Raw genomic sequence first — 72,089 nt, forward strand, 5'->3', positions numbered from 1 at the left:
AGGTCTTCCATTCCACCTAACGACCCTACATTTCAGCTCCCAACCGGATTCATCCCTCCCGTCGCCCAACCAGGTTGCACCCACCACTTGTGTCCACATGTCCATAACTCACCATCCCCCTGATCTCCCCACCCCAACCACTCCCTTCCCTCTTTAACTGCGGCTCCCCAACACCCCCAACCCAGTTCTGAAGACCGGTTATATCTGAAATGTTGACTTTCCCAGCTCATGGTGCTGCCTGGCTTGCTGTGTTCTTTCAGTTTTCCGTTTGTCTCCTATATCTCAGGAAGATCGAGCCTAGTCAGCACAACGTGCTGGTAGGTAGGAAGCACGGGTTTCCCACTGAAATCCTGGACCACCTTCTCTCTGGCCAGGAAGAAGTCATTCAGTCCCTCGAGACACTGACACATGAACAGAAGGGGTCATTCAGCCCCTCCAAACTGTTACACTGAAATAAGAGGATGTCATTGTTGCTGCAACATGACAAACCAATGAGGCATAGACTGCACAGACAGACTGCTCCATGCTGTTCCTCCTGGCTCCATTGCTAATCGTACACACGTGCTATGTTAACGTAGTTTGCTGACCATGAGGAGGGAAAGTGATTAGTTTGTACCAAGTCCCAAGGAGGCATCTTCCATCTCCGAGATGTTATGGACTAGGCTAGACCACTCAAAACACTTTTAAGCAGGCAGCCCAGGGCGTACCTTTGCAATTTGTTTCGGTAAGTGTACAACGAAAATTACCCAGAGTAACTTAGATGGTTGACTACTAGATTTTAAAACAGACAAAAACTTTATTCATAAAATTACACAATGAAGCACAAAGAATAAAATAAAGGATCACGACAGAATTAAACCGATTCAGCTAGACTTAATTATGCTGTTCCGAATATACACAACTGTCCCAATAAGCAAACTCCCAATATAAACCAGTACAAACGGAACACATACTTCCAGGTTGAAGTTGAAGGTCAGAAAAGAGAGAGAGATTCCACACAGCTCTCAGTTGAACTTCCCAGTTCAATAATTAACTGCAAACTGCTCAGCTCAGCTCAGCTAGTTCAGCTAAAATAGCTCACCACTCTCCGTCATTATACTGGTCACTTATAAAGCATGATCACTTTGGCCTGAAGTCTAATCTGTTTCCATGTAAACAAAAGATCTCTAAAAATCTTTTTCATCTCTGTACCAAACCAGACTGATCGGAGCTTGGCCCCGTTTTATTGTCCCTCCGAAAAATAACCAAGGACAGTCTCCTTGAGCCAAGGAACAGCTTTTTGACAAAAAAAGGGACTTATTTTGTGACATGTCTCCCCCCCCCCCCCACTAAAAACAAACCATCAATGTGAAAAGATGGCTGCATTTTTAACCCTTCAAACCCAGTTAGTAATCTCAAAACAGACAGATATACTATACAAACTGCAAACATTCAAACATGCAAATACCCATGCAAATTTAGGCCGCGGTTCATCCACCACCGAAAACCTCAGTATCTCATTCAAGTCTCAGTAACTCATCAGCTTTCACACTTTCGCGACCTTCCACATGCACAATTGTCAGATTGAATGGCTGCAACAAGTCCATCTAAACAGTCTGGCATTTTTGTCCTTCGTTTTGTCCACAAATGTCAACGTGTTGTGATCAGTGTATACGATTGTCTCAGATGCATTGCTGGTAATATAACCACAGTTATGGTGTATTGCCAACACCAAGGTTAAAGTCTTTTTCTCCACCGTTGAACATTTCTGTTGATGAACATTCACCTTCCCATAAAAATACCCGATAGATCTTTCTGTTCCCTCATCATCCACCTGCAGGAACACCGGACCAATACCCACACCATTGGCATCAATAGCCACCTTGAAAGGCTTCATATAATCTAGTGTAGCTAAACTGGGGGCAGTGGTTAACATAGTTTTTAGGCTGTAAATGTCTTTTGACAGTCCTCTGTCCACTGAGAGTTCTTGCCCTTGACAATTTGGTGAGTGGAGCAGCCGCACTGTTTAAAGTTTGGCACAATCTTTCGGTAAAATTCAGTCAATCCCAGGAACCGTAGTACTACATATTTCTTTTTTGTCGACGGTGTGAAACATTCCCCAACTAATTTCGTTTTCGTATCTCATGGGGCCATTTGTCCCTGTCCAATAACGTGACCCTGGAACGTGACTTGGGCTTTCTCAAATTCACTTTTAGCTAGGTTTACCACCAAACCTGCCTTCTGAAGTTGATCGCACAGGTCCGATAAAGGCTGTAAATGTTTCTTCCATGAGTGTCTAAAAACCACCATGTCATCAACATAGTTGGGTAATCCGGCAATGACCTTATTATCAGTCTCTGAAATGTGGCTGGATGGTTTTTACCAAATGCCACAACTTTGAACTGATGTAGTCCATTTGGCGTTATGAAAGCCAAAATTGCCTTTGCTCTCTCTGACAGAGGTCTGTTCCTGTAGCCTCTGAGCAAATCCAACTTAGAAATGTAAATAGCTTCTCCCACGTTTTCGACACAATTCTCCAAGCATGGAATTGGATATGCATCAGTCTTTGTAACGGCATTGACTTTGTGATAGTTCGCACGTGACCGTTGGGTACCATCTGGCTTTGGCACCATGACTATATGTGAGCTCCAGTCACTGTAACTCACTTCGATTATGACATCTTGGAGTGTGCGCTCTATGTATTCCTGAACCTGTGCCAATTTTGGAGAATCGTGTCTATAAGGATGTTTCTTAATCAGAAGATCATCTCTTGTATCTACATCATGCACAATTATGTTCGTACATCCCAGTTTATTTACGCCTATCTCTCCACAAGATAGTAATAACTCTTTCAGGACACTTTGCTTTTCTTGTGTAAGGTAACTCAATAATTTATCCCAATTTTTGACAACTTTCTCATTTTTCAATTCGATTTGAGGAATGTCCAATTCAGTATCCTCTGAACTTGGTTCTTCCTTCTGTGCTGTAATCACGAACACCTTCTCCTCTTGCTTGCCTTCCCTATCAAAATACCTTTTGAGCATATTCACATGACACACTCTGTGAGATCTCAGCCTGTCTGGAGTCTGTATCAAATAGTTCACCTCATTCAATTTCTTCCCAATTTGATAAGGTACACTAAAACTTGCTTTTTAAGGCTCAACTGTTACTGAAAGTAACACCAATACTTTACTCCCAATTGCAAAATTGCAAATTTGTGATTTCTGAACCACTTCCTGTTTCATTGTATGCTGCGATACTTTTAAATGCTGTCTACCCAACTCTTCTGCTCTATTTAATCGTTCCCTAAAATTTGACACATCGTCCAAATGGGTGGTCTCTGAATTCTGACTTATTAATTTCTCCTTACCCAATGTTAATGATCCTTTTACTTCATGCCTACAAATTCATTCAAATAGACTGAATTTGGTCGATTCATTCTTTGCGTCTGTGATCACAAAAAGTTCAAAAGGAATTTCCTTATCGCAATCATCTGGATAGTCCTGACCATAAAACCTCAACATGGTCTTCAACATGCCATCCCTCTCATGCTCCCTCTGATTCCGAATAGTACGCAGTAGATTTGAATTGCTTTATTCCCAAGTTATCCAACATCTACTTGAATAGTTCGGATGTGAGATTTGATCTGTCTGGATCTCTATTGGTCGCCCGTAAAGTAAAACAAAGAAGCATTTTTTCTACAACTCTTCCAGATGTGATGCTGCATAATGGATCTACCCCTGGAAATGTCGTCGACACATTCATTATTGTTAATAAATACTTATTTCCACTTTTTCTTTGAGGTAGGGGACCTACGCAATCCATCAAGACTCTTGTGAAAGGTTCCTCAAGCGCTGGAATAGGTGTTAAAGTTGCAGGTTTTATTACTGCCTATGTGACATGTTTGAGACGTCTGGCAAAATTCAACGGCATCTTTGTGTAGTCCAGGCCAGTGAAAATATCTTTGCATTCCAGTCTGTATTATCCTCTCCCCGAATTGATCTCCAAGTGGTAGCTCATTTGCCACTCGCAGCACCTCCTTTCTATACCCAACATTCAAAACAATTTGATGAATATCTGTGCACGTCTGATCTGCTTCAATGTGTGCTGATCTACATATCCGCATGAAGACATCATTTATCAATAACATACAGAAATGCATTCATTCTTTTTCTTGCGAAATATCTATTGATATAACTTTTGTCACCCGTCATCTTTCTGCTGTATTTCAATCACCTTACCAGAGCTAAAAATACTTTCCTGTTTTCATACTTGCTCCTTCTCGGTTGCACTTCTCTGATCAAAAAGAAACTTTCGGATAACTCTACGTCAGCTTCCTTATCTGTGCCTTTATCCTGCTGAAACCTGTTCATTTGTGATCTTCTGAGCACGCAAACAGGGAAAATTCCTGGATAACCATTCTCCAGGTTTTCCGTTGCCTGCATCTCCAATGGCTTTTCAACTAGAGTAGGCAGCACGCCTACCAGTGAATCAGCTATATTATTTCCAAGGACAAATATTATTCCTAGATCTGAGAGTTACGGGTCCAATACTCCGACCACACATTCTCCACTCTTCTCTGGACTCTCTAGCCTCACTTTACATAACTGAGCACTTTTTGCCTCACTATGAATTCCTGTTACCAGCGCCTCTTCAGGCAATAATCTCTCAAGAGTGCATAAAAAGCCTCACCCCTCAGCATTACGCACTCAAAAGATCGTGTGTCAATTAATATTGGAACCTCCTTACCAATTACTCCTGGCCCATGCGAGACGTTCTTTCTCCAGGCATCGGCTGGTAATGCAATGGCGGTGGCTTGTGCCCAATCCATCGATTCTCTTCTCCTCAGATACTGTCTGACGTGCTGTGCTTTTCCAGCTCTACACTCTCGACTCTGAGCTCCAGCACCTGCAGCCCTCACTTTCACTTATCTTCGCAGGGGGAATGGTCGAGCTCAGGCACTACGTTGGTAAATTTCCTCTGACTACCCTCCAGTGCAAACACACGTTTCCTGAAGGCTGGCGATCACAACAGAATAAAATTATCAAAAGAAAAGCAGAAATAACGGAAGAAAACCAGCAGGTCTAGTGCATCTGGGGATAGATTTTCGCGCCAAACGATCCGCCTTTGGAATGAATGGTATGTGTGTGGGGGGGGGGGGCAGGAACGTGAAAGAAGGTGGACAGGGTCTAAAATGATTGACCTCGATACTGGGCATCGAAGATTGCACGGTGTCTCAGCAGGAAATGACGTGCCACTCTTCCAAATTGCGCTGTGCTATGCGGGAGCTCTGCAGCAGACCAAAATGAAATGGAGGCATGGCAACACATTGGAAGTTACAGTGACAGAAACCTGGAGGCTCAAGATCTTTTTTGCTTACAGACAGAACGAAGGTGTACACACATTTGTCACCCGCTCTGTTTTTCCCTCCCCTGTCCAGACGATATCACCTTGTGAGCTGGAAATGCAGTTTGCTAAATTGAGTGATGGACAGATAAATCACTGGAACCTTACACAGTGACGAGAGACATCGTAAATGAGAAACATCACACCTTCTGGGATTTCGAGGAATGGTGCCATATGGGGAAGTGCTGGGGGTCAAAGAGGATTGGACGATGGTGTACAGAGAGAAATTGTCCTGCATAGTGCCGGTATTCAGTGGTATGGGTTAGTATGAAAAGGGCAGTAGAATGTTTCTCTTCCTGATCTACCGTCTATAAATACACACTCACTACGGAGAAAAAGTATGTAATGATTTTCATTCCAACACCGACACTAGGTACAGTTTGCAGAAGTCACGTATTTGCACTGTCACGATCACTCTGTCTCCCCGGGAGTAGTAGTACTCCCCCACGCTGATTCAGACAGCCCAGTTATTACTGTGACATGTCCCTTCGAGAATGGAAGTGCAGGTATTAATAACCCGTACTTTGAGCGGAGTATCTGTATTGCTCAATAATAATCACTTAACTATCATAGTATTCCTGTTGACCATCTGCTACTCTTCCTAACATATCCTCTGTCACTGTAATTATTGCTGTTTTTAAACGTCTGTCTTTTTAAATCACTTGACCCATAGCCTTATATGTCTTGCCATCACAAATTTACATCTAAATACTTCGGAAAGTTATGTGGATTTCTGCCTCTCCGAGTCTTGCATACACTGTGTTCCAGATTTCAATCACCCACTGTTTGAAAACGTTTTACCATGCATTCACTCTAATCTTTCCGCCTCTGACCTTAAATCGATGGCCTCCCGTGATCGAAATCTCCATCAAAGTGAAGCATATATTTCTGTCAATACTATCCATATCCCTCAGTACATTTTCCATCTTAATCATGCCCGCCTCAATCTCCTCTGTTCTAAGAAAAACAACTCCAGTTTGTCCAATCTCTCTTCTTCAGCCCAGACAATATCCTGGCAAATCTCCCCTGCATTGTTTCCAGTGCTGTCACATCCTTGCTATAATGTGAATTGCATAACTGCACACAATAGTCTCGCCAGAGCCGAATGAACAAGTGAAATAAATGAAGCAGAAGTCGACAAATCTGGCGTTTTGTGATTAAAGTTTATTTTCCTCAATGCTGCCCTGTGCCTGTTATCTCAGCCTGATGTTTCAATAATCGTTGGTCCATGTCAATAAAAGCTGCTCCATGAGAATTGATCTCACAACCGCGGTATCAAAATTAATCAACTGTTTGAAGGTCCTGATGGTGAGATTTGGGCATGGTCACAGACTGAACGAGGTCAATGTGATAGTGATTGTAAGGGAAATAGAAGGGGGATCTTAAAGGAGGTAAGTGATTGCGGGAGGGAGGGAATTCTCCGAGAATGGATGAGTCTGAATCCTGATAAATGACTCGCAGAGCTGTGAGAGACATAGGGGTTTAATTGTAAAAATATCATAATCTTTGAATTGATTTCATGTAAAATATGCTAATTTATTTCTGTGTTTCTTCAGCAAGAGTCACAAGGAATAAAATGTAGTGACTCGAATTCAAATGAGCTTCCTGCAGCCACAATGAAGAATATTTTAACATTAAAATCATCACTGAGTCATTCAGACACATACGCTTAAAAACAGCAATAATTAGAGTGACAGAGGATATGTTAGGAAGATTAGCAGATGGACAACAGGAATATTAGGCAAAATGTAGCAGGAATGTGGGAATTCAGAATTAGCTGAATCTTTGAATTCGATATCCCCAGTCCCTGTGTTGGTTCCATCGAGGACTGCATGCTGAAGACTGCGTTTGATAGATTTCTAGAAACAAAAAGGTTAAGGAGACTGTGAGGGATATTGGTGTAATGTATGTTTCAATAACAATCAGTTTAATACAGTTGCTTCCCCAACTTCCCTACACAAGGAAGTACCCATTGCTGCAGTCAGTCACATAACCCCAGTTCCGAGAACCGGAATCAGACAAACTTCGTGGCACAGCCACAAATATCAAACCGGAAGTGGGGGTGGAAATGAGCACGTGGAGCTAATCTGTGGCACCAGTGACATGATTGGCAAAGGTGCGGTCATAGAGTCATAGAGTCATCGAGATGTACAGAATGCAAACAGTCTTCGGTCCAACCCGTCCATGCCGACAAGATATCCCAACCCAATCTCGTCTCACCTGCCAGCACCCTGCCGATATCCCTCCAAACCTTTCCTATTCATTCACCCATCCAAATGCCTTTGAAACGTTACAATTGTACGAGCCTCCACCACTTTTTCTGGCCGCTTATTCCATGCACGCACCACCATCTGTCTGAAAAAGTTACCCCTTAGGTCTCTTTTATATCTTTCCCTTCTCAACCTGTCTATGCCCTCTAGTTCTGAACACCCCGCCACCAGGAAGATACATTGTCTATTTATCCAAGCTCGTGAAATATTGAGGCTGGGAGTACTTCTGGTCAAAGGAAGGGCATATTGGTCTCAATTAATTATATTGTTAAGATTCAGAAGCAGCAGTAACCCGCACTGAGGATTGGCTCAGACGAAGCGGGATGGAGCCTTAAGTGAGAGTTCGATGTGTTGAAAGCATTCTAAGAGATTTTCCTGATCAAAGCGGTAATTTTTTTCTTTGACAGTAAGAAATGCTTTTCCTCACATCGTCTCCACATCAGTCTCTTGCTCCAGTAAACACTCCAATCCAGCATACATTGCTTCCACTCCAACATAGAAACGCGTCTTACTCTCTTTCCATCTGGGATAATCTGAATTAACAATGTCATTTTTTGAGTGGAGAAACATAGCAGGGAGTTGTTAGTGCAGCGGCGATCTATTGGGCGAGTAATCTTTCAAGACTGGAGTGTGGCAGCTGCTCTTATTTAAATTCGATAAAATAAACCTGGAAAATAAACCCAATCTCAGGAACAGAGACAATGACTTTAATATGCTGAAAACTCATTCATTCAAGTCCCTTCGAAAGGGAAATCTGCCGACCATAACGAGTCCTGTCAACATGTGACTCCAGACCCACAACAATGTGTTTCATCCACGAATGCCCTCTGACTCAGTTCAAGGGAAATTAAGAATGAACAACAAATGGTCTTCAGACCAATGATAGCCACATTCCGTGGGAGAATAAGGAAGAAAAAGAAACACATGGGCAACGGGGAAAATGGGAATCGTGTCTGTGTGGACTCGAATTCAATTGATTATCAAACAAAATAGACACAAGAATACCCGCAGCACCAAGACGTCAGTGCCATTGGGTGTCTGCAGGAAAAGATTCAATTACCCGCTGAGGTGTAAACTCACTTACTCAGTCACAGTGCGCACAGGTCATTCACCACTCCCATATGTGAGAAGTGATCACTCTGGAGACCAACTGACGGAGTCACTCGCAAGTTTACAAATGACAGTCGGTATTTCGATTCTGCTGTTATTGCAGCTGTTAATCCCAATCATGTTTGGATGCGTGTTTCCAGTGGACTTCCACTCTTTTCTGATGTAAACCAATGATTTAGACTTAGTTGTAGGAGACATGATTTAGACGTTTGCTGATGATACAACATTTTTTTCGTGTAGTTGACGATGACTAAGAATGTCAGAGAGTGCAGGGATGCATCAATCAAGTAGAAGGGAAAAAAAGGTGAATGGAATTGAATCCAGACCAATGAGTGTTCACGAAATTGAGGAGAAGAAACAATAACAGTGAGTATTCTGTGTGGTGTAGACAGATAAAGACATCTTGGAGTGGACATTCATGATCACTGAAAATCAATGGACAGGGGAATCAGTTGGACGGAGGTGTGTTTTGTCGATGCTGGAGATCATAGTCAAGATTGGGGAGTGCTGAAGAAGCACAGCAGGTCAGGCAGCATCCGAGTTGCAGAATAAAATGACATTTTGGGCAAAAGGCCTTCATCAGGAATAAGGCTCATAGGCGCGAGTTTGGAGAGATAAATGGGAAGGGTTGGGGATTGGGAGAATTTAGCTGAGAGTGCAATAGGTGGATGGAGGTGGTGATAAGAGTGTTAGGTCGGAGAAGATGGTGGAGCGGATAGGTGGGAAGGAAGATGCACATGTGGGACAGGTCAATAGGACGGTGCCAAGCTGGAAGGTTGGAACTAAGGTAAGATGGGGGATGGGAAACGAGGGAACTGGAGACATCCACATTGATGAAACGGGGTTGAAGTGTCATGAGGCAGAAGATGAGGCATTCTTCCACCAGGCGTCGGTTGGTAAGGGAGTGGCGGTGGAGGAGGCCCAGGACCTGCATGTCCTCGGGAGAGTGGTGGGGGAGTTGAAGTGTTTGGCCAGGACCGTTGGGGTTGATTGTTGCCGGTGTCCTGGAAATGTTTTCTGAAGCGCTCTGCGAAAAGGTGTCCGGTGGTCCCACTGTAGAGGAAACTGCATCGGGAGCAACGAATGCAATAAATGACATGTGTGGAAGTGCAGGTGAAATTTTGATGGATCTGGAAGGCTTCTTTTGGACATTGGGTGGATGTGGCGGGTGTGTTGCTAAGATTTTGCAATTCCTGTGTGGCAGAGGAAGGTGCTGGGAGGGGAGGGTGGATCATTGGAGGGGGTGGACATGACTATGTAGTCGTGGAGGGAACGGTCTTGGCGGAAAGTTGATGGGGTGAGGAGGGAAAAATATCTTTGGAGGTCCATGTTACTGATTTTTTTTACAAACCCACTGACTCGCACAAATATCTGGATTACACCTCCTCCCATCGCACCTCCTGCACAAATGTTATCCAGTGTTCACAACTCCTCTGCCTCCACCGCATCTGCTCCCAGAGGACCAGTTCCACGACAGAAAACACCAGATGGCCTCTTTCTTTAAAGACCGGAACTTCCCCTTCCATATGGTTGAAGATGCTCTCTTACGCATCTCAGCCATGTCCCGCACCTCCCTCCATGAACCCCACACCTACAAACACCGCAAGAACAGAACAAGAAAGTCCTCACCTTCCATTCCACCCACCTCCGCATAAATCACATCATCCACCGACATTTACACCACCTCTAAATTGACCCAACCACCAGGAATATATTTCCCTTCCCCAAACCTACCCGCTTTCCCTAAAGACCTTTCCCTCTGTGAGTACCTGTTCATGTCCACACCCTCCAATGGACGAGCATTTCCTCCCGGCACCTTCCCCTGTCACTGCAAGAATTGCAAAACCTGCACCCACATGTTCCCCCTCACTTCTGTCCAAGGCTCGAAAGGAGCCTTCCACATCCATAAAAGGTTCACCTGCACTTCCACACATGTCAATTGTTGTATCTGCTGCTCCAGGTGTGGTCTCCTCTAAATTGGGGATACCGGATGTCTTCTGACAGACCACTTCAGAGAATATCTGCAGGACATCTGCAAGAATCAACTCCACGGCCCCATGGTCAAAGATTTGAACTCCCCCTCACACACTCCCGAGGACATGCAGGTCCTGGAACACCTCCATCGCCATTCCCTCACCACCCGACGCCTGGAGGAAGAACGCCTCATCTTCTTCCTCGGGACCCTTCAGCCCCATGGCATCAATGTGGACTTCATCAGTTTGCTCATTCCCTCTCCCCATCTTATCCCAGTTCGAAGCTTTCAGCTCAGCACCGTCCTCCCGACCAGTCCCACCTGTGTATCTTCATTCCCACCTGTCCACTCCACCTCCTCTCTGACATATCACCTTCACTCCCTCCTCCTTCCACCTACTGCACTCTCAGCTACCTTCTCCCCAGACACACCCCCTTCCATTTATCTCTCCACCCCATAGCCTCAATGTCTCATTCCTGATGAAGGGTTTTCTGCCTGAAACATTGAGTTTTCCTCAGATGCTGCCGGACCTGCTGTGCAACTCCAGCACCACTTCCATCTTGAGGGGAATCATTTGATTGAGATGTTTTTTGGATATTTTTCATTGTTGACCATGGTAGTAAAATTTTAGCAAACACCAGTTTAGTGAACAGCTGAAGGACTGAGCACAAGTCTGGTCTCTGCATTAATCAATATTTATTAGATTTTAAGATAAAAGATGGAAGGCCCAAGTATGCAACTTTGCCCATCAAGACTGCTTCACTATTCAATGAGTTTATCACTGATTCCGTTCCAAGTCAGGGTTCTATGGGTCTTGGAGGGGAACTTGCAAATGGTGGCGTTTCGTTGCATCTTCCAACCAGTTCCTTAAAGTCAGTACTGCCTTTGAGCTTTGAATGTTCTGTCAAAAAATCCTGGATGACTTACTCTAGTGCATCGTGTAGTTGGTGAACTCTCTCCAATTGTGCCTTAGCGGTGAAAGGAATAAATATTCAGGCATTGAATAGGGTACAATCAAGTGTCTTCATTGTCGTGAATGGTGCCTCGTTCCTTAAGTGCTATTGAAGTTACACCCATCTAGGCAAATGGAAAGAGCTCAGTTCGACATCACATTGGTGCCTTGCAAACGGTGTAGGATTCACGGAGCAATGAGTTGAGTTTATAATCAAAAACTGTACCAACGGACATGTTTTTGCTATCAAAGTGTTTATGTGGAGTCATAGAATCATAGAGATGCACAGCATGGAAACAGACCCTTCAGTCCAACCCGTCCATGCCAAACAGATATACCTGAACAACCTAATCCCACCTGCCAGCACCCGGCCCATATCCCTCCAAACCCTTCCTATTCATATACCCATCCACATTCCTCTTAAAAGTTACAATTGTACCAGCCTCCACCACATCCTCTGGCAGCTCATCCCAAACACGTCCCACCCTCTGCGTGAAAAGTTGCCCCTTTGGTCTCTTTTATGTCATTCCCCTCTCACCCTAAACCTGTGCCCTCTAGTTCTGGATTCCCCAACCCAATGGGAAAAGACATTGTCTATTTATCCTATCCATGCCCTACATAATTTTGTAGAACTTTATAAGGTCACCCCCTCAGCCTCCGACGCTCCAGGGAAAACTGCCCCAGCCTGTTCAGCTTCTCCCAGTAGCTCAAATCCTCCAAATCTGGCAATATCCTTGTAAATCTTTTCTGAACCCTTTCAAGTTTCACAACATCTTTCCGATATGGAGGAGACCAGAATTGAACACAATATTCCATCAGTGGCCTAACCAATGTCCTGTATATCCACAACATGATCTCACAACTCCTGTACTCGGTACTCTGACCAATAAAGGAGAGCACAACACACACCTTCTTCACTATCCTATCTACCTGCGACTCCACTTTCAAGGAGCTATGATCCTGCACTCCAAGGTGTCTTTGTTCAGCAACACTCCCTTGGACCTTAACATTAAGTGTATCAGTCCTACTAAGATTTGATTTCCCAAAATGCAGCACCTCGCATTTTTCCGAATTAAAGTCCATCTGCCACTTCTCAGCCCATTGGCCCATCTAGTCCAGGTCCTGTTGTAATCTGAGGTAACCCTCTTTGCTGTCCACGACACTTCCAATTTTGTGTCATCTTCAAACTTACTTACTGTACCTCGTATGCTCACATCGAAATCATTTATGTAAATGAAAAAAAGTAGGAGACCCATCACTGATCCTTGTGGCACTCCGCTGTTCACAGGACTCCTGTCTGAAAAACAACCCTCCACCACCACCCGCTGTCTTCTATCTTTGAGCCAGTTCTGTATCCAAATGGCTAGTTCTCCCTGTATTCCATGAGATCTAACCTTGATAATCAGTCTCCATGTGGACTCAAGTAGAACGCCTTACGGAAGTCCATATAGATCATATCTACTCCTCAGCCCTCATTAATCTTCTTTGATAATTCTTCGAAACACTCAATCAAGTTTGTGAGACATGATTTCCCACGCACAAAGCCATGTTGACGATTCCAAATCGGTCCTTGCCTTTCCAAATACATGCATATCCTGGCCCTCAGGATTCCCTCCAACAACTTGCCAACCACCGATGTTAGGCTCATAGCCAGTCTCAATCTCTTTTTTCCTAAGTACTAACTACGTAGACGATTACACAGTGGAATTAGGTTACAGTAAAACCATTTAATGTCAATGGGATCTGATTAGGTTCTCATTTGTCAGAGTTCTCATTACTGTGTTTTGTCCTTGTGTGCACCGATTTGATTCCAATCGCTAACTGATTTCAATTTCCAGTTCTCTTCTGTGCTTGAAAATTTCAACCGTTGCATCAAATAAATGATCTCCATCTGCCTTAAGAATACGTAAGACGCTGCAGGGGACAGCAGAGCTTTACGACGATGTTGCCAACACTGGAGAAAATTGAGCTTTGTGGAATGAGTTTTTAGGCTGGGATTATTCTCCTTGAAACAAAGGAGGCGGAAGGGAGTTCTATAATCAGATAATTACATTTGTAAACGTTCAATATTCGTGGAACCTTGACAGGGTAGATACGGGCAGGTGGTTTACCCTCTGGTACGAAGAGCACCAGAGGACATGAACTCAGAATTGGTTATTGCCTATTTAGTTCAGAAATGAGGAGTAATTTCTTTGCTCAGTGGCCAGTGAATCGGTGGAGCTCTTTACCGAAACTGTTGTTGAGGCTGAGTTGTTGTGTATTGTCAAACTGTGCCAGACAGATATTTAATCAGAAAGATGACGAATCTCTGTCGAGGGAAGGCAGGAGACTGGAGTTGAGTATTATCAGATCAGACATGGGTACGTTGAAAAGTGGAGCAGACTACATGGGCTCATTGGCCGACTTCCAGTCCTACATCATTTGGCCTAATGCATTATTTTATTGATAAGATTAGAATTCTGAGGTGATGGGATGAGGTGATCGAAAAGGTTTCTCCACCTGATCAGAAAAATCAGGAACAAGGCTCATAAGCTCATGAACAAGAAATGTGCTGTGGCCTGGAGTCAACAAATTGCACTGGGCACACCATAGGTGGGTATGTGCAGAAGGTGTGATTGCTAATAAAATTGGCGGATCTAATGTTGTTGGCAAATTGATGATCGTGCTGGATGATCGACCGCGGTATGATTCACAGAGCAATAGTTTGTGAAAGAATGAAAAGTTTGTTTCACTGGAGAAGTTTTCTGCAGTTCCAATTCCAATTGACTGTTTGAAATACTGATCAGGCTTTTGTGTGGAGTGTTACGTTTAAATACTCATTCACCATCCCACTGGATAAACTATTGCTCTCGATCTCTCCTTATTTGTTTCTCTTTCATTCGATGTAAATTCAGAGAAAGTCAAGATGGAATGAAAGGATGAAAGAAATGTTGCACTCCATTTTATTATCCCAGTTTAACTTGCGACAGAATAAAATTGCTTTATTTCAACCTTGATGTAGTATCAATTTATCACAAATCACCAGTGCAATGAAGGGCACGAGCAAGATTCTCCATTCAATGTATACTAAAGATGCGAGGCACAAAGGAAAACTACAGCTGCGTTTGATATAAGGAGCAGCTAAAGTAGGATTCAAATCCACTCATGCGCAATGAAAGAGCAACCCGTCGCCTTAACCTCTGGGCCACTTCAGCCAATTGCAAAGGCGCTCACATGTGATCACATCAAATTTGCATATGGTGCACCGAGGGGATAAGAAATTCCCTGAGCGGAATCGAATCCACGTCATTTTGTTTCTGATTTCAGCCGAATAATAATACCAGCAAAGTCCAAGCAATTGACCTTGATTTATTACGAGTCGGAACTGTCTCAGAATGAACCAGCAAATATGAAATTCCCGTCACATTCAATCTTGACTCATAATTTCATCAGATAGATTCTCTCACATGATGCAGCATAGATGGAGAGAGAAGTCAAGGTGATTACATTACAGTGTAGAAACAGGCCCGTCGGCCCAACAAGTCCACACCGAAGTGCAACCCACCCATACCCTTACATTTGACCCTTACCTACTAAGGAAACCCACGCAGACACGGGGAGAACGTGCAAACTCCACACAGTCAGTCGCCTGAGGTGGGAATTGAACCCGGGTCTCTGGCGCTCTGTGGCAGCAGTGCTAACCAGTGTGCCACCGTGCCGCCCGTGACGTTTCAGCTCGATGATCTTTCTCATATAGCTGAACCTGAACTGGGTAAAATTCCCGGAAATGCAGTTTTGTTCGTTTCATTTTATTAATTTTGCTACAATCTCACTCTGTTCATTGCAATGATCGGAAGTGAATTGGATTTCTATCATTGGAACGTTTAATGTTGTATTCAATTTTGTTCCAAATTTATTACAGCTTAAAGGAAATACGGATGATAGAAACAGAAGGTTGAACTACAAAACAAGATATCAGTTTTGATGCTCAGTTACTTTGGCAGAGTTCAGTGGGTATCAAATGAACCCAGCATCATGGCGATCGTTCTCACATCTTTAACGCATGTGATTAAAGCAGGTAATCTTTCTTCAAGAGACGGGTCACTTCCTGTTCATTATGGAAGATCTTTCCTTGACAATATACCAAATCTGCTCTGTTCTATTTATAATGCTTCATGTGGAATATTAATTGAAATCTTTCAAAACTGTGAGGTTTCTTTTTGCTGAATCTTACTGAACTGCATACGTTTCCGATATTTCTTTACATCTAAAGTCATCCAAATTAGACATTGTTTCCTCGCACCTTCCATCACCCACACGACACTTTTACACTTTTACCTGGCCACAGGCTGTCTCTCTCCTGGTGAAACTCACTCCTTGTGTGTCTGTAAATGGGCCTTTCCAAATATTCTGGAAATGGATTCTCTGAATGACAGAAATTCTGTTCCCATCATTTTTGTCCTACATAGATAGTGTTGAAAGCGTGACGTTCAGAAATTTTGCGAACTTGAAAGAGTGAATTTAGCACCTATTTCCTCTCTCCAAACCTCACAAATACTCTGGAAAACTTCCATTCGGGTTTCCTTGGTTCAGTGTCAAATTTTCCAAAACACAAATAAATAAAATCCCATCCCCACTAAACGCCGTCAGCATCGTCTCTAATGTCTTAGAGGCCCAGTAAACACTGGCAGTGTCCTCTCTGATAGAATCACAGATTCCCTACAAGGCAGAAAGTACAATTAAGCCAACGGAGTCCGTAGGGACACTCTGAACAGCATCTCAACCAGACCTAGTTCCCGTCTCTATCCCCACACGCCTCTGGCTTGTTATTTCAAGTAAACCTACTGGAATAAAACCTGGAATCGTGTGACTGCTAAACTTATCACGGCGTTACCCATGGCTAATTCACTTAACGTACTGAATTCATTCACTGGACACATCAGCGCAATTTAACATGGCCAATCCACCTCAACTACAGACTTAAAAGCAGTGTAAACCATTGAGCAAATGCACCTTCACATTGACCACCATCTGTATCACGTTTAATGGCTTTATACACTGGTAGCTCAGCCTAGTGAAAACAATCTGCGCCCACTAACCAGAATTCAATGCATCCAAACGCTGTTCTACTCAGTACAACCTCATTAGTACTGCAGGAAATGTTTCTGCACTCAGATCTGAATGGGTTTACTCTGTTTTCTTCCTCAGATTCCTGCTTTAAATAAAACATATAAGTCAGGAACAACTCTCTATGATGGTTTTCATTGCAACACAAACACAATGTGCAGTTTGCAGAAGTTACGTGTTTGCACTTTCGCTGACACTTTGTCTCACCGGGACCTGCAGACTTCCCCAGCTGATTCAGACAGCACTGTCCTTCCTGTGACATGTCCCATTGAGAATGGAAGGCCAGGCATTCATAACCTTCACTGGGGAACAGAGCGACAGGTTTAAAACATTTACGATGCCGCCAGCGGAGAATTGAGCCCTGTGACAGGAGGGGACACGAACCACGATACTGTGGAGGACAACAACATCAAAGGAGGCCCTTCAGGCTGTTGTGGCCGCACTTGTCCAACACAACTGCTTAACGACCTGAATCAAGTTTTCCATGATTTAGCCCATAGTATTATATGTCTTGGCATCACAAATTCACATCTGATTTTTTTCAGGGAGAAGGGTTTCCGCCTCTCTCACCCTTTCCACACATCTCCTCAAACCTTTCTACCTTTTCGCGAAATCTCTTGGTCCGGGTGTTCGATCCCTCCATCAATAAGAAATGCTTCTTTCAGTCTAGCCTATCCATATCCCTCATTATTTTGTACATCTCAGTCATGTCTTCTCCAAGCTTCTATGGTCTGCAATAAACAACCTCAGTCTGTCCAACCTTTCCTCGTCACTGAAACTCTTCAGCCCAGACAATATCCCAGTGAATCTCTCCTGCAACGTTCCAAGTGCGATCACATCATTGCTATACTGTGAATTGCGGAACTGCACACAGTATTCTAGCTAGAGCCGAATGAAATTTTTTTCCCTATTCTGTTGCAGTCTGAGGGCGTCACTGGCTCGCCAGTATTTATTGCTATCCCAATTGAAGAGCAGGCAGTTGAGATTCAACCATATTGCAGTGAGTCTGGAGTCACATGGAGGCCAGACCAGGTAAGAATGGCAGGTTCCTTCCTCAAAGGACGACAGTGAACCCAATGGTTTTGTTCTTTCAACAATTGACGATGGATTTATTGGTGTTATTAGATTCGTAATTCCAGATATTTATTGAATCCCAATTCTAACACCTGGTATGATTGGATTAAAATCCGGGTCCCTGGTTCATTTGCTTGGTGTCTGAGTTAACAGTCCAGCGGTAACAGAGCTCGGCCATTGCAGAAAACCCGTGATAGGAATCTTTCCCAATGAAGTCAATTTTCCTCGATATTGTCCTGTGTCATTTTCCTGAGCTTGACCCCAAATAATCGCGAGTCCATATCAGTAAAAGCTGCTACGTGAGGATTGGCCTCACACCAGCGGTAACCAAATGGATCAACTGGTCTGCAGGTCCTGATGGTGGGGTTGGGCACGTTCACCCAGCAAGAGTGACCGCAGCAGCACAGACTGAATGGTATCAATGTGAGAGTCAGTGTTAGATTCTGCAGTGCCTTAATTAAATAGGAAATGACTCCACAACCACATGATGAAAGAGCAGCGCTCCGAAAGCTAGTGCTCAGTTAAACCTGATAGACTCTAGCCTGGTGTGATGTGATTTTTAAGTTTGCACAGCATCGTCCAACACCGGCATCTCTAAGTTAATGAAATGCGAGTCTGGGACGTAAAGTTCAGTTAGGGATCGTAGGAGGGAGAGAAATCTCTGAGAACGGGAGGATTTGAATTCTGACATATGAAACTCAGAGATGTGAGCGAGCAGAATTTGAAGGGAAATGATCATCTTGGAGAAAATTACCGTGTTAAAACAACTGATTCCTTTGTGTTTCACAAAAACTGGGCTAGGTAGCGCAATTACTGCCGTGACTCAGATTCAAACCGAAGCTGCTGCAGCCACAACGGGGATTACTAACCACTATACGATCACAGCATCCCAGAGAGGAGCCCGCGAACAGTGCATAATAAGTACAGTAGCAGAGGAAATGCTAGGCAGAGCACCAAATGCACAATATCAGTCCTTAGCGAACAGTTGCAGATATGTGGGAACTCAGAATGGGCTGACTGTTTAATAGTGGTTCCCCCGGAAGCTATGGTGATTCCATCATTAATATGCTGAAGGCTGAGATAATTAAGTTTCTCCAAAACATCAAATACTCCGGGGGCAGTGCAGTTTTGGTTGAAATGTATGCTTTTCAATAGTAATGCATTTTAACATTGGCTACTTCACCAGCTCCCCACAGAAGGCAGTAACCATTGCTGCCACAGAGTCCCCAATTCCCATTCCCATATGAGATAATAGTGGACCTCACAGCAGGCATGCTTCGTAGGTTTGCAGGCGACACCAAACTGCAGACAGTGCAGAAGATTAACTAAGATTCAAAAGGATCTTTATCTAATGAGTTAATGGACTGAAAAATGTAACGTGGAGTTCAGTCTGGATAAATGGAAGGTATTGCACTTTGGTACAACAACAAGAGTAGCGCTTATACAGTTAGTGATAAGGCTTTGCGTGGTGTTGGAGAACACTGAAGCTAGGGTTGCAGGTTCATGATTCCTTGTAGTTTGCATCACACACAGACAGGATGGTGAAAAGCCATTTGATGCACTTCACTTCATTGCTCAGTCCTTTGTGTACAGGAGTTGGGACGTTTTGTTGAAGTTTTTCAGGTCATTGTTGAGGCCTCTTCTGGAATATTATGTCCAGTTCTGGTCGCCCAGTTGTGGGAATGATATTATTCAGCTGGAGCAGGTTCAGAAAAGGTATACACGCATATTGCCGTGTGTGGAGTTATAATGAAAGGCTAAATAGGCTGAGACTACTTTTACATTCGAGATTGGGTTGCTGGAAAAGCACAACAGGAAAGGCAATATGCGAGGAGCAGGGGAATCAACCTTTCGTGCAAATGTCGTTCATCAAGCTCTTCTCCGAAACGTCGACACCCCGGTCCTCAGATGCTGCCTGACCTGCTGTGTTTTCCCAGCACAACACCCTATACTGTGATTTCTCATCTGCAGTCCTCACTTTCTGCTAGTTGAGACTGTGTTCACTCGAGGTTAGGGGTTTGAGCGGCGACCTGACAGAAGTTTATGAATTATTGAGAGGTAAGTTAGAGTTAACAATAGCTGCTTTTTCCCAGGAGGGGGATTTCAAGGCTCGAGGACATATGTTTAAGATGAAAAGAGAGAGAGTTAAATAAAAAGACATGTGAGGCATTTTTTTAGAGAAGGTGTTTTATGTGTGCAATTAACTTACTGAGGAAGTGATGGATGAGGATACATTTGCAACATTTAATGGACAATTGAATCCAAACATGAATGGGAAAGTGGGATTTCTAAAATAAATGTATTCATGCCTAGTACATCAGTTATTTCCCAGAGGACAGTAAAGAGTCAACCATGATATTATCCATCTGGAGTCTCCTGTGGGACAGAGCAGATGAATATGACAGTTTGCTTCCCGAACTGTCATGAGTGAATCAGATGGAATTTTCCACACAACTGATTCAGGTCATCACAAGACTGTTCAATTCCAGGTACTTTTTGAATTCAAACTCCACAATCTGTCATGCCAGGACCTGAACACTTTGTCCCGAAAATATTACCTGGGTTTTTGGATTAGCAACGAAGTAATAAAACTACAAGGGCATTATAACCACTCAGCGAGTTCAGGAGGAGGTAGATGGGACGAGGTTAGTTTGGCAGTATGTTCAGCATGGATTGGTTTGACTGACGGGCCTGTTTTCATGCTGTATGAATCTATAATTGACGCTATGGAACAAATAGCTGTTTGGGATTAACAGCAGCATTGACAGCATAATCGAACTCCTGATGGGAAATGTAATCCTGCAAGAGTCTCCTGAGGTTGTTTTGCTCAGTGATCCCTTCCCACACACGGGACTGGTGAACGGTCTCTCCCCAGTGTTAATGACGAAATGAGATACCATTTCTGTGGTTAATGAATCCCTTCCAGCAGTTCCCACATTGCCCTGCTTTCTCTGTGGTATCAGTGTCCTTTTTTCTACACAGGGTGAACAATCCTTTCAAATTGTGTCTACACAGAAACAAATTTCGTTTTCCATTTTGTGAATGTGTTTTCATTGTTTCTCATTCACCCACAGGTTGTGAGTATCAGTGGTCAGGACAACATTTATTCTTCGCCCCTAGTTCATTGCTGTCTGGCTACACCACTCACCCGGGTGCGATCCAGACTCGGGTGTCTATCTGTGGGCAGTCTGCACATTCTCTGTGTGTTTCCGTTTTTATTTCTCCCTCTGACCAAAGATGTGCCAGTTACAGGGATCAACAATGGGAAATGTAGGCTTATGGGACAGGGAATACCGTGGTGTCTGGTGGGATGCGCTTCGAATGGACTGTGTGGGATGGACGGGCTGACAGGCCTGCTTCCCCACACGATGGGGATTCCTGAATTAAGGGTCAGCTCATGTTTTTCTGGTCCTGGAGTCCCTCTTAGGCAGGACTGGGTGAAGATGGTAGAATCCCCTGCATAAGGGACATGAATGAATGGGATTGCAGGAAATTAAAGTTATTATCTCTGTTTCTGAGGTCAGGCTTGTATTTCAGTTTTTATTCGTCGATCTTAAACATCACCCTTTCCGTGTTCTAGTCGACAAGGATGACAAGTTTAAAATATCACCCCAACACCACCTTTTCCAGGTTGAACTCTTGACTGTGTGGAAGAAACTGATAGTGAGTTGATGCAAGCAAATGTATCTGCCACCGCCAGTGTCGGAAAAATAGATCCAAACAGCAAAATCATATTTTAAAACCAACACTACAAAGTTAAGGGCTCAACACACTCCAGTTGTGCCACTCAGCTGTCTTAGCAAGATGCACTGTAGATTGCTATGAGAGTATAAACGGGGACAACCTTGATCAGGAACACACACAACCTAGGAATTTCTTGCGTATCTATACCATCATAAAAGGACTGCACGCTCAACTGTTGCATCACTGGAGCCAGAGAGTAACTCCGCGACTCATTCCCATCCCCATTTCCGTTTGGATCTGAGCGGCTGTGCTGCAGTTTCTCTGATTCCGAGGCTGTGAACAGGGATTATGTATGATTATCTGCAACTCTGGTTATTGCCTAGAGGAAGCTGGTGAAGTCGCTGATGTTAAGCTAAAATGCTGTTGAAGCATACATTTCAACAATATCCTGTACAGCCCCCCGAGTCTTTGATGTTTTGTCAAAAGCTATCAATCTCAGTTTTCAACATTCTCATTCAAGGGATCTCCACAGCCTCTGAAGACATCAAAATGAAAGATTCAGCTCATTCTCAGTTCCCACATGTCTGTCACTGTTCGCTGAGTACTGATATTGTACATTTGCTGTTCTTCCGAACATTTCCTCTGCTAGTATACTTATTGCTGCTTGCAAGCATCCTGTTCTGTGGTTACTGTGATCGTGGTTGTCGGTATTAGGCATTGTGACCACAGCAAACTCGATTTGAAACCAAATCACGGTACCAAGTTTTCTCTCCGTTGTCTTTTTTGTGACACATGCTAAGAAATTAATTGTTTTACCTTCAAATTCCGCTCTCTCACATCTCTGCATTTCATATATCAGGATTGAAACGCAGCCATTGTCGGAGATTTCCCTTCTACCCACGATCATTAAACCTCCTTTCCGTCCCTCCCCCCATTTCTCTGAGGCAATGTACAACCTATCACTCTCTTTCACATTCATACTGTTCTGTCTGTGCTGCTGCTGCGGTCACTGCTGTTGGGTGAACGTGCCCAAATCCCACCATCGGGACCTTCAAACAAGTTGATCTATTTAGATACCACAGTTGTGAAATCAATCCCCATGTAGCAGCTTTTACTGACTTAGGACAGAGACAATTGGAGCGTCAGGCTCATGGAAAATACCCGGGGCAGTTTTGGTGAAAAGACATTTTATCGGAAAAGATCAGCTTTGTGGCTTTCTGCGTTGGTCTGGTGGTAATTTCAAAGGACTGATAATCCAGAGACCGAGGTAATAGTGTGGGTACTCAAGCTTGAATCCCACCATGCCATGATCGTCAAATTTGGATTCAAACAATATCTGCAATGAAGAATCTAATGACTACTATACATCCATTGACAATTGTTGAAAAAAAAATCTGTTTCACTGATGTCATTTCGGGATTCAATTTGCTATCCTTAGGTTGGTCTGGGCTGCATGTGACTTCGGACTCATAGCAATATTTTAGTGTCTCAACTGCCTTCTGGGCTATTAGGAATGGGCAATAAATTCTGCTTAGCCAGAATCACCATCATACTAATTCAGGAATTTTAAAACAACTGCTCATTCGGCTCACGCACGAGTGTTGCGTGCAGTTTTGCAAGTCACATTATTGCAGGGATGTGATCACACTGAGAAAATTGCAGAGATATTTACCGGAATATTGTTTGGGCTGAGGAGTTTCAGTTGTGAAGAAAGACAGGACAGAGTGGAGTGTTTGTCGCAGTGTAAAGGAGATGGAGACAAGAGATGATTGAGTTAGGGTATGGACAGGGTTGACTGAACGAGTTTCCCATTGATGGAGGGATCGATCAGCAGGGGCCAGAGATTTAAGGAGAAAGGCTAAATAGTTTGAGAAGATGTGCGAAAAAGCTTTATCATCCAGCGGGGGGGAGGGGGGTTTGTAATTTCGAACACGTAGTATAATGGTTTTTTAATGGTTAATGTCCCTGCCTGTCACAGGGCTCAGTTCTCCGCTGGGGACAGTGGAAATATTTTAAAACTGTTGCTCCATTCTCAAGTGCGGGTGTTGGTACCTGTCTTTCCATTCTCGATGGGGCATGTCACAGGAAGGACACTGCTGCCTGATTCAAGGTGGGAAAGGGCTACAGCTCACAGGGTGACAGAGTGTCAGTGAGGGTGAAAACACGTGACTTCTGCAAGCTGCATCTTGTGACTGTGTTGGACTGATAAACATTTGACAGACTTGTTCCGGATAGAAGTGTTTACCGGAAGCACGAAGGTGAGGAATAAACAGGGTAAAAGCATTCAAATATGAGTGCAGAAACATTTCCCGCAGCACGATGAAATTGTAAAATGGAGGGTAGTGTTTCGATACTTTGAATTTGGGTTGATTTGCATTGATGAGGGTTACCGGGGTATAAAGCTAATAAAAATGATACAGAATTTGCTCACTATGATGGAACAGAGACTCAATAATTCGCACTGCTGTTTGGTCAGAAGGTTAGGTTGATTGGCAAAGTTAAATTGCCCGCTCGTGTCCAGGGACTGAATGAAGCATGTTTAGAGTGAATTCACCATGCGTTTCGCGGGGACAAGGTCAAAAGTCACAGAACGCCAGGTTATAGACCAACAGGTTTATTTGAAATCGTAAGGGAGACGGCTGCCCCTTCTTCAGGTGAAATATACAGGAATAGGGAGGAGAACTAGGTCTGGGTGAGATGACCTTCAGAGAGTCGACACCGGCTCGATTGACTTAAATGCCCTTTCTGCACTGTAGGATTCTGTGATTCCATCGGAGAGGGTAATGGTGGTTATTACTGGGGTGTAAAGCCATTAGAGACGATGCTGATGGGGTGCACTGAGGATGAGATTTTATTCACTTGTTGCCTTGGAAAATTTACAACAGTTATCCCTGTATTAAGGAAGACTTAATGGGGCTTTTTCAGGTTATGAAATGTTTGGACAGAGTAGATTGGTGGAAAATTCCCTCTTTCAAGTAAGTAAATATCTCGACGTCAGACATTCAAAGCATTTGATAAAACCTTTGAAGGACAAAGAAATGATGAGAGCAGAATCGCTGTCACTCCGATAATCTGTTTTTCAAAATATTTGGAAAGGCACATTTCGTGACATACAAGGAATAAATTTCACAAGGAGAGAGACAGCGTGTGGCTAGATAAAGGTGTTGGGCTGGGATGTAGACGGTCGGAAGTTGCAGGGAAACAATGCCTAAGTTGGTTGTCTTTAAATGTAAAGACATTTCATGAACGCGTGCAGCCGAATAAGATTCGGTTCGAAAAACTCTGGATTTTGAAAGATTTGGCATAATATTCCACCTAAACCGTTGTAAATGGAACTGAGTGGATTTTTCTTCTTGTGAAGGGAAGATATTACATAATGAATAGGAAATGATCAGTTGCTTGGAGATCTACTTCCTGCTTTAATTGTATGCGTTAAGGATGTGAGGACAAACACCATGATGTTTGGTCCATTTAATACTCGGTGAAATCTGCCAAAGCAACGAGCAACAAAGCTGGTGGGTTTTCTTCTGCAATTGAACCCTCTGTATTTCTAAGCAGTATTTTCCTTAAGCTGAAATAAAATAAAGCAAATTTGAAGACAACATTTATCATTCCAATGAGATAAATCTAATTCACTTCCGATTATTACAATGAATATTGTGAGGTTGCAGCAAAATTAAAATTAAACGAACAAAACAGTGTTTCTTGCGATCTAATTTAATTCAGGGTCAGCCATATCAGAAAGGCCATTGACCCACAACATCATCTTTATTGCCCCCCTCCATGGCTGCTTCTTCACGTGAGAGAGAAAGTGACTGAAGAAATTATGAGTCAAATGTAGGTGTGAATATGACGGAAAATTCTTGTTCTACGTTTCACTCTGACACAGTTCTGACTCAGAATGTATCAATAACAGCTATTCCTTCTGTGAACATGGCTATTTTTTGGTATTTGTTGTTCTTATTATTCTGCTGAGAGCAGAAATACAATGACGGTGATGGAGTAGGTGTGAGGGGGTCAGGGTGAAGATGATGGAGTGAGTGTGAGTTGATCAGGGTGAGAGTGATGGAGTGAATGTGAGGGTCAGTGTGACGGTGATGAAGGAAGTGTGAAGGAGTCAGTGTGATGGTGATTGAGTGAGTGAGAGGGGATCAGGGTGAAGATGATGGAGTGAGTGTGAGTTGATCAGGGTGAGAGTGATGGAGTGAATGTGACGGGGGTCAGGATGACGGTGATGGAGTGAGTGTGAGGGGTCAGGGAGACAGTGATGTTGTGTGTGTGAGGGGGTCAGGGTGACGTTGATGGTGTGAGTGTGAGGGGGTCAGGGTGACGGTGACGGAGTGATTGTGAGGGGGTCAGGGTTACGTTAATGGAGTGAGTGTGAGGGGGTCAGGGTGACGGTGGAGGAGTGAGTGTGAGGGGGTCAGGGTTACGGTGATGGAGTGAGTTTGAGCGGGTGAGTGCGACAGTGATGGAGTGAGTGTGAGGGGGTCAGGGCGACAGTCATGGAGTGGTGTGAAAGGTTTAGGGAGATGTGTGATGGTGTGAGCATGAGGGGGTCAGGATTACAGTGATGGTGTGAGTGTGAGGGTGTCAGTGTGAGGGTGTTGGAGTGAGTGTGAGGGAGTCAGATTGACGGTGATGGAGTGAGTGTGAGGAGTTGATGGTGACGGTGATAGGGTGTGTGTGACGGTGTCAGGGTGACTGGGATGGAGTGTGTATGAGGGGGCCAGGTTGACTGTGATGGAGTGAGTGTGAGGGGGTCAGTGTGACGGTGATGGAGTGAGTGTGAGGATGTCAGTGTGACGGTGATGGAGTGATTGTGAGGGGGTGAGGGTGACGGTGATGAAGTGATTGTGAGGGGTCAGTGTGACGGTGATGGAGTGAGTGTGAGGGTGTCAGGGTGATGGTGATGGAGTGATTATGAGGGATGAGGGTGACTTTGATGGAGTGATTGTGAGTGTGTCAGGGTGACGGTGATGGTGGGAGTGTGAAGGGTCAGGGTTACAGCCATGGTGTGAGTGTGAGGGAGTCAGGTTGACGGTGACGGAGTGATTGTGAGGAGTGTCAGTGTGACGTTGATGGAGTGAGTGTGAGGGGGTGAGGGTGACAGTGATAGAGTGATTGTGAGGGGATCAGTGTGACGGTGATGGAGTGATTTTGGAGGGGTCAGAGTGACTGTGATAGTGTGAGTGTGAAGGGGTGAGGGTGACTGTGATGGAGTGAGTTGAGGTGGTCAGGGTGACGGTGATGAAGTGAGTGTGAGGGGTTCACTGTGACAGCGATGAAGTGAGTGTGATGTGTCACGGTAATGGTGACGGTGTAAGTGTGAGGGGGTGAGGGTGACGATAATGGAATGAGTGTAAGGGTTTCAGTGTGACAGTGATGGAGTGAGTTTGAGAGTGTCAGGTTGACGGTGATGGAGTGAGTTTGAGGGTGTCAGGATGACGGTGATTGTGTGAGTATGAGGGAGACAGGATGACAGTGAAAGAATGTATGTGAGGGGTTCAAGGTTACAGTGATGGATGAAGTGTGAGTGGGTCAGGTTGACATTGATGGAGTTTGTGTGAGGCTGTCAGGGTGACGATGATGGAGTGAATGTGAGGGGTCTCAGTGACAGTGATGGAGTGAGTGTGAGGGGGTCAGGGTGACAGTGATTGAGTGAGTGCGAGAGGGTCAGAGAGACAGTGATGAAGTGTGTTTGAGGTGGTCAGGATGACGTTGATGGTGTGAGTGTGAGGGGGTCAGGCTGACGGTGAAGGAGTGAGTGTGAGTGGGTCAGAATGACGGTGAAGGAGTGATTCTGTGGGGGGTCACTGTGATGGTGACGGTGTGAGTGTGAGGGAGTGAGGGTGACGGTGATAGAGTGATTGTGAGGGGTTTAGTGTGATGGTGAGGGAGTGTGTGTGCGGGAGTCAGGGTGACAGTGATGGCGTGAGTGTGAGAGAGAAAGGATGACAGTGAAAGAGTGTATGTGAGGGGTTCAAGGTGACGGTAATTGACGAAGTGTGTGGGGGTCAAGGTTACAGTGATGGATGAAGTGTGAGTGGGTCAGGTTGACAGTGATGAAGTTTGGGGGGGGTCAGGATGACGATGATGAAGTGAGTACGAGCGGGTCAGGAAGACAGTGAAGTAGTTTGTGTGAGGGGGTTAAGGGTGACGATGATGGAGTGAATGTGAGGGGTCTGGGTGACAGTGATGGAGTGAGTGTGAGGGGGTCAGGGTGACGGTGATGGAGTGTGTGTGAGGGGGTCAGGTTGACGGTGATGGAGTGAGTGAGAGGGGGTCAGTGTGATGGTGATGGAGTGAGAGTGAGGGTGTCAGGGTGACGGCGATGGAGTGATTGTGAGGGGGTGAGGGTGACGGTGATGGAGTGATGTTGAGAGTTCAGTGTGACGGTGATGGAGTGATTGTTAGGGGGTCAGTGTGACGGTGATGGAGTGTGTGTGGGGGGTCAGGGTGACGTTGATGGAGTGTGTGTGAGGGGGTCAGGGTGACAGTGATGGTGTGAGTGTGAGGGGGTCAGGATGAAAGAGAAGGAGTGTGTGTGAGGGTGTCAGGTTGTCGGTGATGGAGTGATTGTGAAGAGTTGAGGGTGATGGAGATGGAGTGAGGGTGAGGGGATCAGGGTGACTGGGATGAAGTGATTGTGAGGGGGTCAGTGTGACGGTGATGGAGAGATTGTAAGGGGTTCAGTGTGACGGAGATTCTGTGTGAGGGGATCAGTGTGACATTGATGGTGTGATTGTGAGGGGGCCAGTGTGACGGAGATAGAGTGACTGTGAAGGCGACAGGGTGAGTGTGATGGAGTGTGTGTGAGTGTAACAGTGAGGGTGATGGCTTGAGTGTGAGAGGGCAGGTTGTCAGTGATGGAATGAGTGTGAGGTGTCACGCTGATGGTAACAGAGTGAATGTGATGGGGTCAGGATGAGGGTGATGGAGTGTGTGTGAGGGGGTGAGGGTGACGGTGATGAAGAGATTGTGAGGGGGTCAGTTTGACGGTGATGGAGAGATTGTGAGGGGTTCAGTGTGACGGAGATTCTGTGTGAGGGGATCAGTGTGACATTGATAGTGTGATTGTGAGGGGGTCAGTGTGACGGAGATAGAGTGACTGTGAAGGCGACAGGGTGAGTGTGATGGAGTGTGTGTGAGTGTAACAGTGAGGGTGATGGCTTGAGTGTGAGAGGGCAGGTTGTCAGTGATGGAATGAGTGTGAGGTGTCACGGTGATGGTGAAGGAGCGAATGTGATGGGATCAGGATGAGGGTGATGGAGTGAGTGTGATGAGTTCAGGGACACGGTGATGGAGTGACAGTGAGGGGGTCAGGGTGACGTTGATTGAGTGTGTGAGGGGGTCAGGGTCACAGTGATGGAGTGCGTGTGAGGGGGTCAGGATGACAATGAAGGAGTGTGTGTGAACGGGTCAGGGTGACGGTGATGGAGTGAGTGGGAGTGGTCAGTGTGACAGTGATGGAGTGATTGTGAGTGGTCAGTGTGACCGTGATGGAGTGAGTGTGAGGGGGTCAGTGTGACCGTAATGAAGTGAGTTTGTGGCGGTCAGTGTGATGGTGATGGAGTGAGTGTGAGTGGGTGAGGGAGACAGTGATGTAGTGAGTGTGAGGGTGTCAGGGTGACAATCATGGAGTGTGTGTGAGGGGGTCAGTGTGACGGTAATGGAGTGAGTGTGAGGGGGTCAGGGTGAACGTGATCGAGTGAGTGTGACGGGGTCAGTGTGACAGTGATGAAGTGAGTGTGATGTGTCATGGTGATGGAGACGGTGTGAGTGTGGGCGGGTGAGGGTGACCATAATTGGAATGAGTGTGAGGGGTCCAGTGTGATGCTGCTGGAGTGTGTGTGAGGGGGTCAAGGTGGGTGTGATGGAGTGTGTGTGAGGGGGTCAGGTTGTCGGTGATGGAGTGATTGTGAAGAGTTGAGGGTGATGGTGATGGAGTGAGGGTGAGGGGATCAGGGTGACTGGGATGGAGTGAGTGTCAGTGGGTCAGGGTGATGATGATGGAATGTATGTGAAGGTGTCAGTGTGATGGTGATGGAGTGATTGGGGGGGTTCAGTATAATGCTGATGGAGTGCTTGTAAGGGTGTCAGCGTGACGGAGATTGTGTGTGTATGCGGGGGTCAGTGTGACATTGATGGAGTGACTGTAAAAGCGTCAGGTGAGTGTGATGGAGTGTGTGAGTGTCACGGTGTGGGCGATGGCTTGAGTGTGAGATGGCCAGCTTTAGAGTGATGGAATGAGTGTGAAGTTTCACGGTGATGGTAACGGAGTGAATGTGATGGGGTCAGGATGAGGGTGATGGAGTGTGTGTGAGGGGGTGAGGGTGACGGTGATGAAGAGATTGTGAGGGGGTCCGTTTGACGGTGATGGAGAGATTGTGAGGGGTTCAGTGTGACGGAGATTCTGTGTGAGGGGATCAGTGTGACATTGATGGTGTGATTGTGAGGGGGTCAGTGTGACGGAGATAGAGTGACTGTGAAGGCGACAGGGTGAGTGTGATGGAGTGTGTGTGAGTGTAACAGTGAAGGTGATGGCTTGAGTGTGAGAGGGCAGGTTGTCAGTGATGGAATGAGTGTGAGGTGTCACGGTGATGGTGAAGGAGCGAATGTGATGGGATCAGGATGAGGGTGATGGAGTGAGTGTGATGAGTTCAGGGACACGGTGATGGAGTGACAGTGAGGGGGTCAGGGTGACGTTGATTGAGTGTGTGAGGGGGTCAGGGTCACAGTGATGGAGTGCGTGTGAGGGGGTCAGGATGACAATGAAGGAGTGTGTGTGAACGGGTAAGGGTGACGGTGATGGAGTGAGAGTGAGTGATCAGTGTGACAGTGATGGAGTGATTGTGAGTGGTCAGTGTGACCATGATGGAGTGAATGTGGGGGGGTCAGTGTGACCGTAATGGAGTGAGTTTGTGGGGGTCAGTGTGATGGTGATGGAGTGAGTGTGAGTGGGTGAGGGAGACAGTGATGTAGTGAGTGTGAGGGTGTCAGGGTGACAATCATGGAGTGTGTGTGAGGCGGTCAGTGTGACGGTAATGGAGTGAGTGTGAGGGGGTCAGGGTAAACGTGATCGAGTGAGTGTGAGGGGGTCAGTGTGACAGTGATGAAGTGAGTGTGATTTGTCATGGTGATGGAGACGGTGTGAGTGTGGGCCGGTGAGGGTGACGGTAATTGGAATGAGTGTGAGAGGTCCAGTGTGATGCTGCTGGAGTGTGTGTGAGGGGATCAGGGTGGGTGTGATGGAGTGTGTGTGAGTGTCACGGTGAGGGTGAGGGTTTGAGTGTGAGAGGGCAGGTTGACAGTGATGGAATCAGTGTGAGGTGTCACGGTGATGGTAACAAAGTGAATGTGATGCTGTTAGGATGAGGGTGATGGAGTGAGTGTGAAGGTGTTAGGGTGATGGTGGTGGAGTGAGTGTGAGGGGTTCAGTGTGATGGTGGTGGAGTAAGTGTGAGGGTGTCAGGATAACGGTGATGAAGTGAGTGTGAGGGGTTCAGGGTGACAGTCATGGAGTGGTGTGAAAGGCTCAGGGTGATGGTGTGAGAGTGAGGGGGTCAGTGTTACTGTGATGGTGTGAGTGTGAGGGTGTCAGTGTGACGGTAATGGAATGAGTGTGAGGGGGTCAGAGTGATGGTGATGGAGTGAGCGTGAGGAGTTGAGGGTGACAGTGATGGGGTGATTGTGAGGGGGTCAGGGTGACTGGGATGGAGTGCATTTGAGGGGGTCAGGATGACAGTGATGGAGTGAGTGTGAGGGGGGTCAGTGTGATGGTAATGGAGTGATTGTTAGGCTGTCAGGGTGACGGTGATGGAGTGATGTTGAGTGTTCAGTGTGACGTTGATGGAGTGTGTGTGAGGGGGTCAGGGTGACGGTGATGGTGTGAGTGTGAGGGGTTCAGGATGACAGGGAAGGAGTGTGTGTGAGGGTGTCAGGTTGTCGGTGATGGAGTGATTGTGAGGAGTTGAGGGTGATGGTGATGGAGTGAGGGTGAGGGAGTCAGTGTGACTGGGATGGAGTGGGTGTCAGTGGGTCAGGGTGATGATGATGGAATGTGTGTGAGGGTGCCAGTGTGACGGTGATGGAGTGATTGTGGGGGATTCAGTGTGACGCTGATGGAGTGATTGTAAGGGTGTCAGTGTGACGGAGATTGTGTGTGTCTGCGGGGGTCAGTGTGACATTGATGGAGTGACTGTGAAGGCGTCAGGGTGAGTGTGATGGAGTGTGTGAGTGTCACGGTGAGGGTGATGGCTTGAGTGTGAGACGGCCATCTTGCCAGTGATGGAATGAGTGTGAGGTGTCACGGTGATGGTAATGGAGTGAATGTGATGGGGTCAGGATGAGGGTATTGGAGTGAATGTGATGGGTTCAGGGAGTTGGTGATGGAGTGACAGTGAGGGGGTCAGATTGACGTTGATTGAGTGTGTGAGGGGGTCAGTGAGACAGTGATGAAATGAGTGTGAGGGGGTCAGGATGACGGTGATGGAGTGAGTTTGAATGGCCAGTGTACAGTGATGGAGTGAGTGTGAGTTGTCAGTGTGAAAGTGAAGGAGTGAGTGTAAGGGGGTGAGTGTGACAGTGATGGAGTGAGTGTGAGTGGGCATGGGGACGGTGACGGAGTGAGTGTGAGGGGGTCAGGGTGACTGTGATGGTTTAAGAATGAGGGGGTCAGTGTGACGTTGATGGAGGGAGTGTGACGGGGTCAGGATGACAGTGATGGAGTGAGTGTGTGGGGGTCAGGGTGACGGTGACTGGGTGAGTATGAGGGGCTCAGGGTGACGTTGATGGAGTGGGTGTGAGGGGGTCAGGGTGACTGAGATGGAGTGAGTAAGATGGGGTCAGCATGACAGTGACAGATTGTGTGAGAGGGTCAGGGTGACGGTGATGTCGTGAGTGTGAGACTGTCAGGGTGTTGGTGAAGGAGGGAGTGTCCGGGGTTCAGTTTGACGGTGATGGAGTGAGTGTGAGGGGGTCAGGGTGACGGAGATGGAGTGAGTGTGAGGGGGTCAGGATAACGGTGATGGTGTGAGCGTGAGGGGGTCAGGGTACTGGTGATGGAGATGGTGAGAGTGTGGTGGGCTCAGGATGATGGTGATGGAGTGAATGTGGCCCACTCAGAGTGACAAAGATGGAGTGATTGTGAGGTGGTCTGGGTAACGGTGATGGTGTGAGTACAAGGGGTCAGTGTGAAGGTAGTGGTGTGAGTGTGAGGAGTTCGGGGTGACACTGATGGAGTGAGTGTGAGGGGGTCAGGATGACGGTGATGACGTGAGTGTGAGTGTGTCAGGGAGAGTTTGATGGAGTGTGACAGTTCAGGGTGACGGTGATGGAGTGAGTGTGAGGGTGTTAGTGTGATGGAGATCGAGTGAGTGGATCAGGGTGACAGTGACGGAGTGAGAGTGAGCGGTACAGGGTTACGGTGATGGAGTGAGAGTGAGGGGGTCAGGTTTGGCTGGTGCCTGTTCTAGTCCAGGAAAGATCTGCACGGTAACAACATGTAGTTTGTGGTTTTTGAGGGTGGTGATGGTGGGAGGGTCTGCTGGTTCCAATATTGCAAACGGACAATGCAGCAGAATCATCTAGCCTGCGATCGGAAAACATGCATCATTCTCCCTCACTACTAACTTCATGAGAGTAAAGGGTGATGTGCGATGTGATCAATAGCCAACGGTGCCAACATTCAATCCAGTCCAGTAGTTTTTGTGAACTGAAGGAACCGTACTGAAAGGAGCTGTTTGTTCAGTGACTGTGATTGATGCCAGTCTCCATGGATTCTAGTTCTGTCACTGGATGTTTTCCGTCTCCTTTTAGTAAGGGGATTCTTGCAATGGTTTATGCCATTTCAGCAGCAGATGCATCACCTCCAACGCACAAAGGAGGATCAGCAGCTGCAGAGACAGGAAAAGGTGATTTAAACATCTGAGAATCGTCTGGAATGTTCCAGTGATGGATCAGAATCTGAGAATATTAGACTGGAATGCTGCAACAATGGATAGGAGTTTAACCGCGGGTCTTTTCTTTTTTACCTGGTTTTGGTCATTATCAGTTCGGATATTTGGTGCACTGAAGATTATCCAGGCGGGTTACTATCCTATCCTCGCTATTGTTGGCGTTCCTGGTAAGTTTCTTCATCTCTATCCATTTAATAACCATGGCGAACTTCTTTGCTATTTCTGTTATCTGTATTTGACAAAGATGGAAACTATTGTCATCAGTGTCAAATGCAAATTCCATTGATTACCCACAAATTTCAAAACCGCCCACACCCCCGCCCTCACAAACGTCTGAGAACGAGACTATTCACAATACCGAAGTACCCTTCTTCCCTGAATTCATTCATGTCTCTGTATTCTGTCCATCACCAAACCAACCCACTACCAGCTCGATTATGTGCCCAGACACCATCTTCGTTCAATGCTGACACTTAATAAACCATTATCTATACTTTGGTAAAATTCAGTCGTTATGGTTCCACCTCTCCTATAAGCACTCTTTCACTTGCAAATATTTTGATTCCAACTTTGTTCTTGTCTCTAAAATAACTTAATGCCAGGAACACTCTCTCAAAGCAGTCATGTCGGAAGAAATGTAATTCAGATGCACAGGTTATTCAACTGAAAGACACTGTTCCACATCCTACCAGAGACGATGTCAGAAAGTAAATACAAAAGAGACGAATTGGAAATAAAAGCAAGTTTTACTAATAACAACCATAACATCTCCAGCATTTTGACTATAGGTTTATCTATTTCACTGATGTCCTTTGTGAAATAGATCTTGCGTTATTATCTGGTCTGGCTTAAGATTGATCTGAGACCCACAACAATGTGTTTGGTTCTGTACTGCCTGAAAGAATGACCTCGCAGTAAATGACATTTGGTTACGTCGACAAGTACTGCCCCTGTCAGCGATGCAGACATTCCAAGTAAGAACAAAATTAAAGGTTAAATAAAGCTAAGAATGATGCAACAGATATAAAGCAAATAAACGAGAAAGTGCCAGACAAATTGAGCAGATTTGGCAGCCCCCTCGAGGCGAGAGAAAAAGAGAATTGACAATTCGATGCTCATGACCATGCTTCAGAACTGAACACAGTTGGGAAATACCGTGATTTATGTAGGTGACACCGACATCTGCTATGAGGGGGAGAAGGCCTGAGTTGAATGGATGGAGAAAGAGAGAGATAGAGAGAAAGAAACAAAGGGATTGTTGGTGATCAGCTGGGATAGAAATATAAAAATGAAATAAAACCTTACTTATGTTCTCCTGTTCCCATATTAATGATAATCATGACCATGTAAGATATATGTCAAAGTACCTGTTTAAAGTTATTTATGTCTGTTTTTCTCTCTTCCCTGAGTGTAATTATCTTCCTTTATTTATTAATGGGATGCTGGCCCAGTACTTAATTCCCTTTCCCCATTGTCCTTGAGAAGGTAATGGTGAGCTGCCTTCCTGACCCACTGCAATCTGTGGGCTGTAAGTAGTCAGTGCTGAGGTCCATGCGTTTTCATTTCTTTGAATCTTTGAAGTAACTGATATAACTGAGTGGCTGGATTGGCTATTTCAAACTGCAACTGAGAGTTAACCACATTGCTGTGGGTCTGCAGTTACATGTAAGCCTGACCAGCTGAAGACTGTAGATTTCCTTTCCTGAAGGGCATGAGGGTACCAGGTAGGACAATCAACAATGGTTTCATTGTTTCATTTGACTTTTAATTCCTGATATTTTATTGAATTCAATTTCCAACAATTGCCAATGTGGGAGTCGGATCCGGTGTCTGGATCATTACCTGATTCCCTGGATTAATATTCGGAGATAATACAGCTAGATCATCGCCTCCTCAGTATCTCCAATCAACTTCAATGGCAACAGTGATGTTGCTTTTGGTGGGACTTTGCTTCATAAGGCAAATAAATGATTGGCAATAAATGCTATCCTTCTCATTTTGTATTTATGAGATGATGGGAAGTGCTCTTGGTGAAAAGGAGTTGGATGTCCTTGATCATGAGGCACTAACAGAATTCATTCAGAGCAGTCGGGTGCTGGCAGGTGGGCCTAGATTGGGTTTGGATATCTGATCGGCATGGACGGGTCGGACCGAAGGATCTGTTTCCATGCTGTGCATCTCTGTGACTATGACTCAACAAGTATTCAGCACAATAAATGAGTAGGAGCGTTCATTACAAAATGATTAAAGTATAAGAATGAAGGCACAGTCCTGGAGTTGTGGAGTGTACTTGAGACAGTACTTTCTTTCATTTATAATCAAAGATCTCCTCGCTACAGAGAAACGGTGTAATTGAGTTTCACCAGACTAATCCTTGCGGTGATGGTACCATGAGGAGAGTGTGAACGAAATGAGTGTTTAATCTGTAATGCTACAAAAATAATAAGACGTGATTGCATTAACACTGGAGTGTTATGAATCAATACTCATTATTTCGAAAACAAAACACGGATGGCGTTAAATATAACATGTTTTCCATGATATGTCTCTTCACATTTGGACAAATCGATAGGAAAGGTTTAGAAGGATATGGACAAAGCGCAGGGAAATGGGGTTAGAATGGATGGACATTTTGATCAGCATGAACCAGTTTGTTCTCATGGGCCTGTCTCTGTGCTATAGGATTCTATGACTCTATGATAGTTTACAGGGCTCTATGGAGCCCCCATGTTGGTTGAGAGAGAGCTCCAGGTTCTGAATGAACTCTCTCTGTCTGCTCGTACAGTTGGTGTGTGACGCTGAATGAAACATCATGTTGTTCACAAATCTGTCATCAGCCACACTCTGATAGTATTAGCCAATCCCACCAGCTTCTAACCTCCATAGAGAACACTAGCCTGTCTTCTCTGTCTCAAACCAATCCTTCTTTTTTTGCTAAAAGCTGTTCATTGGCTCAAGTAGACTCTGCCCTTGATGTTTGTCAGAAGGTCAATAAAACGGGGCCAGGCTACAATCAGTCTGGTATGGTACAGAGACGAAAGGGATTTTCAGAGGCCTTTTATTTATATGTAAACAGATGAAACTACAGGCCAAATTGGTCGTGCTTTAGAAGTGACCTGTATAATTAACGGGGAGTTGTCAGCTCTTTTAGCTGAGTTGAGCTGAGCTGAGCAGTTTTCAATTGAGTCTTGAACTGGGAAATTCAATTGGGAGCTGTGTGGAAATTCTCTCTCTTTTCTACCTTTCAGCTTCAAACTGGAAGCATGCATTCCATTATAGCGTTTTTTCAAGGGAGTTTGATTTCTGGGGCTATTGTGTGTATTTGGAATAGCATAATTAAGTCTAGCTGGATACGTTGAATTCTGCAGGGGTTCTTTATTCTGTTCTTTGTGTTTCATTCTGTAACTTTGTGAATAACGTTTTTATCGGATGTAAAATCTAGTAGTCACCCTCGCAAAATTACTCCGGGTAATTTTCATTGGATAATTACCAAAACAACTGCAAAGTTATGCTCCGGGCTGCTTACTTAAGAATGTGTTGAGTGTTCTAGCCTGGTCCATTTCAGAGTGGGGGCTCATTGCTGGATTTTTAACAACGGGTGGGAGGTGCTCGCGTCCTCACTCCGGGCATCCATTTGATTGGGTTGACAAAGCTTTGAACAGTAATGGCTATTTCAGTCGCCAAACATTTCCTGGGTGTGCTTGCAGTGACTTTGGACATTTTACGAAAAGTGAATAAGACCGAGTTGCAAGAATTAGCAGAGAAGCTGGAATTGGAACCAACTGCTTCTGTGAGGAAAGGAGAGATCATTACAGCAGTAGCTCGTCAATTAAACTTTCTGGAGAAACCATCAGAATCAGAGATGGCAAGAATTCAGTTGCAAATGAAACATCTTGAGTTAGGAAAGAGAGGTAAGTAAAGGGCGGCCAAAGTGAAACATTTGCCTTTCGATAAAATGCTGAGGAGGTTGGGGTGGAGTGGGGGGGAGGGGAGCGAGCAGCAGAACAGAGAGTAAAAACAAAGGATGGCAAAAGAGAGAGCAACAGAGGAGACAGAAAAAGAGAGCTTTTGAATAGCAAAACTGACACTTAAAAAGGAAAAAAAGGAAAGTCAGTGTAAAAGGCTGGAGATAATGGCTGAGCGTGTGCTTCGTAAGGAAGAGAGTGAGGCTGAGCAAGCCCCTGGTAGTCAGAGGCAGAGTGAGAATTTGTTTGAGTCTGTTCAAGCATTGCCTCAATTTGATGAGAAGAATGTGATGCCCTTTTCATCTCGTTTAAAAAGTTGGCGAAACAAATGCAATGGCCAGAGGTAATGTGGGTTTTGTTGATTCAAACGAAACTTGTTGGTAGGACTCGTGAGGTATTCACATCCCTATCAGAGGAGGTATCTGGGGAGCATGAGGAGGTTAAAAACACATTTTGTCTGCTTAGGCAACCTTTCAGGAATCTAATGAGGGATCCTGGTCAAACCTACACTGAGTTTGTAAGGATCAAACAGACTAATTTCGATATTTGGATAAGAGCTTTACAATTCAAGCAAAGCTATAATGCCCTTAGAGAAGTTAGTACTTGGAGGAATTTTTTAAAAATATCACCGCCTGAAGTAGTGCAAACTCGGGTGGAAGAGCAAAGAGTATAAACAGCAAGGCTCGCTGCTGAATTGGGTGATGATTATGAACTGGTCCATAAACTTGGTTTGGCTTCCAGAACCAGTTCTGGTCTCTGAGGGACAGAAATTGGAGCAAGGAAATATCCTCACGTGCAAAGGGAAAGGTAGATCACAGCGTGGATCATAAGGATAATTTACCACGGTAATAAATAAAACCTTTAGGGGGACAAAGAAGTTAAAATACCAAGGTGTTTTCATTGTAATAAAGTGGGCCACACAAAATCACAGTGTTGGTGGGCTGGGAGAAAACTAAATGTAGGATAAACAGACAAGATTGGAAGTTTTGTTGAATGAGTAACAAAAGTCATAAGGGAAGGTAGGGAACTGCATCAGAGTGTACAAGATGATCAGTGGACGTGCTAAACCTAGGTGCTCAGTGACATTCTGTTCACTAGCGTTTGTTCCCGTGGAGGAGAGATCAGCACAGTCACAACATCCTGATTGTAATTCTTTTGGGGGATGGATGGATTTGGGGAAAGATGGTTGCAGCATAGTAAACGGACAACAGAGCAGGATCATCCAGCTTATGAAGCGATAATATCCATCATTCTCCTCCACAACTGACTTCACGAGAGCAATTGGTGATGGGAGATTTGACCAATAGCAAGCAATGTCAACATGTTGTCCAGCACAGTTATATTGTGAACTAAATGTACTGTATTGAAAGCTGGGACTGTTTGCTCAGTGACTGTGAATAATGTCAGTCTCCATGCAATATAACTGTGTCACTGGATGGTTTCCCTCTCATGTTGGTGAGGGGCTTCATTCAGTGTGCTAACCTAGTGTGAGTAGCAGATGTATCAGCTCCAACAGTAACAAAGGATAACAGCTGTTTAGATAGAGAAAGGACAAATCTGAATCTGAGAATGGCGGACTGGAACACTCCAACAATGGAGAAAAGTTTTTCCTTGAGTCTTTTCAAGATTTCCCCTTATCGGGAATTTCTACCATATCGGATATCAGCGGTGCTGATGATTTTTCTGGGCGGGGTGGAGGTTGTGTTACTAACTTTTTCTCGCTATTGTTGGTGTTCTCTACCTCTGTCCATTCATTAATCCCGTAAACAAATTTGAACTTCGTTGCAAATTCTGTTGTCTATATTTGTCAGAGAAAGAAACTATTATCTTCAGTTTCAATTGCAGACTCCATTCATTACCCATGAATTGCAGACCACTCCCTCACAAACATCTGCGAACAAAACTGTTCACAACCTAAAGATCCCTTTTTGCCGGGAACTGATTTATATCTCATGTTTTCTCTGCCACCAAACCTGTCTACGACCAGGTCATAATATCTCCAATCTCCATCTCTGTGTCAGTTCTGTTGCTGAACAAACCATTGGGTGCACGTTATTAAAATTCAGACTTAATGTTTCAAACTCTCTGCTGACCACTTTTCCAATTACAAATATTTCAATCACAAAATATTTCTTGTCTCGGACGTTACTTCATGATTAGGACATTGTATGAATGTAGGAATGTCGATGGATGCATTTCAGAAGCAAAGCTTATAAACGAAAGATATTGTTTCATACCACAGCTGATGACAGAACTTCAATACAAAATGATAAGAATTGGAATAAAAGTGAATTTCACGAAAAACAAGTACAAAACCAACATTTTGTCTGAAAACCTTTCTGTTTCACTGTTCACCTTCGGTAAAGAAATCGAATGTTATTACCCAGTCTGTGTTAATTGTGACTTGAGACCAATGACAAAGTGTTTAATTTTATATTAGCTTGTGGAATGGCCTCAGAATCAGTGCAATTAGTGATGGTCACCAAATGCTGCCCTTTGCAGAAGTGCGAACATCCCACATAATAAAAAATTGAAGGTGAAATCAAATAAAGGAAGATGCTGAAAATCTGAAATTATAGAAAGAAATGTAAAGAAACGAACAGAAAATGCTGGGGAACTTTTCTGAACTGAAATCAACTGGAAAAAGAATGTGATCAATAGAGTTGACAGGGACGTCTGCTCTGAAGGGGAGAAGAATTCAACAAAGAAAGAGAGATATAGAAGAAAATAGAGCAAACAAAGAGAATGATGATCAGCTGGCTGGAAATAAAATGTGAGATTCACCTCATTTATTTTTGCTTATCCAATCTTCCTGAATATCATGATCACGTAGATACAGAGATCCATCCCTTTTCAAAAGTTCAATTTTCACCACTTCCCTTTCCGAATGACCTACATTAGGACCTTGTTTCGCTAAAGAAATGCGAAAAGGATGTTCACTTTTAGGAAGAAAGGCGAAATTATTCCCATACAAATTAGTGCTGCTGTTCTTTACAACATATCGTAGGATCACTCTACTTACAGATGGCGAGGGAAACCGGCATTTATCTAAGATTATGTTTAAATCGATGTGATATCCCTGCCTGTCTTCCCTGAGTGTGATCATCTTCTTTTATTCATTAATGGGATATAGGTATCTCTGACTAAGCCAACATTACTTAACTTTCCCAGTTGCTTTTGAGAAGACCTTGAGCCGCTGCAGTCCACGTGGTTGATCTGATTTGATTTGATTTAATTCAGTCAAATGTACAATGCAACGGTTTGTTTTGCATTTAGTGCAGGCACACGATAGTGAACAAGAAAACAGAGATCTTAGTGTCCTTCGACAGAGTGAGACATACAAGCTTGCAGCTTCACGGGAAGTGTGCAAAACAAGAACGACATTAGCAAGATTAATATTATATGAAAGTTTAGAGATGTGAATTCGTCAGTCTAATAATGGTTGGGAATGAAGTGTTCCTGAATATCCTGGTTCATGTTTTCAAGCCTCTGTGTCTCCTCCCAGTTGGAAGAGTTTGAAGGAGATCATTATCGGTTTGAGAGAGATCTTTGATGTTGCCAGCCTTTCTGCGACAATGACAAGTATAAATGGAAGGAAGATTATCTTTTGTGATGGTCTGGGCTGTGCACACAACCGTCTGTAGTTTCTTATGGTCCTGGCAGAGCAGTTACCATATAAGTCCATTATGCACGTGAATAAATGCTTTGAGTTGCCAGTATACAGAGCACTGGGAGACGGGCAGTTCAAAAATAGTTAGGTGCAACAATTGGCTGATAAATTGATACGCACGTTCTGGTTGCTGTTTTGACAAAAATTTAAATGGAGCCGATAAAGTTATGTCCACGATACCAAAACCCAGTTGAGTTAATTCTATTGCCAATATCGTACCAATGAGCCATCACCTGCATCAAACGAATAGAGAAGCCATCACTGTGACAATGCTGGAGAAAGAGACAGACACGAAAGGAAGGAGAGAGAGAACACTGCGAGGGAAACAGATGGACAGTCAAGCAAAGAGAGAATGGAAACCAAACAAGGAAACAAACAGTCACATGGGCAGGGAACAGGGAAGATAATTGGTTCAGGCAAAGAAAGAGAAGACAGGGAAAAGGAAATCACAGGGAAACAGACAGTGGGAGAGACACAGTGGGAGACAAAGGACACAGGGAGCTGGGGATGGGGTCACGGGGAGCTGTGGGTAGAGAATTGGAGGAACTGGGGGTGAGGACCGGTAAAACCTGGGAGTGAGCACTGGTGCGAGCTGGGAGGACGGAGGTGAGCATTTATTTTGACCTGTACCAAGATGTCCAGGCAGATCATAATAAGCAAGGATGTACAGAACGATGGGTGTAAAACATGTCTGAGAGGCATATCGGTTTCACTGCACAGGGTGTATGCTAGGCGAGATCAACATGAACAAGATCAGCTTTATCTGAGATTAGAGAGTCCATTCATCAGTCTAGCCAGCACACCCTGGACATCATGTGACTTCACTTTCTCCATAAGCCGACCATGGAATTACTTATCAAACGCCTTCCTGAAAGCCATGTACATGACATCTACAGCCCCTCCCTCATCAAACAACTTTGTCATTTCCTCAAAGAGATTTATTAAGTTGGTAAGACATGACCTTCCCTGCTCTAAACCATGTTGCCTCTCACTGATAAGGCAATTTCCATCCAAATGAGAATAGATCCGATCCCTCAGTATCTTCCCCAGCAGCTTCCCTACACCTGATGACAGGCTCACAGGTCTATAATTAACTGGATTATTAATGCTACCCTTCTTAAACAAGGAGATTAGCAACTTTCCAGTCCATTGGGACCTCTATTGTGTTCGGGGATGCTACAAAGATATCTGTTAAGGCCCGAGCTATTTCCTCTATCCCTTCCCTCAGTAACCTGGGATAGATGTTCGCAGCCTTTCTACGGCAACGAGCCGTGTAAATAGAGTCAATAGTTGGGAGATTGGAGTCGGTCATAGTCTGGGCTGTGAACACAATCTTCTGTAGTTTCTTATGGTTCTGGGCAGAGCGTTGCTGTCCGAAGCCGTTACACACCCGGACAGTACGTTCACAATTGTGCATGTCTGGAAGTAGTACATGCTGAATTTCCTGAGCCACCTGTGGAAGGAGAGGTGTTGTTGAACCTTCTTGACTGTCACAAAAATGTGAGAAGTCCAGGGTAGGTTGTCAGTTATCGTGACTCCGAGGGAGTTGATGCTCTGCACTCCCACAACCACTGATGTAGATGACGGCGTGTTTCTCTCCTTTCTTTCTGAAGTCAATGATCAGTTACTTACTATTGCCGAATTTGAGAGAGAGGTTATTATCATTACACCATGCCACCAAGCCCTCGATCGACTTTCTGCATTCTGATGTTGATATCCCTCCTGATTTGGTGATGTCATCAGCGAACTTGTAGCTGGCATTGTTTGGAATTTGACAAAAGAGCCGCATGTGCACAGGGAGTACAGAAGGGGGCTGAGGACATAGCCATGGTAGTACAAGGAGTACAGTGGTTGGCTGAGGACACAGCCGTGGGTGGACGGGAAGTATAGTACAAAGCTGAGGGTACAGCCGTTGGTGTATGGGGAGTACAGTAGGGAACTGTGGACACAGCCATGGGTGTACAGTGAGTATAGTAGTGGGCTGAGGACACAACCGTGTGTGTACAAGGAGTACTGTAGGGGACTGAGGGCACAGCTGTGGGTATACAGGTAGTACAGTGGGGGCTGAGGACACAGCTGTGTGTGTACAAGCAGTACAGTAGGTTTTTGAGTACACAGCCATGGGTGTACAGGGAGCACAGTGGGAGCTGAGGGCACATCCGTGTGTGTACAGGCCGTACAGTAGGGTCTGAGTACACAGCCGTAGGTGTACATGAAGTACAGTAGGAGGCTGAGGACAGAGCCATTGGTGTATGGGGAGTACAGTAGGGACCTGAGGGCACAGCCATGTGTGTACAGGGAGTACAGTACGGAGCTGAGGATACAGCCATGGTTTTACAGGGAGTACAGTAGGGTGCTGAGGGCACAGCCGTGTGTGTACAGGGAGTACAGTAGGTTCTGAGTACACAGCCAAGGGTGTACAGAGAGTATAGTAGGGGACTGAGGGCACAGCCATGGGCATGCAGGGAGTACAGTAGAAGGCTGAGGGTACAACTATGGGTGTACAATAAGTACAGTAGGTGGCTAAGGGCACAGCCATGGGTATGCAGGGAGTACAGCAGGGGGTTAAGGACACAGCCGTGTGTGCACAGGGAGTACAGTAGGGGCCTGAGGATACTGCTGTGGATGCACGGGGAGTACAATAGGGGGCTGAGAACACATCCTCCGGGAGTTCTGTTTTATTGTGGAGAATGCGCAGATACCTATCTTTAGAGATTGTGGTTTGTGTGTCAGAAACCAGGCAATCCAGTTGCCGACGGTGGAGCCGTGATCAAGGTCATGGAGTGTTGAGATAAGTCAGGAGGGAATAATGATGTTGAAGGTGGAGCTGTAGTTAATGATCAGGAGTCTCGTGTAGGCATTCTTATTGTCCAGATGTCCCAGGGATGATGGCAGGTCTTGGTATATGGCAGCCGTTGTGGACCCGTTTCTTCAGTCAGCACTGGTTTGGAAGAGAATTTGTAGTTGGTGGTATTACCATAAGTCTGCTGCCCTTGTTATTATAGATGTAAGTGTTCGTGGGATTGGAAGATGATGTCTGAGGATCTTTGGGGAATTTCTGCATTGTGTCTTGTACATAGTACACACTTCTGCTCCTGAGTGATGGTGGTGGAGGGAGTGAATGCTTGTGGATTTGATGCCAATCAAATGGACTGCTTTGTCCTGAATGGTGTCAAGCTTCTTTCGTGTTGTTAGGGCAAGTGGGGGAATTCGATCTCATTCCTGACTTGTGTAGATGATCGACAAGCTTTGGGAAGTCAGGAGGTGAGTTATTCGCACAGTATTCCTAGCCTCTGGTCTGCTCTTATATTTATGTGGCGAGTCCAGTTGAGTTTCTGGTCAATGATACCCCCCAGGATATTGATAGTGGGGAATTTAGTGTTGATAATGCTGATGAATAACAAGTTTTTATATTGTTTCTTATTGGTGACTGTCATTGTCCAGTATATGTGTGGTGCAAATGCTACTTGCCACTTGTCAGCCCAAGACTGGAGACGGTCCAGATCTTGTAGCATTTGGGCACGGACTGCTTCCGTATCTGAGCATTTGCGAATGTTGCTGCACATTGTGCAGTCATTGTCGAATATCCCACGTCTGACTTATGATGGAGGGGAAGGTCATTAATGAAGCAGTTGAAAATGCTTGCATCTAGGCTTTATCCAGAGAGTCACTGAAGATGTTACCGAGTATGGTGATGAAACGTCTGATAATGAACCTTCCAGCTCAGCGAGCAAACCTACATCCATATTATCCTGAGGAACCACTGCAGAAATCTTCTGGAGCTGAGATGACTCACCTCCAACAGCAATGACCATCTTCCTATCTGTCAGGTATGACTCCAATAATGGAGTATTTGCCCCCAATATCCTTTTTGCTCGGGTTCCATGATGCCACATTTGAAATAATGTCGCCTTGATGTCAAAGGCTGGAATTCAGCTCCTTTTTCTATGTTTGAATCAAAGGCTGTCATGAGGTCAGGAGCTGAGTGTCCCCGATGAAACCCAAACTGGGTGTCACTGAGCTGGTTATTGCTGAGCAGGTGCTGCTTGATAGCACTGTTGATGTCCCCTTCCATCACTTTACTGATAATGGGGAGTAGACTGCTGAGGTGGTATTTGGTCGGGTTGACTTTGACCTGCTTTTTATGTGCAGAACACACTTGAGCAGTTTTTCCCATTGTCGATTTGTAACCATACTGCAACAGCTTGCCGAGGGGAGCGGGAAGTTCTGGAGCACAAGTCTTCAGGACTATTGTTATAAGGGCCCATAGCCTTTGCAGTATCCAGTGCCTTCAACTGTTTCTTGATATCATTCAATCGAATTTGCTAAAGACTGCTATCTATCATGTTGGGGACCACGGGAGGAGACTGAAATGGATCATCGACTCGAAACTTCTGACCGAAGATTTCAGTGAACGCTTCAGCCTTATCTTTTGCACTGATGTGCTGATCTCTTCCTTCATTGAGGATGGGGATATTTGTGGAGACTCCTACTCCAGTGAGTTGTTTAATCGTCCACCACCATCCAAGATCAGATTGGCAGGACTGCAGAGGTTAAATCTGATGCGTTAGTTCTGGGATCGCTTAGCTCTGTCTGTTCCTTGCTTTTTATTTTATTTGGCATGCAAGTAGTTCTGTTTGGAAGCTTCAGCAGATTAACATTTTATCTTTATGCATGCTTGGTTCTGCTCTTGGCTTGCCCTTCTGCATTCTCTATTGAACCAGGGTTAATCCTCTTGCTTGATGGTAATGCTTGAGTGAGGGATATGCTGGGTATATGAGGTTACAGGTTACAGGGACTCCCAGAGCATCTACCGCCCAACTCTATCGCACTGAGCTGCCTCCTGTGCTGGATCGGTCCTGCCTCTGGGACACGACATATCCAGGGCTGGGAATGGTGCTGTCTGGGTTATATCTGAAAGGTAAAATCCCGTGAGTATGCCTATGTCAGTCTGATGCTTGACTAGTCTGTAAAACAATTGCCGCAATTGTGGCACGAGCCCTCATTTGTTAGTGAGGACGACTTTGCAGGTTCGACAATGATATTTCTAATGGTCAGTTTTGCGGTGTCCAAGTCAATACATCCGGTTTCATTTCATTGAGATTTGTAGCAAATCTGAATGACTCGCTTTCCCATTTCAGAGGGCGTTTGAGAGTCAATCACATTGCTTTGGGTCTGGAGTCAACGGTCAGACAGACCAAGTGAGGAATGGAAGATTCCTTCATGAAAGGTTATCAGTGAACCAGATGGATTTTACTGACAATCCGCAACGACAGTAGTAGATTCTTAATTTCAGGGACATTTTTAAATTATTGAATTGAATTTCCACCATCTGCAGTGGCGGGATTCGAACCAAGGTCCACAGAACAGGAGCTGAATTCTGGTTTGAAAACCTCGCGGTAATACCATGAGCCCTACTTGGAACCACATGTTGTACTCAACTGCTATTCATTGTGTTGCCCTGTTTTTCTTTCATTGTAATGTTATTCTGGAATCTCGTCCTTTAGAAAATCCTGACTGAAATACACGGTGATGAAAGTCATCCCGACTGCTCGAATTTCATTCAGTCTATTTTATTTGAACAGACATTTCAAGATAGCTGCACATCAGAGAACAGGAAGAGATAATGGGTGATTGTGCACTCTACCTGCCACCGGAACAGCGTGTCTGTCCAGGCACCTAAAGTATTTATTGTGGGCCAAAAACCGCCGAATTATTATAGCACAAATGGAGGTCAGTCAGCCCATCGTGAGGTCACAAGCTCTCCAACTGCACAATTGGAGATAGAGATAGTGTTGTGGAGATAGGTTGAGTGAGAGAGAAATAAACAGCGAGAAAGAAAACGAAGAGAAATAAAATGAGAGAGAATAGAAAGGGGAGAAACTAACTGAGTGGGAGATGAAGAGGTGCGAGATTAGGGTGAAGTTAGATAGATCAGAGGACAGCATGAAGGTGGATAGATTGACAGACAGAAGTTAGAAGCTTTATTTAGAAATGCCTCTGGATTGCAAGCCCTTTGTCTGGCTATCATTCACTGTGAGCAGTGTGCTGATACTGGCTGTCATCCCAGATCACTTATTTCCAAACTATCACAGAGCGAGGTTACTGACAGCTAAACAACACCCATTAGGCCAATAGATTAGTATCGTGGAGAAGGTGGATTTTAAAAAAGAGACTATGCCAAGAACAGCAGGAAATGATAACAACCCCACTGCGTGAGAGACTGGTCCACTGACTGTCGATGTAATGATTTTGACTGGACTCAGATGCTAGCAAGCGCAAAGGAAAACTTTTATTTTTACTCACTGCAGGCAGCCAATACAGTTGGCAAAACGCCTTGTGTAAGGGCCCTATATATAATTAGAGCATTCCTTTCATACTCTTCTTATCACACGCTCAAGGACAAGGGCTGGGAAACATTCGACTTCTTACTTTCTCATTCACTTGGCGTGGACATCACTGTTTTTATGATTTCCTTGTCTTTTCTGCTGAATTCGACAGCTCGCCAGGCCAGGTTCAATGCTTAAAAAGTTCAGCAAAGACAAGCTGTCCCCCAGACTGTAGAATTCACAAATTGTTTGTCATGTTCAGAAAAGTTTTAAAATTTGTATAGCATTTCCTTTCAGGTTGCACAGAAGACGTTAATGTTATATATTTTCCATTACACTGACAGAGGGGAAATCAAGATCTCAGCTGTGGATCAAATAATGATTGATAACTATTGCACACCACTTCCATAGTTTTGTAATCCACATTTCAATTTATATAGCTCCATATCAGGAGTGCATTTTAACAACCTTATCTCTTTGTCGTTTGTATATTCGGTCTGTACAGAAAATCATTTTTCCCTGTATCTTATATTGCGCAAATGCATTTCATTAGAGTCATAGAGTCATAGAGATTTACAGCATGGAAACAGACCCATCTGTCCAACCCGTCCATGCCGATCAGATATCTCAATCCAATCTAATCCCACCTGCCAGCATCCGGCCTATATCCCTCCATAACCTTCCTATTAATATAACCACTGAAATGCCTCTTAAATGTTGCAATTCTACCAGCTTCCACCACTTCCTCTGGCAGCTCATTCCATACACGTACCATCATCTGTGTGAAAAGGTTGCCCTAAGGTCTCTTTTATATCTTTCCCCTCTCACCCGAAACCAATTCCCTCTCGTTCTGGACTCCCAGACCCCAGTGAAAAAAGACTTTGTCTATTCACCCTATCCATTTCCCTCATAATTTTGTAAACATCGATAAGGTCACCCCTCAGCCTCTGACACTCCAGGGATAACAGCCCCAGCCTATCCAGCCTCTCCCTATAGCTCAAATCCTCCAACCCTGGCAACATCCTTGTAAATCATTTCTGATCCCTTTCAATTTTCACAACATCTTTCCGATAGGAAGAAGACCAATTGCACGCAATATTCCAACAGTGGCCTAAACAATGTCCTGTCCAGCTGCAACATGACCTGCCAACAACTTTACTCAATTCTCTGACCAATAAGGAAACCATACTAAACGTCTTCTCCACTATCCTATCTACCTGCGACTCCACTTTCAAGGAGCTATGAACCTGCACTCCAAGGTCACTGTGTTCAGCAATACTCATTGGACCTTACTATTAAGTGTCGAAGTCTTGCTAAGATTTGCTTTCCCAAAATGCACCATCTCGCATTTATCTGAATTAAACTCCCTCTGCCACTTCTGAGCCCATTGGCCCATCTGGTCCAGATCATGTTGTAATCTGAGGTAACCCTCTTCGTTGTCCACTATACCTCCAATTTTGGTGTCATCTGCAAACTTACCAACTGTACCTCTTATTCTTGCATCCAAATCATTTATGTAAATGACGAAAAGTAGAGGAGCCAGCAATATTGTCTCTGCTAGTTCCTCATTGTAGATGTATCCATGAATCTGTTCTTCATATGAGTTATAAAGAGGAACGTTCCAATGCCAGTGATTGGGGAACATCACTGTCCCTCCGCCCAGACGGAACAGTCATGTCCCCGAGTCCTCTCCATCTTCTCTCTTTTCCCCAATGTCATGATCACAATGTAAATAAAGTCCAGTAAGTGATACTTCGTCACAGTTCCTTCGCATCGATAACATCAACATGACCCACACCTGCGCTCTCTGATTCTGGAATAGCAATCTGAACAGTGTTTGTCATGTACAATTCTCCGTTGACATACCCACGCCGTTTGTTTGTTATAAAACCACATTGTCTCAGGCACATTTTGCCACCAGAGCATGGATGAAAGATGTTCTCGCAATGTTTTACTGATATTGCAATGACTGATCTGTAGTTCCAGGATTTGTTTCTCCATTTATGAGTAGAGAATCATGTTTATGTTCTGTTAAACCTCTGGCATTTTCTCCATATCCAAGGCAGACTGAATGATTCCAATATATCTTCCATCTACAAAATTCCTTTCTTCAGTCACACTCGCATATCGTACCCAGAATGCATGAATGTTCAAAGTTGTTTTGATTTTTAATGAAGTAGTATTGAATTGAAAGGGATTAACTGAGCTGTTTATTCAGCGATTGGGATTATGTCAGTTTTCACGGAGCCTATGCGTCCCTAGAGTGTTTCTTTCTTTTATGAATAAGGGAATGATTTCAGTGTTTTATCACATAATATGAGCGTGAGCATCACCCACACGAGGAACAGGGATCCGCAGCTTCAGAGAGAGGGTGAGGAGAGATTAGAATCTGATAGAATTAGACTGGAATGTTCCATCAATGGATCAGTATCTGTGAACATTAGACTGCAATGTGCCAACAATGGACAGAAGTTTATCCAATGGTCTGTTCTGGCTTTCTCAGCCCTGGATATCTTTAGCATCGCAGATTGAAGATGTATTGATGGTTATTCAAGCTGGTTCCTATCCAATCCATGCTATAGTTGTTTTCCTGGTAAGTCACTCGAGCTGTCTAGTGAAACGGTCTGAAATGAATTGATGTTCAAAATATGAAAATTTTGGATAGATGCAAGTCAACATTTTCATTTCCAATCAAAGATTAAATTCCTTAGGAATTATAACTTACTCAATACAAATTACTCACCAATATGCGAGGACGAAACTGATTGTTCTCAACCTCCTTGATTCATTTTCTCCTGCACGGTTTACATCTCCATATCCTCCACACACACCAATCCTTTCCAAAACCACAATTACGACATCCAGTCTCCTCCTCAGCCTCAGTGCAACTTCTGAATAAACCATTCTTTGTGCCTTTGTTAATTCTGGATTCAGCTGTTTCAAGTCCCTCCTTACCACGAGTCCATTACAAAATAATTGCACTTGAGATGTTTAACTTGTTCTCTGCACAGAATCTGAAAGATGGGAAGACAGTGTATGGTGGTCACATAATTGGCTCATAATCAAGAGCCACAGGATAATAATCTGTTGATACCAGCTTGCCTCATGCCCATTAGAGAAAGCAGTGGGTCATCCTTCCCAGGTCAGGTCTCTGTTTAACTGCAAACCCATAGCAATGTTATTTGACTCGTTACTGTCCTGTGGAACAGCTGAACTAACCACTCATTTCAAGAAAGGCATAACATTCTGGCCTGACCAGGTCTGCACACATCCCGTGAGGGAAGAACAAAAGGAAGTATAACTCCCTTTCTCTGCCTGCATCTCATATTCCTGCAATTAATTTACATTCAGATACATGGCCATTCACTGTTTTAGATGTTTTCTTTGTGACTGAATCGCTCCCCGAGAGTGATGTCCATCTCGATAATCACCTCCGGTGCTGGCTTTATTGATGCTGACTTACAGATCTAAGGATGTTTAACATTCAAACTCAGTGACAGTGTTGCAAATGACTAGTTTCCTATTTCACACAAAAGAAACAGCACCAGCTAAGTGAGCGAAAGGAATTATTGCGATCAAACTTGAGAGTGTTATTGAGGCAGTATTTGGGGCATTGTGGACAGATTTTCTCTCCTTTATAAGGGGTGATCTCCGTACCACAGACAGAGTGAACAGAGGTCCTTCCAGATTAATCCCCGGGATGATGGCACCATGAGGAGTGAGTGAAGGTTGATCTGTAGCGCTGTGAGACAATGCGAGTTGATTGCATTGAACACTGAGTGGGATGGGCAATCACTCATTATATTCAAAAAGGACAATGTGAAGTTGATCAATTCCATGACTATTCTTTCACTCAGGATACATGCTTGTGGATAGTTTCAGTGCCTGGGAGGACATGACGCGCTCCTACACTAACCCCCACTCCCCACGGCGATTGAAAGAGACAGAGAGGTCCAGGTTTTGAATAAACTCTCCCCACATTAATACAGTGCAGTTGGTGTGTGACCCTGCACTGAATGTCATATTATCCACCACCCTGACAGCAGCCACAATTCCTCCATTCTAAAACAGTTAACTATTCCCACCAGCTACTGACCTTCATGAAGATCATGAATCCATATTCTCAGAGATGCAAGGTGCCTTCTTGAGGTTTAGACTATAAGACGATCAGACATAGGAGCATAAGTTAGACCAGTGAGCCCATCGAGTCTGCACCACCATTCTATCGTCGTTGACAATTTTATCAACCCATTCTCTGACTTACTCCTTGTAACCATTGATCCCCTGGATAATCAAACCTTACCTATCTCCGTCTCAGATATACTCAATAACCTGCCCCCCATATCCTTCTATGGCAATAAATTTCAAAGATTCGCCAATCTCTGGTTAAAGATATTTCTCCTTATCACAGTTCTAAACGGTGTTCTCTTTCATCTAAGGCTGTGCACTCGGGTCCTCGTCCAATGGAAACATCTTACGAACATCCATTCTGTCCAGGTCATTCAGTATTTTTCATGATGTCATTTCAATCCCCCTCATTTATCTAAACTTTATCGAGTATACTCCCAGGGTCCTCAAACATGCCTCATACGATAAGCTTTTCATTCCTACGAGCATTCTCGTGAAGATCTTGTGAATCACGCTCCAGGGCCAGTATATCCTTCCTGAGATATGGCGCATAAAACCCGAAATGTGGCCTGACCAGAGCCGTATACAACCTGTTTTATATTCAATTCCTCTCGTAATAAATGCCATCAATAATCAATGCAATTGCACCCCGAACTACTGCCTCAACTTGCAAGCTTACCTTGAGAGAACCCTGCACTAGAACTCTCAAGTCCCTTTTCCCTTCAGATTTCTGAATTTTCTCCCCATTTAAAAAATAGTCTAATCCTCTATTCTTCGTTCCAAAGTACATGACTTCACAGTTTCCCAAATTGGAAGGCAACTGCCAATATATTTAAATGGCCAAATCCTTCTTCAGCATCTCTGCCTCCTCAATACGACCTGTCATTTTGCCTATCTTTTTATCGTCTGCAAACTTAGCCAGAGTGCCCTCAATTCCCTCGTCTAGATTGTTAACGAATCAAGTAAAAAGTTACGATTCCAACACTGAGCCTTGTGGCACACCACTTGTCACGAGTTGCCATCCTGATAAGGATCATTTCATCGCCATCTCTGCTTTCTGCCAGACATCCAAACTTCTCCTAATGCCACTACCTTGCCTCTAACACCAGGGGGCCTTATCGTACTCAGTCATCTCCTGTGTGACGCATTGCCAAAGGCCTTCTTGATGTCCAGGTGAATAACATCCATTAGCTGTGCTTGGTTGAGCCTGCTCATTTCGTCTTCAAAGAATTCCAAAAGACTTATCAAGCATGAACTTCCCTTGATGAAACCATAGTGACTTTGTCCTATTTTACCAAACACTTCCATGTATTCAGAAATCTCATCCTTCACAATGGATTCCAGGATCTTACCCAGCAATGCTGCTTCAAAGTGCTGGGGACTCGGGTTCAATTCCAATCTCTGGACGCTATCTTTGTGGACTTCGTGAATTCTTCCCGTGTCTGCATTGGGAACATTATCACTTTCATCTCTCCACATTATGTCTCTGTATTTGTTTCTGATTTCTACCATGTACAGTATTTTTGCCTTGGTTCGATGGAGAAATGCAGCAAACATGACAGGTTTTTGAAAAGCAGCCATGCCCCGCGGGTTCCCTGGGTGTGTAGGAATCTTGCCCGGCCACTTACGTGTGTGCAGTGTCACTGGATACCTATTGCATCTCCCTCAGTTCCCTCAGTCCATCGGCACTACATGCAGCCTTTCCTTGTGCCAATCCAGGTACTCCCCACACCCCATTGCCCGGCACTGGATACTCCCTTCGCAGGACTGTGCACACATCGACACAGGACACTTTCTGACCCACTGGGGATGCTGGGTAAAGACTCTGCCATTGAAAGGAACAGAATAACTAAAATTCAATTGAATAGCAAAGCACAGTAAACAAGCGGAATGATATTCATCTACTCTGACATTTTCTACTCTTCTGTTTATCCTCGTCCATCTGCAAATATATGGTCTATATGTATACCATGTCAAACAGGTATAGTGACGGGGTTAGATATCAGTTCCTCTGGTCATTGGACTGATTCAGTGGACTCCACTTTCCTGACGTCACACTTAAGTTTTTTTCATTATCAAGTCTATCCACTTTAAAGAAAAGGCCTTGCGGGAATTGTGCTGCAAGGATATTTGAATTTTGGAGACACTGGAATACGTCACGTGTGAGTGAGATTAGAAATAGAAAGGTAACAGTTAAATAAACGGCCAAAGAGCTAGTAGGTAAGCTGGCAGCACTTCTGATATGCAGATCATTGGGATTGCCGGGTCGGTAGGGTGCACACAATAAAAACGGGATGGACCTGAACTTGCAGCAATCTCTGACATGTGGATCACTGGGATTCCCGTGTCGGCAGGACCTGTACAAGAAGGACGGGATGGACCTGAACTGGCAGCAATATCCCATATGTGGATCATTGGGGTTCCCAGGTCGATAGAACCTACACAAGAAGGACAGGACAGCCGTGAACTGGCAGCAATCTCCTGGTAGGCAGGTTTGCTATTGTCCATTAGGAGGATTTAAACCAGTGTGTGGCGACGGTGGGTGGGGGGCGGAGGGAGATGTGTGGGAAACCACAGCAGTATGTCCACAGGTACAGTGACTGAGGAGGAGTGGAGAATAATACCAGTACAGCTAAGACCAAATGCAAACAGGCAGAAGGTACTGAAAACAATGGACCAGGCAGTCCAAAGTGTGCTGATTTTAATGTCAGGGGTCTGTTTGTTTGAACAGATATTTCAATGCTGCTGCATGTCAGAAAATAGGAAGAGATAATGGTTAATTGTCCACTGTGTCATTCACTGGACCAGATTGTTTCTCCAGTCACCTAAAGTGTTTATTGTGGGTCAGAGAAATTTAGAATTAATATAGCACAGAAGGAGGCCATTCAGCCCACCATGCGCCCATGAGCTCTCCAACGTGACAACCTGAAAATAAAGAGAATGATCGGCGATAGAGTGAGAGGGAGAGGGAGAAGAAACGCAGAGAAAGCAAGTGAAGTGAAATAAACAGAGTGGAGAGAAAACGGAGCGACAGAGTGAGTGAGAGCAAGTGGTGTCAGGTGAGTGTGAAGTTATATCACAAGATAGCATGCGGAGAAATACACAGAAACTTTAGTAAGAAACTGCATGAGGCTGTAAGCCTTTTGTCTCGTGCCATACCCTGTGAGCAGATCATTTATCGCCAATGACATCACAGAACTAAGTCGCTGACAGCTAAACACAATCGAATAGATTGGTTCCAGGGAGAAGGTGGATTAATTTAAATATTCTGGGCCATTATTAACTTGTAGCAATGTAGACACTGTGTGAGAAACAGGGCGAGAGAATCTCAGGAAGGGTGATTACTGACAGAGGGGTAACCAGGGTCTCAGCTGTGGGTCAGATAATGATTGGTAAAGTTTGCACACAACTTTTGTAATTCACATTTCAATTTATGTACCTCCACATAGTAAGTGTATTTTCACAATCTTGTCTCTTTTTAGTTTTCATATTTTGGTAAGTGCAGAAGTTTTTTTTGGCCCTGTATGTTGTATTGAATAAACACATTTTATTACGGAAGAAGAAAGAACCTGTTCGGATGGGATAGTCTTCATCTGAACGGCGCTGGGACCAGAGCCCGAGGCAATCCTAACCAGGGCTGTCGACAGAGCTTGAAACTGATTCGGAGCGTGTGTGTGTGTGTGTGTGTGTGTGTGTGTGTGTGTGTGTGTGTGTGTGTGTGTGTGTGTGTGTGTGTGTGTGTGTGTTGGAATAGCCGAATTAAATGAGGAGGTAAGAGTACAGAACTCGGGAGAGGTTATTAAAATTTCCAGCACAGACACAAATAGGAGAGAGCACCTGGAAATGTTTAACAATCAAACTTCAACCATACTGGTCAAACGAATGACAACGAGAAGAGGGATGATTAACACAGGATTGAAGGGGTTATAACTGAATGCATGCAGCATAAGGAATAGGGTAAGTGAGCTTGTGTCACAGATTGAAATTAGCAGGCATGAGGTGATTGGCACGACGGAGAAGTGGCTGCAAAGGGATCAGGATATTCAAGGACATATATGCTGTCGAAAAGATAGGTAGGTGGGCAGAGGGAGTGGATTTGCATTATTAGTACGAAATGAAATTAAATCAATTGCAAGAAAGGACATAAGGTCAGATGGTGTAAAATCAGCCTGGGTAGAATTGAGAAACTACAAAAGTAAGACAACCACAGTTGGAGTCTTGTACAAGGCTCCAAAGAGTAGTCAGGAGCTGGGGGACAAAAAACACCAGGAGATAGAAAATATGGCTAGAAAAGGCAAAGTACAGTGACCATAGGAGATTTCAATATGCAGGTGAAATGAGAAAATCAGATTGGCAATGGTTCACAAGAAAAGGAATTTGGGAAATGTCTACGAAATGACTTTTTGGAACGACTTGTGGTGGAGCCCACTCGGGAACAGATGATACATGCTTTAATGAAGCAGGTTAGATAAGGGAGCTTCAGGTGAAGGCAAACTTTGGAAGCAGTGATCAGAATATAGTTGAATTTATTCTGCAATTTGAGAGAGAGAGAGAGAAGATAGAATCAGAGGTCACAGTATTTCAGCTGAATAAAGGCAACTACAGAGGCATAAGGGAGAAGCTGTGTAAGATTGAACGAGAGAGGACTCTATCAGGAAAGACAGGGGATCAGCAATGGAAGGAGGTTCCACGATTAATTCTGGAGACCCTGCAGAGATTCATGCTGAGCAACACTGGCATGCTACAGGGAGAACTGGGCAATCAGGTCTACCGAGGGAAGTCAGGGATTGCACACAAGCAAAAGACCAAGCATATAATGTGGTGAAGGGCAGTGGGAAACTTGAGAATTGGAAACTTTACAAAGACCAACAGAGGGCAAAAAAACATAATCGGTGGAGAAGATTAAATATAGGGGTAAACGAACCAGTCATATAAAGGAGACTGTAAGAGATTCTTTAGATATATAAAGTGCAAAAGAGAGGTAACAGTAATATGGACTCCTGGAAAATGATGCTGGAGAGACAGTAGTGGGAAACAAAGAAATGAATGAGGGACTTTGCACCAGTCTTCATGGTGGAAGACATGAGCAATTTCCCAGTAATTGAAGATAGTGAGAGGGCAGAGCTGAGTATGGCGGCCATCATCAAGAAGAACATGCTAGAAAACTGAATGGCCTGAATGTGGATAAATCATCTGGACCAGGTGGACTACACGCCAGCCTTGTAAGGGAAATAGCTGAAGAGGTAGTGCAAGTGTTAGTAGTAATCTTTCAGGAATGACTAAAATCAGGAAAGGGCTAAGAGACTGGAAAATTGCTAACAAGACACCCTGTTCAATAACGGAGTTAGGCAGAAGATGGAATATTGCAGACTGATTAGCCTAAACCTAGTTGTGGGTAACATCCTGGAATCCATCTGAAGGATGGGAGTTCTGAACACTTGGAGGTCTTTCGTAAAATAGGACAGAGTCAACATGGTTTCATCAAGGGGAGATCAGGCCTGACAAACCTGCGAGAATACATTGAGGGAGCAACAAGCAGATTACACCAAGGAGAACAATAGATGTTATCCACTTGCTCCTCAAGAATCCTTTGACAAGGTGCCACACAGGAGACTATTGAGAAAGATAAGGGCCAATGGATTTTAGAGGCATGGCTGTCTGACAGAAAGCAGAGAGTTGGAATAAAAGAGTCCTTCTCAGGATGGCAGCAAGGGACAAGTCTGTTCCACAAGACTCAATGTTGGGACGACAACTTTTCACTTTTTGCATTCATTATCTACATGAAGCAACTGATGGCATTCTGGCTAAGTTTTCAAACAGTGCAAAGACATATAGAGGGACAGGTAGCATTGAAGAGGTGGTTCAGCTGCAGAAGGGGGCTGCAGCGCATCTCCTCAACTTCCCGCACCTCTGCCCTTGAACCCCTCTCTTTCAATTACAACAAAGATAGAACGCGTCTAGTTCTCACCTTCCATCCCACCAACCTCAGGATACAATGCATCATCCTCCGACATTCCCCCCAACTGCCAGACTCCACCACCTGAGATTTACTTCCCTTCCAACCCCTATCAGCATTCTGTAGAGACCATTCCCTTCACAACTCCCTCGTTATGTCCACGCACGCCCCCCCCACCCCCATCAAGCCACCTTCTACTCCTGACACCTTCTTTGCCAGTACCAGAGGTATGAAACCTACGTCAACATCTCCCTCCTCACCTCCATCCAAGGTCCCAACGGATCCTTCTACATCAGGCAAAGAACATTCTGTGCATCCAAACACTTGATGTACTCTGTCCATTACTCCTGGTCTCCTCTATATTGGGGAGACAGGACATCAACTTGCAGAACTGTTCAGAAAACACTCTCAGACGCACACCCAACAACGCCACTTCCCTGTGCTTGAATACCTCGACTCCCCCTCCCACTGCACCAAGGACATGCAAGTTGTTGGCCTCCTCCACTGCCAAATTCTAGCCAGCAGTCGTCTGGAGGAAGAACGCATCATCTTCCGCCTTGGGACCCACTAACCACCCGGTATGACGGCCAATTTCACCAGTTTCTTCATCTCCCCTCCCATTACCTTATCCCAGATCTAACCCTCCAAGCCAGCACCACCCTCTTTGAACTGTCCAACTGTCCATCTTCCTTCCCATCTATCCACTCCACCTTCCACTCTGAACTATCACTATCACCACCCACATTCATATAGCTATCGCCTTCCAAGCTACCTACCTGCCAGACCCAGACCCTCATATTTATCTCTCAGCCCCATTCTACCCACGCCCCTCATTCGTGATGAAGCCTTTATGCCTGAAATATCGAATCTCCTGCTCCTTGGAAGCTGCCTGACTGGCTGTGCATTTCTCGCACCACAACTTTTGACTCTGATCTCCAGCATCAGCAGTCCTCACTTTCACCTGCTGAAGGATTTGCTCAGGTTAGGGGAGTGAGCAAAGAAGTGGCAGATGGAGTATAACGTGGGAAAGTGTGACGTCATGCACTTTGTCAGGAAAAATGCAGTAATGGACTATTTTCTCAATAGCGAGCAAGTTCAGAAGACTGAAGTGCAAAAAGACGAGGGAGGTCTAGTCCAGGAGTCTCGAAAGGTAAACTTGCATGTTGTCCGTAGCTATGAAGACAAATGCAGTTATGGTATTTATTTAAAGAGGGCTTGCATATAAAAGCAGGGATGTACTTCTGAAGCTCTTTTAGGCTTTGGTCAGACCACATTTGGATTATTGTGCACAGTTTTGGAACCCATATCTCAGGAAGAATGTACTGGCCCTGGAGCATTTTCCAAAGAGATTCAGGAGAATGGTCCCAGTAATGAAAAGCTTAACATACGAAGAACATCTGAGGGCTCTGTGTCTATATTTGATAGAGGTCAGAAGGATATTAGGAGGTCTAATTGAAACTTGGCTCTCCTCTTTACTCATTGGAGATGTACCCTGGAATTTGATCGTCATATGATTTATAACGAGTAACATTCCAATACTGATGACTGGAAAATATCATGTTCCCTCCCACTAGTCTCAGCAGCCATGTCCCGAATATCATAACCACACTGCAATTGAAATCCAGTGCATGGTACTTAATCACAGTTGATTGACATCGATAACATTAACAGCATGACCCTCACCTTCCCTCTCAGATCCTCGAATAACTATCTGAATTGTGTGACACATCATACTCTCTGTTAACATATCCATGTCATTTGTCTGCTATAACTCATGTTATCGTAGGCACATTTTCCTGTCAGATTATGGACTAGAAAAGTTCTATCCATATTTTACTGACATTATAATCACTGATCAGTAGTTACAGACTGCATGTTAGCATTTATAACCGGAGTAACTTGTTTATATTCTGACAATCCTTTGACATTACTCCCATATCCAAGGTTGATTGAGTGATTACATACAAACAAGCTAACTTCTCCAATTTTCCTTCCTTTAGTCACCCCCATCTATCCCATCCCAAATGTGTAAATTTTAAACGTTCTTCTGATTTTTAAATAAAATCAATATTGAAATGAAAGAGGTAAACTGAAGCTATTGGTTCATTGACTGTGATTAACGTCAATCTCCATGGATCCTAATTATCCCAGTGGACAGTTTCCATCGTTGAATGATTAATGGGCTCTGTCAATGTGTTATCCCATTGTACAAGTCGGAGCATCACTGACAGCACTAACAGGAATCAGCAGCTCGAGAGAGAGGGGGTGAAGAGTTCAGAATCTAAGAACATTAGACTGGAACGTTACAATAATGCTTCAAAATCTGAGGACCATGGATTGGAATGTTCCAACAATGGACCAGAGTCTGAGAACAGTCGATTGGAATGGTACAACAATGTATCAGAATCTGAGAACATTAGGCTGGAATGGTACAACATGTATCAGAATCTGAAAACATTCGACTGGAATGTTCCAACAATGGATCAGAATCTGAGAACATTTGACTGGAATGTTACAACAATGGATTAGAAGCTGAGAGCATTAGCCTGGAATTTTCCAACAACGGATCAGAATCTGAAAATATTAGGCTGGAACCTTACAACGATGGACAGGAGTTTATTCTAGTGTCTTTACTGGCTTTCTTGGCATTGGATCTCATTAGCATCACGGATCCAGGATATCGTTTGGATTATTCAACGTGGTTACTATCCCATTCTCGCTATAGTTGGTGTTTCTGGTAAGTCATTATATTTGTCTACGAAACCGGGTTGTTCTGAATTTCTGCTAATGATATATAAATTTTGGAAAGTGCAGGTCAATGCCTTCAGTTCCAAACAAACATTGCTTTCTTTATACATTATAATTAACAAACTGCTATTTATAAATTACTCACTGATATACGAGAAGGAACCAGACTGTTCTCAAACTCCATAATCGATTCTGTCCTTCACAGATTTACATCTCCATGTCCTCCTCCCTCACCAATCTTGTCCAATACCGCCATCATGATATCCTAGTCTCGTCCTCAGTCTCAGTGCAACATCTGAATAAACCATTCGTGCCTTTGTTCATTCCGGATGCAACAGTTTCACATTCCTTCTAACCACATGTCCGTCACTAAACAATTGTTCTTGAGGATGTTTGACTTGTTCTCTGCACATACGGGAAGGCAGTTTATGGTGGTCAAGCCATTGACTCATAATCTAGAACCACAGAATAATAGTCTTTTGTTATCTCATGAAGGAAATTAGTGGAATTTAAAGCAACCATTATCATTTGTTATAAATTGTACGTGCTTGCTTCAAGTTCTTTAGGGAAGTCAATGTGTCATGCTTCCCTAGTCAGTTTTCAGTGTGACTTCTGTGATGAACATGTGGGTGTCCTCTACCTTTAAGAGAATTAAGAGCCAGCAATACCTGCCTGACATTACCAAGTGTTCTGACAAATAAATATAATGTAACCTTTCGTTGAACAACTCGATTAGTTCATCGTCTCGAGACAAAAACAAATTCAGCAAAACAGCTTAAATTATCCCTCAAAATACCCACATCCAATCATGTTTAAAGTTAGTATATTGACAATTTTAAAGGCCCATGACACAATTTTAAAGGCCAAAGACCGTGGAAAATTGAACAGTTGAAGGGGAACTACCAAGCTACCAGCATGCAAAGACTGCCTGAAAAGTAGCTCTCTTAAAGTTACTTTTATTGATTAGTAACTGGTGATGCAGAATCCCCAAGAAGGAAAGAAGACAAGAATATGGAGAAGAACCGAAAGCTTCCTGGTTGTGAGATTAGAAGTTTTATTTTGTAAATCTTAATTAGCCGTCTTATTGGACAAGTATTGTGGAGGGTGGAGGTAAATGATAGGTCAGAGGAAGAAGATGTAAACAGTCGTTCGTTTATTATTCTCTGTTATACTTTAAGAAATAAAGTTGTTAATTTTAACTTTTAATAGTTTTCGACTCTAGAATTATTACATATTACTGCATTGGATAAATCTTTTCTCTGTTGCTGGTTTTAATTAAGCAGGATAATTTAACTTGTGTTGTAACGCTACAAACCCACAGGAATTTTTTTTTCTCTTTACTGTCCTGTGGAACAGCTGAACCAGCCACTCAGTTCAAGATCAGCACAACATGTTGCCCTGACCAGGGCTGCATACATCCTGTGAGAAAAGAATAAAAGCAAAGATAGCTCCCTTCCTCTGCCTGTTTCCCGTATTCCTACAGCTCATTTCTATTCAGGTCGGTGATCATCCCCTAATTTAGGTGTATTCAATCTCATTGAAGTTCTCCCCGAGAGTGATGCACATCTCCATAGGCATTTCTGGTGCTAGCTTTATTGATGCTGAAGTACAGATGTAAGAGACTTATAAATTGCATGTCAGACGAAGAGCAGAGAGAAGGAATGGCTTTTTGTGGCACAGGAAAGAAATGGCGATATCTAAGTGAGAGAAAATGATTATTACGATCATCCCTGAGAGTGTTTTGAGGCAGGATTTGGGGTACTGTGGATAGACCTTCTCTCACGTTACACCAGACTAATCCCTGGGATGATGGCACCATGAGCACTGAGTGAAGTTCAATGAGAAAAGAAGAGTTGACTGCATTGAACCTTAAGGAGGATGGACAATCACTCATGATGTTCTAAACAGGCACTGATACGGAGATAAATTCCATGTCTTTTCTTAACTCGGGTTACATGATTCTTGATAGTTTAAGATCCTCTGAGAACGTTCCACCCAACCACACGTACTCCCTATTTCCATTGAGGCAGAGAGAGAGACGTTCAGGCTTTTGAATAAACTCTTCCCAACATGAATACAGTTCAATTGGTGGGTGATCCTGCATGAACGTCATGTTATCAATAACCCCGACAGAAGGCATGATACCTTCATTCTAAAAATGTTAACTCTTCCCAGAAACTCCTCACCTCCATGGAGAACATGGGTGTGTCTTCTCGGAGATGGAAGATTCCTCCTTGAGATTTGACACAAAACATTTGGCTTCCCTCCTCATTGCCAGCAATCGTGTGAATGTAGCACACGTTCTACAAACAATGAAGCCATGATTAACAACATAGAGCCCTCGATCAGTGCATACTCGGTTTCATTGGATTGTCTTTTTGGACTATCAATAACACCCTCTTGTTCCTCTATAACTGTCTAGTGGGGCTGAATAGCCTCCTCCTGGTCTCATGGAACAGATTTAAGGGTCTGATTGGGCTCTGCCTGTTTCTGTTTAACATCTCGATTTACTGACCAGATCCCTTCTCTTCCTGTAAAACAGGCAGGAGGATTGAATGGGCTGTCTCTATTTTTATTCAGTAGTTGCCCCAGGCTGAATGGTTTCCACATAGCCGAGTGCAATCAGCTTGAGATGCGGAATGAGCTCCATTTCTAAACTGTGGAAATGTGCAGTGTCTGGACGTGCTGTTACATGAACGTTATCGACACTTTACCAGCACAAACTGGAATGTTGTCCGGGTCTTGCTGCACATGGACACAGAATGGTTCAGGAGCTGACAGGGGACAAAATATTCTAAACATTGTGTGATCTTCATTCATCATCCCAGTTCAGATCTTATGATGGGGAAAGACATTGATGGAGCAGCTGAAGATGTTTCTGCTGAGAAGGGTATCTTGAGGATCTCTTGCAGAGATGCCCCGGAACTGAGAGGATTGTTGGCCACTAACCACAAGCATCTTTCTTTGGCTCTGAAAGACCCAGGCAAGTGGGAGGTTACACCTGATTCCCATTCAGCTCAAGTAAGTAGGTGGTTCCGATGAGACCCTCAGTCAAATACTGCCTTGATATCAAAACTGTTGACTCTTTACTGAGCCCCTGCGTTCACTTCTTGTTCATATCAATAGGTGACAGTGAATGTGAAAGAAGTGTTTTCTTGTCACAGAGGGTAATCACTGTCAGGAATTATCTGGGCAAGAGGGTTATGCGAGCTACATCACTGAAAGTATTTAAGGAGGAGGTAGATGGATTTTTGACCTGTCAGAGAGCTAATGGGTATGACGAATTGGTCATTAAAGAGGAATTAATGTCAACAGTAGATCAGCCATGATTGTATGCAATGGCTTGATCGTCCGAATTACCAATCCTGTTCCTTATAACTTCATATTTTGTAATTACAAAGCTAATGGTTATAATTTTCCTGAACGTTCTGTTATTGAATGTTTCAATTAGAGAGTAAAGTATTTTGTGAGTCATCTCTGGGAGAGGTATGGGGGCTGTATTCAGAGAGAATCTGGGTCAATAATATCACCAACAAATGAAGCACAAGTTGTAGAGAGGAGACACTCTGTAAAGAGACCAGAGGCTTGTTTCGAACCCAGCCTGAATTTCCCAGTCACATTTACCAATCCACAACAAACCGTGTGTGACAGTCTGGAGGGACTGCATGAGATCCTGTTTTACTGTGGACCAGGTATTTTGAGCAAGTTGCCTTCATCTGCTCCTTGCAGGAGCTGTGCGGAGCTGAATGGAACATAGGAATATTGGACTGAACAGCAGGAGTCGGCCATTAAACACTTTGGCACCGTTCCACCACGCACAAAGATCATGGGTGATGTGATTGTGGTCTCAGCAGCACTTTTCTGTCTGTATACTATTTTCCTAAATTCACTTGTCTGTCAAATGTCACCAACTACAACTTGAAATAAGTGTAAACATCCAGGCACCACAAACGTCTGGGGAAGGGAATTTCCACTTGAACAGCCCTTTGAGAATTTCTAATTTGTGTTCCTGCCGATTTTTGAGGGTCACTGTTTCCCTTTTCAATCCCACGCCTCCATCTGGTTACACCAACCTTAAACGCAACCAGTTTACTGATGTGGCCAATGATATAGGTCTCAGAGTAGGTCATTTTCTATGAAAATACAAGACACAGAAAGTTGAAATCATAACAATTGTGTGATAGAGTGCCCCAAACGTTCTTCTGCCTTTGAAGTTATTCTGCTCACACAATATACTGGTAGTGGGATATCTTTCTGGAACAGTTGGACTTGGCTGAATTCCTATTGTTTCGGGCAGTGGAGAGATTCCAATGAATCCTCACCAGGAATCCTTCACAAGTGGTAAAGATAACTCAGGGATTTTCTGGTCTCACACTTTGCGATCGGGCGGAACAAAGTAAGAGAGGGGGATCAATTGGCTGCTGCTGCTTCTCAAGCAGGGAACATTTTTCTCCCTCTCTGTGTTGAAACATACAATAATGTCAACTGATCACCAAACTTGGCCATGTGTGCTCTCCTGGAACATTCTCTGGAAAACTTGACTATAGATTAATTGCAGATGCGTCATTCCTTTCAATTGAAAAAAATGTCGCCAATTTTTAATTTGATGATATGCTTCCATGTGTCTGTGTAAGTTGTAAATATTAGTAGATGTCTTCATAGTATGTGTGTTAATATCAATACACCTTTCTCATAAAATTTATTCTCGACCTTTAGTCTCCCTGACAACAGATAATATGCATCCTGTTGACACACTTTTCAGAAAGTCATGGATGGTTCAATGCTATTTCTCAGCTAAGATCAAAACTGATAATCCCCCATAACAAAAGGCAGGCATTCCAGGAATGAGTAAAGGGAAACCTCTTTGAAAATCTTCGAAAAGAATTATATCCTTTCATTTTAGTTTAGGGGATCTAAACTGCCCACAGTGCATCAGGTGTGGTCTCAGCAATGCCCTGTACAGATGCGGTTAAACATTCCTGCGATTAAACATGATACCTTTTGCCAAAAACAGCATCATTCCACTGACACCCTAAATCACTTGCTGTATCTGCAGACTGACTTCATATGATTAATGTCCCAAAAGCATGGAAACCGCCTCTATCACAGAGTTCTGCTCTCTCTCTCTTTCAATGTAAATTGATTACCGTTGTTTCATCCTTCATGCCAAAATAAACAACTTACCTTATGTCATTTCTGCTGAAGACTCAGTAGCTCCATTTCACGACACATTGAATGACCATCTTTGTGAACGAGTTAATTGAACTCCGAGCCATTCCCTACCCTTCCTCCAGATCTTTGATACAGATTATTGGTCATTGATGACCCCACATTGATCTCTGAGGCACTCCAGCAGTTACAGCTTTGCAGACTGAAAATAAACATTTGTCTTTATTCGCTATTTCCTGTTAGCAACAGCTTCCCTCTTCCTGTGTAGCCATTCAGGCAGATTGAATGGCCACCTCCTGGGCTGTGTAATGCACTGAACGAGCTGAAATACTTCATTCCATATTCCTGTGTAATTCCTTAGGGGGCAGAATGGTCTCCTCCTGTATCATTGTAACGATCCTGTCTAACTGAATGGGGTGGTCCCCAACCCTGTAACAGCATCGAGGGCTGGAAAGATGGAACAACACATGGGGTAGGGACAGCAGTACATCTCTGTAACAGTCTCGAGAGTGGATTGAGATAACAACATATGGGGTAGGGACAGAAGTTGTTCATTCGGCACCACCATTCAGAATGCTCATGGCGGATTTGATTGTGTCTGACCATCCATTTCCTGTCTGTTCCCAATAAACACTGACCCTTCTGTCCAGCAAAGATCAGTCGAGCTGAGTGTTGAAAATCTTCAATAGCCGAGGCTTCACTGCTCCCTGAGGATGAGGGCACCACAGGTAGCACAACACTAAAGTGAAAGGGACGTTCTTATTTCACTGTGGGACTGTCATTTTAAAGAAGTGTTAACTGAACAGCAACTCACCACCTCTTTTCCGACATAAGGACAGAATAATAAAGAATAAAGATAAACCATTCCGGACACCAAGCCTGTTCCACATTCCCACTGACTCTTTCCAACCAAATATGTATCACACCCTGCCTCTGTTATGTCTCAGGAAGAGAATGCCTGACAGCATAATACCGCAGGAGCATTAAAGAGATAAGCAGATTGAGGCCATTCAGCCTATCGAGTCGACAATTCCATTCAATAATTTCTTATATGTACCTCGACCTCATTCATTTGCCTTCTCTCTAGAATCCTTGATCCCCTTACAAATCAAAACATATCGATTTCTGTCTGAATTACACTCGTGTCTGTGCCTCTATGTGTGTGTGTGTGAGTGTGTGTGTGCCTCTATGTGTGTGTCTGTATGTGTGTGTGTGTGTGTCTGTGTATGTGTGTGTGTGTGTGTCCATGTGCTTGTTATCTGTGTGTTTGCGTGTCTACATCTGTTTATCTGTGTTTCAGTCTGTGTTTCCATCTGTGTTTGTGTCTATTTCTATGCGATTGTATATGTCTCTATGTGTTTCCACGTGTGGGTATGCCTATCTCCTTGTAAGTATTTTGTGTGTTCGTATATTGGGGTGTTTAGCAATACCTCTGTGTATTTCTGTGTCTGCTTCTCTGTGCAGTGAGGTATCTGATTTTTCTTTGGAAGTGAAAGGACTGTTGTTAGTACTGCCAGTGGGTTTAAAGTGAGAATTCTCTTTCACTGAACATTGCTCCTTAATCTGTCGATCGGACATGGATGTTTCAGAATCTCCATACGAGGCGTCCTGGTCCTCTTCGACTCTTTCAGAGTCCTCCCCACATGGCAGGCGGAGGGGGTGAGGGAACGGATATCGGGCACTCCACAACTCGGCTTGGCCCTTTCTCTCCTATTCCAGGCTGTTTCTCCTGGAAGGGGAGAAAAGGAGGGAGGGAGGGAGAGTGGGAATGGATGACCCAGCTGTTTGTGATGTTTAGGTGGGGGGAATTGTGAGGTGTCTGGAATGAGTCAGTCCACAGTTTTGAATCCATATAGTATTGTTAGTGTGGGTGGTATTGCGTAGGTGACAGAGAAATTGAGGAAGAAACTTACTGAATTCAATAGTAAGATGGTAGTGCCTGAGCCGTATTTGGAGAGAGAATGTGAACCTTGTCAGGAGGCAGGTGCCAGAACAGATATACAGTACGTGTGAGGGAGCAGAGAGTATATGGAAACTCTTATCCTGACAGAGCGAGTAGCTTATTGTTGATTTCTTCAGATTTCTTCAGATCATCCCAGCGTCGCGGTAAGCATCACCGAATGTATTGTCGAAGTCTATCACTAATAACGACACAGACCAGTTCCTCAGTTTCCACAGAATCAGTTTAGGTAAAGCTTGAGATAGCATGAGAAGCAAATATTGGTGTGTTATATATAGAAACTAAAACGGTATCTGTAAATATGAGCATCATATGCTCTGGAAATTAGATAGGCAAGTATTGTGGACACTGCAGTCTTATTGGATGGTTTCATATCGCATCTAAACTGCATTAACTAAGTGACTGCTCGGGCTGCGAAAAAATAAATTCTGTAAGTCTATATGAGGTGGGTTGAAGAGTATGTTGTGAAGCAAACTAGAGAGCAAGTTATTTCGGAATTGATGTTGTGTGGTCAGAAGGACGAATTATTAACCTTGGTCTGAAGCAGCTTTTAAGGAATAGTGACATTAATAAGGTGCATTTTACACGGTGTCTGCATAAAGGGCTTGAACATTCTGGTCAAACATTTATGGAAGACTAGAGGCTAGAGGGTCAACTTCGCTTCAGTGAATTGGGAAAGTGCAATATAAAGTTCAGTGGGAGATAAGCAATGGTTGTTAGAGTCATAGAGTCCAACAGCACGGAGACATGCCCTTCGTCTAAACTGGTCCATTCTGACCAAAATGTCCATCCACGCGAACCCCATTTCCCTGCCATTGTCCCGTATTCTTCTAATCCTTTCCTGTCCGTGCATTTGTCCAAATGCCTTTTAGATGTTGTGAATGTACCCACTTCAACCTCTTCCCCTGGCACTTCATTCCATATGCATACGAGCCCCTGTGTGTAAAACAGTTGCTACTCAGGTTCCCTTTTATTCTTTCCCCTCTGACCTTAAACTGACGCACTCTCATCTGTGGTTGCCCAAACCTGAGGAAAAAAAGACTGAGTGCATTCACTCTGTCCATCCTTCCCATGATCGTATATACTCCTAGAAGATCTTCCCTCAGTCTCATACACACAAAAGTAATAACTCCTAGCTTGCCCAACCTCTCCCTACAACGCAGATCATTGAGTCGTTTGCAACATCTTTGTAAAATTCTTCTGCCCTCTTTCCAGTTTAATAACACCCTTCCTATAGCAAAGTGAACAAAGTTGAACATAATTCTTCCACTGTGGCCTCAGCAGCATCCTGTATAACTGAAACATAACTTCCAATTTTCGGTAATCAGTGAAACACACTGATTAAGGCCAACGTGCCAAATGCTTTCTTCACTGCCCTGTCTACCTCTGAATCAACTTTCAGAGAACCTTGGACCTGAATGCCAATGTCCCTCTGTTCCACTACACTCCTTACGACACACCATTTACCATGAAACTCCAACCTTGATTTGACTTTCTAAAATGCTAGAACTTCCAATGATCTATATTAAAATCCATTTGCCATTTGTCAGCCCACTTCCCCAGCTGATCAAGGTACTGCTGTAATTTCTGAAATTTCTGATAACTTCCCTCACTCTCCATGATGCTGTCTATTTTAGTGTTGTTTTCAAACTTATAAATCATGCCTGTACATTCTCATCTAAATCATAGATATATATATATATATATATAATATGTAGTGGTCCCAGCACCAATCCCTGAGGCATTCCAACAGCCTGACAAGCATTCTTCCAGTATTGCACTCTGCTTCCTACCATCAAGGCAACGGTGTATCTATTTTGCCACCCCCCACTAAATTCCATGTGATCTAACCTTTCGGGGTAAGGTACCTTGTGGAACCTTATTGAAGGCCTTACTGGAATCAATCTACGCATACCACCCTGCCCTCCTCAACGTTGCTGGTCACTTCATCAAAGAACTCCAACAAATGTATGAGTCATGCTCTGCCATGCACAAAACCGTGCTGACTTTGATGAAGGGCTTTTGTCTGAAACATCGATTTTCCTGCTCATCGGATGCTGCCCTACCTGCTCTGCTTTTTCAGCACCATTCTAATCTTACTCCGAATCACACACTGTCATTCCAAATGCATGTATATTTTATCTCTCAGAATCTTTTCGAGTAATGTACCTACTAGATTTTAGGTTTACTGGTCTTTATTTCCCAGGTTTTCCTTTGTAGCCTTTCTTGAATACGGACTCAGCATTCGCTGTCTTCCAGTCGTCCGGGACCTTACTCATTGGCCAAAGATAATAGAAAAGAATCAACCCGGGCTCCCACAATTTCTTCTCTATCCTCCTGCAGTGTTCCTAAATTTTCTTGTCAGGACCAAGAGATTTTCAGAAATATTGCAAAGTCTGAAAAATACATCTAATTATTTCAGATACAAACGTCAAAGGAAGGGAAAGTGACTCAATGATGGTTAACACAACAAATTAGAAAATATATTAATCATAGGAAGTGACTTCAGAAGAATTCCAGATATTGTGGAAACCTGAGAATCCTCAGAAAATAACTATCAAGAAAAGAAAGGCCGTGAAACTGATACGGAAATCAAAAACAGAACATGCATGCTAACATGCAGGAACACAAACGCTGCAGAAATCTATGATCTATATTTCAAAGGAAACAAAATAAAAGCAAGGTCAAATATGGAAATTTGTAATCGGAAGAGGATTGCTTATTGTGGAGAACAGGGGAACGGCCAAGAAACTAACAAATGTTTTTGAATCTACCTGCATGGATGAAGATCCAGAAAATCAACCAATAATACCAAGTGATCATATCGGACTTCTACAGCAAAATCAATTCATATCAGTAGCAAGGTAGAACCTGAACTTGTAGCTCGATTGAGCATTTCTAAGTCTGACGAAACAGGTGTACTTTCTATCAAAATGTCATAAATGAATCACCAGTAGAAGTATTAATTGCGCTGTCGATGACTGTGTTTAGCTCCTCTAGGTTTTCATTTTTAACAAGTTCCCTTTCCTTGGTGAAAACCGAAGCAAAAAACTCATTTAGGGCTCCCTCTATCTACTCACACTCCACGCAAAAATTCCCTTCCTATCCCTGATCGGCCCTACCTTCCCCCTGATCATTTTCTTATTCTCACGTTTGAGTAAAATGCCTTTGGGTTCTCTCTAATCCTTCTTGCCAAGCCTTTTTCGTGACCCCTCTTGACTCTCCTCAGTCCATTTCTGAGCTCCTTTCTAACAAGCGTGTAATCCACTAAAGCTGTGCTCGATTGTTGCTTCCTCCACCTTACATCAGCTGCCTTCTTCCTTTTGACAAGAACTTCCTCTGCTCTCGTCGTCCAAGGTTCCTTAATATTACCTCTTCTTACCTGCCTCAGAGGAACAAATTTGTGCATCACTCGCAACAACTTCTCCTTAAATAGTCTCCACATGTCCGCTGTGGCTTTCTGTGGAACAATTGCTCCCAGTCTCTACTTCCCAACTCCTGACTGATAGGGTCATAATTTCCTTTTCCCCAATTAAATATTTTCCCTTGTTATTGCTCCTTTCACTCTCCAAGGCTATGCTTAATGTGAGGCAGTTATGATCACTGACACAAAAGCGCTTTCACACCGTGAGTTCTGACACCTATCCTGGCTCGTTGCCGAGCACCAACTCCAAACTGGCGTCTCCCCTCGTCGGTATGTCGACATACTGAGTAAGGAAATCCTCCAGAACACACCTGACAAAAGTGGCTCCATCCAAACCATCTATGCTTAGGAGGTTCCAGTCGATATTGGGAAAGTCAAAATTACCCATAACAACAACACTGCTACTTCTGCATTTTTCCAGAATCTGCCCGACTATGAGATCTTCAATCTCTCGACTGCTATTAGGTGGTCTGTAATAAACCACCAAAGCGGCGGCTGTTCCCTTGCTGTTCCTAACTTCCATTCATACTGACTCAGTCGACAAACCTTCCTCAACAACCTTCTTTTTTGAAGCTGTAATGCACTCTCGAGCTTTCAGTTTGTCTCATCATGTTAGGCACAATCATAAGATGGTTTTGAGAGGCTGCTATTGCGGCCTCATCGACAGCACGGTTACCAATGTCGACGAGGATTGGCCAGTGATATGCGAATACCTGAAGAGGTCAAAAGCCCTTCATTTTTCCAGAATTGACCGAAAACATTCACAACTCTGAAGGTTTACCGGGAGTCAGTGTAAATGTTAACACCAAGGCCTAAAGACACAGGCACTGTTCAGGTCGAAAAGTTCAGCTTGTTTGGCAGAAAGGGGAATCTCAAAAGAAGCTGATTCCAGGATGAAGCCACGGTCATCACTTATTGTGTCACATGAGAAGCGAGTAACTGTATGGCCAGTAGACGAACTACCATCAGTTAACGTACCGATGCCAGAGTCTGGGAGAGGGGCATGGGAAAGATCTGGACGAATTTGGATGTTCGCATTGATGAGGAGAATTCAGTGATGATCTGGAGGTGATAAGGGTAATGTGGGATGTGCAAGGAAATCAGCAGGATTAATGGTAGTACAATACCTATAGGTCAGCTGGGGGATGCTGATGAGGTAAATGTCATAACGGTTTTGGCGAGCCCCAGTCAAATGTTGCGTTGGCAATTATGCCAAATGGACGATCA

Source organism: Chiloscyllium punctatum, chromosome 33 (assembly GCF_047496795.1).
Source record: "Chiloscyllium punctatum isolate Juve2018m chromosome 33, sChiPun1.3, whole genome shotgun sequence".
Lineage (NCBI taxonomy): Eukaryota > Metazoa > Chordata > Chondrichthyes > Orectolobiformes > Hemiscylliidae > Chiloscyllium > Chiloscyllium punctatum.